Source organism: Dama dama, chromosome 24, assembly GCF_033118175.1.
Source record: "Dama dama isolate Ldn47 chromosome 24, ASM3311817v1, whole genome shotgun sequence".
NCBI lineage: Eukaryota > Metazoa > Chordata > Mammalia > Artiodactyla > Cervidae > Dama > Dama dama.
In genome coordinates, this window is record NC_083704.1 from 26,649,014 (window position 1) to 26,720,311 (window position 71,298).

Below are 71,298 nucleotides of genomic sequence, written 5' to 3' on the forward strand. Positions count from 1 at the left end.
TTTGTCCTGAAAAATAATCGGATCCACAGACAAACTCAACTCTTAAGAAAACCGCACCACTGACATTCCCCAACTGAATATTCATTTTGCAGCAATTGCTCACTCTATTTCAAAGCCTACCCCACAGCAAAAATGAATACCATCCTCTCCCCTCAAACACAAGGGATTTGTGTTTGTGAGAAAATACATTCAGGACTAAATCCCAGGCAGAAATGAAAGTTGGAGCTATATTCCATATCCTGTGATAAATCATAATGGAAAAGAATATGAAAACAAGTGTATTAATATATAATGTGTAACTGGGTCATTTTGTTGTACAACAGTAATTAACATGATATTACTTCAATAGAAAAGAAAAAAAGTGGAAAAAACTGACTTTTTCCTTGTGCACTCCACCATCCTGCCACCTGCTAAAATCTCACGAGCGAGACACCTGAGCAGCTTTTCTGACCTGTGGTCAAGAAATCGTAGTTTGTTTCTAGAGATCACTTCATTCTTCACTCTTTGTTTTTCTTTCTGTATCATCATCACTCATGGGAAGCTCAGCTCCTTTTAGAGGCTTACAGAGTTCAGGCAGAGAACAGCTGGCCCTAGAAGGCCAGCTCTTTCTGAAGGAAGAGAAATGACAATTTCCCAGCATTTCACTTCTAATAGTTCATTACCACCTTCCAAATCTCTGAATCCTCATTCTGAACCAACAAGCATGTTGTAAATTACTTTCATAAATGATTCTATTTAATCCTCCCAGCCCCTCCAGGGAATGCTAATATCCTCTTCATTTTACAGATGAGGAAAACTGAGGCCTAGAAATTTGAAGTAACCTTCAGACTCACCCGACCAGCAAGAGGTGACAGTGTCATCAGACCTCCGTCTCTTTGCCCTCACAGCCTGAACTCTTAAGTGCTGCACTTTGTTGTAAGAATAATTGCAACTTACAAGGTATTTTGATTGTTCAGTCAATTAATGAAGCAATAACACTAGTGAGAATAATCATAGCTAAGTGTTCAATGCGGGTTCCCTGCTATTGTTGTTACTGTCATTACAATATGACTCATGATTTAGAAACAATGTTTTGAAGGGAGGTATGGGCCATCCCTCTGAAGATTCTTTCCTCTTTGTCCTCTGCCCGGGGTCTGGCCACGGAGGCAGCTGTGTGTGTATGACTTGGGCATTCATCAGCTGAAGTGGCCATTGCCCAATTACTCAGTTCCCCTTGGGTCAAGGGTGCAGCATCATATGGGCCCCAGACAAGCACCCAATTGGGATTGGAGATGCACCCGTGAAGGTGACAAACCCCAGCTTCTATTACCAGTTCCTAGAACTAGGCTGTTTCCCCACAAACAGTTCTGTTATGATTCATGCAAAGCGAGAGCTGAGCGACAAGTTCAAGTCTTTCTTTCTTTAAATATGCCAAACTGAAGGGACCTTAGGAAAATGGACGGGGCATTTTTACCAGCAGAAGACTCCTTTAGAAAACTTGCAGCTATTTCCAAGAGGGGGAAATCTATACGCATATATATCTCAAAAGCAACTTGTGATGTCAAGCAGAATCCTTTTTCTCATGATTTTGAAAATATGGCAATGCTCTTTTAGAAAGAAGAGGTGGAAGGTCACTCAGAAGTGGGCGAAGCTAGAATCAGCAGCTTATATACCAAGGGAGGTGATTCATGGCTGGAAAGACCCCTGGGTGTGGGGTCATTTGGCCCTGGATTCAAATTCTGGCTCTACCATTCAATTAACTGTGCAACTTGGGACAAGTTTTGTGTAACTTCTCCAAACCAATATGAGATAGTCATATCCATATCTATCTGGTCAACTTTTCAAGGGGATTTTAAAATAAAATCCAGCTCTTCAATGAGCAGAAGAAGTAGGGTACAGCTGTTCAGAGCATTAAAGCTGCAACCCATACCTGAGACAGAAGTCCAGCTTGGCCACTTCTTTGTGACTTTGGAACTAAGCTTCCTTGAGCTTCTGTTTACTCATCCCTGGGGAAGCCACCCACCTCAGAGGGTTTGGAGTAGGAATTATGTGTGTTGATACAAGCTGTGTGCTTACCTCAGTGCCTGGGGCTTAGGAGGATGTCCCTAAAGGGTGGTGGTGGTGGTTTATTCACTCAGTTGTATCTGACTCTTTGTGAGCCCATGGACTGTAGCCTGCCAGGCTCCTTTGTCCATGGGATTCAACAAGCAAGAATACTGGGGTGGGTTGCCATTCCCTTCTCCAGGGGATCTTCCCAACCCAGGGATCAAACCTGGGTCTCCCACATTGCAGGAAGATTCTTTACTGACTGAGCTACCAGGGAAGCCCCCGTGAAGGATAGTGCTATCTATCAGCTATGGGCAGGACTAGAACCTGGACTTCTTTATGATCTGGCCAGAAGTGTTAAGTCAAGTGTCCAGGCTGAAGTTGGGCAGCAAGCAATTCAGCGTGGGCTGTGGGGTCCCTGGCCTGGTCTCTCCGTGCTAAGAGCTGCCTGCCCTGCTTCTCCACCCATCCAACTGGATTCTTAAGTTTGAGTCCTTAGAACATTCACCACTTAGCCACAGCTAAGGCTGAGGGCAGAGCTGAATTTTAAATTGATGTCATTTTTTTTTTTTTTAATGGCCAGGAAGCTAATACAAATTTTGCTGAGGAGAGAGACATAAAACATTTTGCCTTAACCCTGGAATAATGGAGAGTTGCTTCAAAGATAACTTGGCCACATTCCTCTTCTAAATTTAGCCCTGGATAAAGTTGCAGATTAACACACCTGCTCTTTTTTCCTTGCCACGAAGTAAGCACTGTCCCTGGTTAAAAAGGGATCGTGGGTTGACGTCTTTAGTAAGAGAGTTCAGCAGTAGCCAGTTTGATCATGGATATCCTCTTTGTACCAGGGCTCATCTTTGATTAACTGAAAGCAGAGATTCACTTCATCCTCCTCTGCTTTCCTCAAAGGACTTAAAAAAAATTAATTTGACTTTCTGCTCTGTAATCGTACTTGGTGGATAAATGGCCAGGCCAAGGGGAATAAGTAGGACTTTGGAGTCAGATAAACCCATGTGTCTCTAATGCTGCATTTCTTATCTGTGAGATGGGGCAAGAAAATCTGAGATATAAATTTAGTGGGAAGATTCAGTGAGATCAGACACAGAAGGGTTTGCCCTCTCACCTCTCGCTTCCTGGAGCCTGCCACTGTTAGTTTTCTATCCAGGGGTAATTCCATACCCCTTTTGTCTTACAAACAGGATCCCAGCTGGATCCATTCTTTTTTGAATGGCCATGTCCTTTATTTTGGGGAGTAGGAGTACTGGCTTCCCCAGGCAGCCCTAGGAAATAAATCTTGTTTCATTTAAGCCAGCCCTGGCGGTCCTATCTCTCTGTGTCATCTGTGTGCAGTAGCTGAGAGAAGGCAGCCGTCTTTGGACCGTGAAGAGAGCCAGCCTATGAGGTTAGGACAGCAAGCTGAGAATGACAGGGCGGAAACCAGAAGGAATTTGGGTGCTGGGTGATGGTGCTGGGCAGTGGATGAATCAAGCCAGCGACTCTCTGGTACATGGGCCCTTTGCAATATAAGATAACAAATCTCTCGCTTTGGAATTGTAATCAAGCAGGACCCTGTGGGGTCTTCCTCACGACAACTTTTCCTCCATATCCTCTGCTTTAGCTCCTCTCTGAAGTTCCTAGATAATATTATTTGATGCAAATTTCCTGAGTTGTTTTGCAGATGTGAACCACCCCACCCTCTCCCCACCAATGGAAAAACTACTTGCTGACCTGAGCACAGAGCCCCAGGTCTCCTGGAGTTTAGGGACTGATACTATTAACTCCTGTGATGCCACCCTGCTGCCTCACCATCAGCCAGTCTGAGAACTGTGTACAACTGATTCTGCACCCTGCGGACCACCCCCACCCTCCGAAACTGCCCGTTAAAAATGCTTTGCCAAAACCCTTCAGGGAGCTCAGGGTTTTTCAGGGCATAAGCCACCTTGTCTCTAGTCGCCTCGCAATAAACCTTTCTCTGCTCCAAAATCCAAATAAATAAATAAATCTCCCCCTGGTTTTAGCCACTTCTGGCAGGTATGTTGTTACATGCAGTCAAAAGTACGCCCGTGTGGACCCCCTGATAACTCAAGGTGGTAATCAAGGCTGTTTGCAATTGTTTGTATTCTCTCTCTCTCTCTGGGCACATGATAAAATCACATTTCTCTACCTCCTTTGACACAGGGAGTAAATATTTGGCTTACTTCGTCCAATGATATGTGAGGGGAAGTACTGTGTGTTATGTCCAAGTAAAGGTTTGTATGTGCCAGGATGATTCTCCACATCCTCTTTCTCTGCCTGAGCCATCAAGGAAATAGATAGAGCCTCCATCAGTCACTTGAATTCCCCAGTGACTATGATAAACAGTGTACATGTGACATGAGTAAGAAATAAACTTGGTTGTGTTAAACCGGTGAGGCTGGGTTGGGTGTTGGTTACTGCGGCACAACCTAGCCTTTCCTAACTTAAGGCATCCAGTTGATGCATTCAGATAATAGAACAGGACCCCTGGCAGGGGGAGGTATAAGGGATTTACTAATGGATGTGATGTGAAAGGGCTTCCCAGGTGGTGCTAGTAGTAAAGAATCCACCTGCCAATGCAGGAGACATAAGAGACACGGGTTCCTTCCCTGGGTAGGAAGGTCCCCTGGAGGCGGGCATGGCAAACCACTCCAGTATTCTTGCCTGGGGAAACCCATGGACAGAGGAGCCTGGCCGGGTATGGCCTACAGGGTCACAGTCAGACAATGACTGAAGTGATTCAGCACGCATGTGATGTGAAAAATCTGCTTCCTTTTAAGATAACTCACTCTAAGGCCAGACTACTGTAAACAATTCTTATCCCCTGCCCACATTGCCTTTAAGATTCACTCTCCATTCATCAGAACTAGACAGAGAAGCCACACTAGAGATTCAATGAAAGAAAAGACCAGACTTTCAGTGGAAGGAAGGGACTAAAGAGAGTGAATGAACCCAGGGAGCCTGTAAGAGGCAGAGGGGTAAAGAGAAGCTTAGGTGACAGGAAGCAGGGAAGTCACATTGCCCTCCTGGAGTGTTGAGACTCAGGTCTTGCACCTGCTTAAGTAGCTGGAAGTGGATTGGCTAGAGGAGAGAAGTCATTCCTGGGTTCCTCTGTCCTGATTTAGAACTAGGCCCTCAAATCTGGAGTAAACAAGTCTTCTAGTTATGAGGTATGCAGTTTGGGTAAGAGGAGATCCATGTACTTATGAGTGGTGTGTTAATTTGCTAGGGCTGGTGGCTGAAAAAAAAAAAAACCCAGCATTTTCATTTCTCTGAGTCCTGGAGGTTGGAAGTCCAAGATCAACCTGCCCAGCAGGGTTGGTTTCTTCTGAGGCCTCTCTCCTTGGCTTGCAGGCAGCTACTTTCTCTCTGCAGGGCAATGGTCTTCCCTCTGCATGGGCGTCTGTGTGCTAATTCCCTCTTCTTCTAAGGACATCAAGTCATTTTGCATTAGGGCCCACCCAAATGACCTCATTTTACCTTACTCACCTCTTTCAAGGTCCCTGTCCAAATGCTGACACATTCTAAGGTACTGGGGTTTGGGACCTCACCTTGTGAATTTGGGGAGTGGGGGCAGGGAAGGTGGGACACAATTTAGCCCATAAGAGATGGTAATATCCTTTCTTTTCACAGTAGGGATAACAGTGCCAACAGTACATAGGTAAAGTGCCTGGTGTTCAGTTGTTCCAATGAAAGGTAATTATTAATTCTGTTGGGTTGTTTGACCCATTGCAGGTTCATAAATTCTCCAACGTTAAGCACTAGGTTCTTGTGCTTCTTTGTAGCCTGTACAGCCCAAAGTTGCATCTTATACACAGCAGTCCGAGGTTATCACGTGGTGGTTAAGAGCATGGCCTTCAAAGCCAAATACACTCAAGCTCAAATTCTGACTCTGCCATTTAGTGTCTGGGTAACCTTGGGCAAGTCACTGAAATATTCTATGACTGTGTCCTCCTCAGTTTATTAGGTTTATTGCACTTACTTGTATTCATTTCCCAGGGCTGCTACAACAGATTACCACAGTGAGTGGTTTAAAACAACGCAAATGATTTTACCTTACAGTGGTAGAGGTCGGAAGTCCAAAATCAGTCTCGCTGGGCTAAAATCTGGGTGTCTGCAGGGCTTTGCTCCCTCTGGGGGTTTGCGGAAAGACTCCATTTCTTGTCTACAGGCCACCTGCATTCCTTGGTTTATGACCCTTTTATGTCTTTCAGTCCAGCGATTGTGTCACTCCAATCTCTGCTTCTGTTATCACATCTTCTCCTCTGATTCTGACTCTTCCATCTCACTCTTTGACGTATAAAGGCCTTTGTGATTACTGTGGGATAACTCAAGATAAATTCTCAAGATCAGCTGATTAGCAATCTTAATTCCACTTGCAACCTGAATACCTCTTCGCTGTGTAACCTAACATATACACAGGTTCCAGGGAGCAGGAAATGGACAGCATTGGGAGGTCATTATTTTTCCTACTTCTAAGACCTATTGTGAAAGCTGAATGAAGTAATCTATGGAAGGGGTTTGGCACAGTGGGTAATCAATATACAATATTCAGGACTTCCCTGGAGGTCCAGTGGTTAAGACTCTGTGCTTCCACTGCGGGATACACGGGTTCGATCGCTGGTCAGGGAACTGAGATCCCACATGGCGTACAGTGCAGTCAAAACAAACAAACAAAATGGCCCACTTAACATATACTTGTATAACTCAGAAGGGGAAAAAAAAAGCCAAAATAGAAAAATAAAATACTTAAAAAGATAAACAATGTTCTTTGTTTCCTAAGAACTTATTCTATAAAACTCTTCATTGAAGATCAGTATTTTGGAAACTATGGGCCCATGCAAATGAAAGTTACTTTGAAATTCTGGCATAATTTGTTTAGATGTAGAGGTGTCCAGGATCATAGCATCTTTGAGCAGAAAGAGATGCTATAAGTCATCAAAGCCAGTTCTCCAATTTTACCAAAAAGTTAACTGGGGCCTGAAAGTTATAAGTGGCAGAAGAAGAAGTCACAGCTAGATTTACTGTATGACACACAAATTTAATGTCTTATCACTGGGCGATATTTCAATAATCAACTACTGCTTCTTTTCTCTTCATAATCCAGGAAGACTGAAACCTGGAGGGCAGTTTAGACTGTCGGCAAAATTGTAATTTCTTGCATTTATGTAGCATTATTCTCCCAGTGAAGTCAAAGAATTTTATACAGAACCTTCCTCTATGAAGGGTTTCCCTGGTGGATCAGATGGTAAAGAATCTGTCTGCAATGCAGGAGACCCAGATTCAATCCCTGGGTTGGGAAAATCCCCTGGAGAAGGAAATGGCTACCCACTTCATATTCTTTCCTGGAGAATCCCATTGACAGAGGAGCCTGGTAGGCTACAGTCCATGGGGTTGCAAAGAGTCAGGCATGACTGAACAACTAATATTTTATGAATAAGGGACCTGGCTGTTCATGAATAATGACTATTTGGGGTGTTTTTTTTTTTTTTTTTTTTTTTTGGTCTGTTTGGGCATTTTTGCTTTGGGTTCCATTCTTCATCCTATTCCATGATAAACACAGTCAGTTCATTGCCTTCAACCTCCTCCCAAGGGTGGCCCCATGACCCAAACCTGACCAATCAGAAGCTTGCTTGGGATTCTTGCCAGAGCCATTGGAAAAGATCTCTTTCTTTCAGATTGCAAGCTTGGGGCCATTGGCAGTCATCTCATTTATCATGTATAAAGACAGCATGATGAAATCATCTGGGCCCCTCAAAAAACCAAAAGACTCTTATTTATGAGCTAAAATAATTTTTTTTTTTTCTTACACGTTTCATTTGACTATCTGCAACTTGTTTCTAAAGGAGTCCTCACCAATATAACTGTAAAGCATTATCTTTTTCTTTGAATCATTAATAGAAATGGCTTATAAATTTGAAAGTTTCAGTTCTTAGTAAGTGACTTATGAAGCAGTACCAAAAGAATTTAGGGAAAATCATTTTTTTAAAAAACTTGAAGTGTGATAATCCTTGGTAAATCCAAGAACTGTATTTTTTTCTCTAATTTTCATTATGAGAAATTTCAAATATACACAAAAATATAATTGTATCATGACAACTCATGTTCCCCATGCTCAGTGAACCTCAGCATTTGGCCAATCTTGTTGCATCTATGTCCTACATTTTTCCCCCACCTTGCTGAAGTATTTGAAGAGTAAAGAACTATATTTCGATATGAATAAATTCTCCTAAACTGTATGACCTGGGCATATAAATGTCCACTCAGTTATTCTAAAAATATTTACTATGCACTTACCTTTGCACAGGGTCACCATAAAGGCTCATTTCCTTTCTTGTTTTTATGCAAGTAATTTATGTTCACTGTGGCAATTTAGAATATACAGGAAGGCAGAAAGTAAACTAAAATCATTTATAATTCAATCACCTAGAGAGAGTTATTATTACTATTTTGATGTATACAAACCCAGACTGTTTTCTCCGCACATAAAATAATAATAGCTATTATTTATTGAGAGCCTCATCCATGTTAAGAATTAGGCTCAATACTTTATGTGGGTTATTATTTCTTTTATCCTCATAATAATTCAATTCAATATCCTGATTTTATAGTTTGGGAAACTGAGACACAGCAAAGTTAGGAAACTTGTACAAGATTACCCAGCTGATAAATGGTGGGGCTAGAATTGAATGAAAGTAGTCTTTTTTATTATTTGAAGACAAAAAAATAGGATCATACTTTTATTGTATCTTGCTTTCTTTGCTCAAAGAGATATCTTGAAGATCTTTCTATGTAATAAACCTATCATTTCATTTTAAAGCACTGCAGTGCATTCTGGAGAAGGCAATGGCAACCCACTCCAGTACTCTTGCCTGGAAAATCCTATGGACGGAGGAGCCTGGTAGGCTGCAGTCCATGAGATCGCCAAGAGTCGGACAACTGAGTGACTTCACTTTCACTTTTCACTTTCATGCACTGGAGAAGGAAATGGCAACCCACTCCAGTGTTCTTGCCTGGAGAATCCCAGGGACCGGGGAGCCTGGTGGGCTGCCGTCTATGGGGTCGCAGAGTCGGACACGACTGAGGCTACTTAGCCGCAGCAGCAGCAGTGCATTCTAAGACATGAGTGAACTCCGAGTCATTCGACCAAATGCTCACAAAGACATGTAGGCTGGTTTTCATTTTCCCACAGCCATTGTGCCTGTAGGCCAGGACTGGCTAGGCCCTTTCTGTGAACACCATGCCACTCGCCTGTCTCAACACCATGAGTTGTCACTTCTAGGCACCCTGAATGGCAGGCCCTTTCCTGAAAGACATATCCTTTCCCCATGGCTACATCTTTACTTTAAGTCTCTCATTATTCAAATTCCAGAAATTCTCAATCCTCAAATGTCACCTGATCCTTTTTCTGATTCCTTGCTGGGTGGCTTGCCACTTAGGGCACCAACAATGTATATAAGAGAGGCCATATCACTGCTATGCCTGGCACATTCATTACCTGTGTTTCTAAGACACAAAGCATTTATTTTCTTTTTTTGGCCTTGTCATGTGACTTATGGGATTTTAGTTTCCAGGCCATGGATCAAACCCAGGCCAGGCCCTTGGAAGTGAAGCATGGAGTCCTAACCACTGGAATGCCAGGGAATTTCCATTTCTTATTTATCTTGGAAACCCCAGTACCCAGCACTGTGCCTAGTATCTAGCTCAGCAATTGTATGCTGAATTAAAGAAAATTGAATTATTAATAACAACAGCAATAGTGATAGCTACTTTCTGTTCAGCATCTACTCTCTTCCAGGCACTGTGGCTAACTGCCTTGTGTATATTTTAGTTAAGACGCATCTGTGTTAAGATAGTACTATTACTGTCTCCTTTTCTGGGTGAGGAAACTGGATCTCTGAGAGTTCAATTAACTCACCTAACATTGGCCAACTGATAAAGAAGAAAGATTTGAGTTTAGTCTGGCTAGAAAACCCAAGCCCTAGTCACTTTGGAGTCTTCTCACAACACTAAGAGCTGTATCCATTCTTCGAACAAATATTTACTGAGTACCTACTTGTGTTAGTCCTGGATATAAAGCAACACACACACAAACATCAGACTCACCTGGTGGGCATGTTGAAAATGCTGATTTCCTGGCTCTGAAAATTCTGATTCAACCTGTCTGGAGTTGGGCCCAGAATCTGCATTTTCATACAGCCCCAGGCAGGGCTGACATTCCGCCAGTATGCACTGGTATGGCCCCACTGGTTGTTAAAACACTGATATATTTCTAAACTGGTTGGTCAACAGACATTGCCCCCAAAGGACCTGAGTGTAGGTGACCAACTGTCCTAGGTTTTTGTGGGAATGTCCTAGTTTCAACAATGAAAATGCCACATACTGGGAAAAGCAGGAGGGTCATCAACCACACTGATGGAGTAGAATGTTCCCTGCCACCCCAGTTACCCTGATCTTTCCCAAATCGGCATGGATCAGTGGGTCCAAGATGCCTGGCATAGGATGGGCCTCTCTGATCATAACTACTCTCAGTTCTGACTTGTAGAGGTCCTCACCTTTTCTGTGGTTAAACATTTTGAACATCACCTCTGGCTCCAGTGATTCTGATGCAGGCCATTCTTTGAGAAACACTAGTCCAGTGTTCTGACACCAAATGAATCTTTGGGAAGATTTTCAAAACATAATACTAGAAACACTTATGGGCCAGGAGGATTGTACACAAATGAACTTGTTTAATCCTCAAGACAGTACTAACGGGGATGCTATCATTACCCCCATTTCACAGATGAGGAAACTGAGGCCCAAAGAGGTTGAGCAACTTGTCCATGATTGCATAGCTAGTGGGGGGGCAGGGGGTGGGATTTGAACTTAACTTAGCCCCAGAGTCTGTGCACCTGGGAAGCCAAGACACCTGAAGGTGACACCAAGCCCTTCCTTCCACTAATTGCCCTCCCAGAAGCCATTTTCAGTTTCCACAGCAGGTCTCCTCACACGGCAGCAAACTCTGAATACAATCACAGTTTAGTAGTGAGGGCTTGAAGCATATGTCAAGGCAGAGAGAGAAACCAAGCGGCAGCCTTTCTTCCGGGAAGGAGTGTGAGTTTTTTTTTTACAGGCAGGGCTGCTTTCTCAGTGAACTTCTCCACTTCGCTTCTGAGTCCACCTGTTACCAGGGCAGATGGCCCCAGCTAGCCTTTTCTCTCACAGGCTTCAAATAAACTGCAACACCCGGTGAGATGTAAGCGAATTCCACCCACTGACACGAGCTCCCTCTCTGCCCAGGTGCTCTTGAAGTCTTGGAATTTGACACCTACACAATCTGACATTTACGACTTGGAAGAGGAGGCCTGGAGTGGGTGCTCTGACTTCCGATGAGCCTTTCAATAAATCCTGAGTGGGCTCTCACCATGTACCAAGCTTCATGCTAGGTTTGCGGATACAGATGATCGAGGCAGTGATGGCAGCCGCCCCTTCATGGAGCTTGCAGCCCAGGGACCAGCCAGAGGAGGATCATTGTCATTGAGAGAGGTGCCCTCAATGTAAGTGTTCAGGAGTAGGTGTAAGCAAGCAAATAGAGATGATCGTGCTAAGTGAAGTAAGTCAGAAAAAGAAAGACAAATACCATATGATATCACTTGTGAAAGTGAAAGTCACTCAGTCGTGTCTGACTCTTTGTGACCCCATAGACTATACAGTCCATGGAATTCTCCAGGCCAGAATACTGGAGTGGGTAGCCTTTCCCTTCTCCAGGGGATCTTCCCAACACAGGGATCGAACCCAGGTCTCCCGCATCGCAGGCAGATTCTTTACCAGCTGAGCCACAAGGGAAGCCTAAGAATACTGGAGTGGGTAGCCAACCCTTCTCCAGTGGATCTTCCCAACCCAGGAATCAAACCAGGGTCTCCTGCATTGCAGGCAGATTCTTTACCAACTTCAAGGGAAGCCCTGATGTCACTTGTATGTGGAATCTAAAATATGACACAGATGAACCTATCTATGAAACAGAAACAGAATCACGGACATAGAGAACAGACTTGTGGTTGCCAAGCGGTGGGGAGGTGAGAGAGGGATGGAGTTGGAGACTGGGGTTAGCAGCTGTAGGTTTTTATATGTGGATTGGATAAGGAGCAAGGCCTTACTGTATGGCACAGAGAACTATATCCAACATGCTATGATAAAGCATAATGGAAAAGTATTAAAAAAAATAATATATATATATATATAACTGAATCACTCTGCTATTTAGCAGTAAGTAAGCCCAACATTGTAAAGCGACTATACTTCAATTAAAAATATATTTTAAAAAATAAAGAGGGATTTACCTAGTGGTCCAGCGGTTAAAACTCTGTGCTCCTAATACAGGGGGCACAGGTTCTATCTTTGGTCTGGGAAGTAGGATCCCACATTCCTTCCAGTGTGACCAGAAAGAAAGAAGAGAAGTAAGTATAAGCAGTAAGCTGGGTGTTTGTCAGAGGACTGTGACCTATTGGCAAGCAGGGAGGCCTCCATCCAGGAGGTGATGTGTGAAACCTGCAACTGGAAGGAAAAAACTGGTGCTGCTTCAGAATGCAGGCAGGGTAGAGATATTACAAGCACGGGGAATGCATTTACAACAATAACAAAAAAAAAACCCTGTCAAACCTGTAAGAAACTGTCAGAGTCATGAGGGCGCAGAGGTGCAGAGCTGCTCCAGGGGGAGGCAGACACGCCAGAGCTTGTCGGCCTTAGTGAAAGATTCGGGTGATCTCTGGAGAACAGGGAAGCATTTTAAGCAGCAGAATGACACAGTTGGAACTACATTTTGAAAAGATTCTTCCAGCTCCAGCTAATCAGTAGCAGAGGCAGAGTTGGGCCTCGATTTCAGGTCTCTTGTCTTTTTTTTTCTTTTTCTGTTTCTTCTTCATCAGTCTCAGCACGTGAGCCCTGCTCTCAGCATTTGTGTTTAAGGAACCCTGTTCCATATGTGTCCAAACCCAGTTACCCACTTCCTCATCTTCTGCAGCATTTGAGGTGAAAGAGAGCTCGAAATGCAGGCCCACAGGATGGCCTGAGCCAGTCCCCAGCTCTTACTTCTAGCTTCTTACTTTCTCTTGGGTAAGTTGATGAACATCTTTGGGCATCAGTTTTTCATCTGCAACATGATAATAAAAGTCTACCTCAAGATGAATGGAGACAGTAGCAGGGAAGCATAAACACTACCATATGTAAAGTAGATAACCAATGGAAATTTGCTATATGACTCAGGGAACTCAAACTGGGGATCTGTGACAACCTAGAGGGGCGGGAAAGAGTGGGAGGTGGGAGGGAGGTTCAAGAGGAAGGGAACCTATGGCTGATTCATGTTGAGGTATGGCAGACACCAACACAATATTGTAAAGCAATTATCCTTCAATTAAAAATAAGTAAATGGCAAAAACTAATACATAAAATGGAGAATCCCAGGGATAGAGGAGCCTAGTGGGCTGCTGTCTGTGGGGTCGCACAGAGACAGACACAACTGAAGCGACTTAGCAGCAGCAGCAATACATAAAAAAGTCCATCTCAGATCAAGGTTGTGACAGATTTAAAAGATAATGTATGTAACGCATTATATTGTCTGCAATGCATTGTGTGTGACCTATGACCTAAAATCAATATCCAGTAAATAGGAACTCTTTTCCTCGCAATTCCCCTCTCTAAGGGGGTGCCAAAGAGTTTTGCTGATGTTTTCCCTACTTTTTTTTTTTTTTGGTACACATTTTCTCAAGGTTTTCCAAGATGGAAGGAGCCACTGCTTTCTGTACTTTCAGTCTGGTAAGGCTGGTCCTTGCCCTGGCTATAGAAAGGGCCAGGTGATCCAGGCCTAGCCAATCCTAGCTCTCCATCCCCCATCAAGGTGTGGGCTACTGATTTTAAGGGACAATTCATAATCCTTGCTTGAGATCAATACAAAGATGCTGTGAGCAAGGCATTTTCTCTCTCTCCCACAGCTCACGGCTGCTGCCAGCCATGCTCACGGAGGAGGCTGGCACTCAGAGAGCAATGAGACCTGAGAGTCAGATGAACTTGCCAGAATTTGGGCAGCAAAGAGTGGCAGGGTCCCAGTCCCTGAAGCCATAGGTTGTCACAATTGCCTTTATTTTTTACAGTTCTGAGAACTACCTCCACTGCCCTGCAACAAATTTCTCTAGTCACTCATTCCCCAACTTGCTTTAGCCAAGCTAAGAGGAGTTTTGACACTTGCAGCTAAGAGTTCTGACAAATTATACAGCTTTCAGTGTCACAGGCAGTTCTGAATCAACATCTTAGAGCCCCAAAGTTCAAAGCGGCCTCAAAGGTCATCCAGGACAGTGGCTTAAAAAAAGGCAACAATAAGAAACTTTGAAGAAGCCAAATCATTCTTTTCACATCTTCAGATACCCAAATATATTACACAGATAAAAGAGGAAGTGCTCTTGTTGCTGTGAAAGTGTGGGGGACCCTCCACCCTGCCCACCCCCTCCTGATTCTATCCACCTCCCCTGCATCCATCTCAAAGTCAATGTCTGGTCCAGCTTCCTACATCAGGAATCACCTTGATCACATCTTTGATACTTGGTCATCGAGCCTCAGACACATTTACAACAGGCAGCTGATGAAGCCACGAGGCGGTGCACTTCCTTTTGCAGACTCTTCTGATACCAACATAGTTCCTCATCAGCCTCGTGGTAACACCCACACCCACCCACGGGTCCGAGTCCCCAGGGGTGAAACAGAGCTAAATAAATACACCTTTCTGATGGGCAGCCCTTCCTGAAGACAACTTTCCTGTCCCACTTAACTTCCCTTCTAAAGCATCCTCAGTTTCTTCCTCATGGGACTTCATGTCCAGCTGATGAGATGCCTAAAGTAGGCAGACTTCTGTACAAGGTGTGATTTAAGCTGGGACAGAAAGACAGAAGGCTTATAATTAAAGAAGTGTTTATTTTATTCTTAAAAAAAAATAAGGAGAAGAAGAAAAGGGAAGAAAAACAAACACACAGAGGTTTCTGACAGCCCCATTACTTCCCAGAGGTACCATTTTTGCCCAGGTCAGGGCACTGTGCTTGGGCCTATACACACCCCTTCTCCTTTCCCCTTTGGCCCTCACAACCCACCCATGAATTTAGGGATGATTTGTACCCCCATTTAAAAGATGAAGACCAGAGGAATTGAAATAACTGGCTCAAAGTAAAGAGCTAATATTTGGTAGGACTGGGATTTGAACTCAGATCTCAACTTGACTCTAAAGCTGGGCCTTTTAGGTGTATTTCTAGAGTATACACAGCCCTCTTTGCTACTGACCAGCAAGTCCTGGAAGATGATATGATGCAGCACTGGATGGAAGATATCAATGTAGTTAATTTTTCTTTTCTTTTCTTTTTTCTTTGGCCATGCAACAGGTGGGATCTGTTTCCTGACCAGGGGTGGAACCTGCACCTCCTGTGTTGAAAGGGTGGAGTTTTAACCACTGGACCACCAGGCAAGTCCCGATATAGATAATTTTTTGCAGACTTTATATCACTGTGGTCAGGACACAGACAGACACTTCTTTGCAGGCAAGCCTTAGAGAAACTTCTTTTTAAATATAACACACTCATTGTGTGTTGGAGATGATTTAATCTGTTATAAGAGCAAGCCACCAAGGAAGATGTGGGTCTCTGGGGCTGGGATGATGAAGCATGACTGTCTGCGTGACCAAATTGATGACAGTTAACCCAGCTTCCCTTTTCTCATGCCTATCGAGTCCCTTGAAGCTCTTTCCCACTTTTGGGTGACTATGGGCTCAAGGGAGAGGGTCTGGGGAGCGAAGAGGTGCAGGAATCAGCTTGGTCCACCTTGGAGCATGTGGTGTCACCGCAAAGGGCGTTTGGCCTCTGTTTCCTGCTTTCTAGCTTCAGTGTCGGTGTTCCACAGCAGCACCTGATGCTTTCTTAAACTGTGCCAGCTGTGAGCTTAACAGTAATAACATCCCTGATGACTTTCAGAGCGCAATTGCTAGACACAGACTCACAGAGCATCTCCTTCAACACCCACAACATGCCTACCAAGCAGCCACTACAGTGATCTCAGTTTTACAGATGTGGTCACCGGGGTCTGAGGGGTAACATACTGAGGTTTATTTGTAAATGGCACGGTTGATCTTTGCGCTCTGGCAATCTGACCTAGAGCCAGCTGTCCTAATATATTAAGTGATAAAGGCAGATCTGAAAACAGTGTAGGATACCATTCAGCAATGAAAAGGAACCAAGCCAAGTTATGTGGATGAATCTCATGATAATTATGCTGAGCAAAAGAAATCAGATAAAAGTATATATGCTATATGATTTCATTGATGTGATACCTGGAATTGATGAAATTCTAGAAAATACAAACTGACAGTAACAGAAAGCAATCAGTGGTCGTGAGTGGCAGGAGGGAGGGATTATAAGGGCCTGAGTAACCTGGGAGGATGAAAGAATTCAGCCTCTTGATTCTGGTTTCCTAGGTGCATGTGAATGTCAAAACTCATCAAGCTATATACTTTAAATGTATGTAGTCTATTGTGCATCAATTATATCTTAATAAAGCCTAAAGAGCAGGATTGGGCATGATTCTAGTCTGGTTTTTAAGGAAAACATTTTAAACACACACACATATACGTAATCAGATACACGGGGCTTCCCTCGTGGCTCGGACAGTAAAGAATCTGCCTGCAATACAGGAGAGCTAGGTTCTATCACTTTGTTGGGAAGATCCTCTGGAAAATGGAATGGCTACCCACTTCAGTATTCTTGCCTTGAGAATCCCATGGACAGAGGAGCCTGGCAGGCTACAGCCTATGGGGTCGCAGAGAGTGAGACATGACTGAGCGACTAACACTTTAACAAACAGATATATGCATGACAATGTGACTCACAAGGTCCTGTGTGATCTGATCCATGACCTCCCCAGCATCATTTCTCACCACCCACCCCTAACCCTCCCTGTCGGGCACAGAGTGTCACTGCTCTCGCTTCCTCCCTGGCCTCGCACCGTCTCTCACCCCTTGGCTTTCTCACTTGCTCTGTGTTTCCTCCACCTGGAGGAAAGCTGTCTCAGCCTCCACCTTCTCTTCTGGTCTGACTCCTCTTGACTCTTTTGGCTAAGATGTCCCCTTCCTTCCTCAAACCAAGGGGTTTCCCTTTGGCACTCGGTATTGTAATTGTTTAATACAGTTTCTCTACTCTTACCTTGTAAATTTCATGAAGGCAAAAGGCTCTATGTCTTCTACAGCTGAAGGTATTCCTAATCTGGAGTCCCAAGTCTGGCATGTGGTCGGTATTCACTAGACATGCATTTGAATGAAGGACCAAAATGATATTTTAAGAACTACTGAACAAGCACTACCTCTATACTAACACTTTATTAAGGAAAAAACTCCACACATAATTAATATTCTCCAATATGCAGGCAACTATAATGTTATTATTGAAATAGCATGTCACATAAGTGGTTAAGGATATATTTACAGCCATTCAGACCTGGTTCACCCAGTTGCCAGGTTATGTTCTCTCTATATAACGGAGGTGATGGTATTGGGTCATTGTTATGAAGTGTCAATCAGATAAGGCATGGGGTGTGCTCAGTATGGGACCAGCACACAGCAGGTGTGTCACTATTATTATCAGTTTTATCATTATTATTGGACTGGCATTGTCATTCAGATTGGTTGAATATCAACTGTCAGCCAAAAGCTCACATTTATCTGGTTCTCCTCTTCTTGCCTAGCATCACTCATATAGTACCTTAGTTGCCCTTTGCAGGAACCTTGCGGGAAGTGAAACAGATATTATTGTTACCCGTTTTAAAAGGAAGCTGAGGTCCAGAGAAGCTAAATGATCTCACCCAAATTGCAGAGAAGGCGAACAGTGGCACAAGGGGTCAAACCCAAAACAGTTCAGCACCCTACAAAGGGTACTTGCTGGGGTCTTGCCTGCTCCTTGGACATGAAAGTGACTGAAGGCCCCTGCCAGGTGGAACCCTGCCTCCTCTCCTCAAGTTCCCATCCCTGGCCCCCCCCCTCCAATCAAACCTCCTGCACCTAACAGAGGTACGATCCTCCCCTCTCCCCTCACCCCTGCCTCTGCATGTGCACGCACACACACACACACACACACACACACACACACAACTGTACCCTTTTTCTCTCCCTCGCACTTTCTGCTCCTCTATTTCCCAAGATGCCCCTCCCTCTGAGCTGATCCTTTTCCACAAAAATGCTGAAATATCATTTGATTAAGCAAAGCGCTTGACCCTCCACCCCCTCCACCCTGCTCAATAGGACCTAGAGACCAGTGCTCAGAGAAAGACCCCCCTAACCTGTCTCTCGCCTCATTTATCTCAGAGCTGGGAAGATTTGCTGTGTTTGCCCAGCACAAAAATTTGTTCGATGGTTTGCTTAATTTTATTTTCTTCCTGAAATTCAAATAAAAAATAAATTTCACTAAAACCCTGGTTTCTGGGTTCTCTCAAAAAAAAAGGGTGGGGGGGGGGATTGGGCAACAAGGGCTCCTGGGTCAAACACAGCAGCAAGAAGCCCAAGTAGAGACATGGCTGCCCCTGTAGCCAGGCCAGACTGTTGCTCTGTGCCAGAATCCACCAGGCTCCCGCGTTTGCGTGACTTGTCTGGCCTCTGGAAGGATTTGAGGTTGTAATCCCTGCTCTGGCCGTGTAACCCAACTGGCAGAGGTTTTATGTCAGTCTTCTTTCTTCCCTTCTCTAAGTGGAAAGACCCAGTTTTAGAGATTCATTTTCCACTGATGTAAATTATACTACCACCCCAAATTAGATAGCAGAAGCAGTTACATGCAGTTTGGTTTTCAACATATTTTCCACCCCAATGCAAAAATGTTATATGGCATATTTAGAATCTTTCCCCGTCTCACAGTAAAGGTTTTTTTTCATTACAACTGAAATTCCCATTATTCGACTACCTACCATGTGCTTTAAAATTTGGAGGTGATTCTAGCTGATTCCAGAACTGGAACTGAAGAAGCCTAACTTTCAGCAATGTAGCCCCTAATGTCATCTGATTTAATGCTCATTGGTTGAATTACTCTTTAGTTCATTGTTTGAAGTTCAATGCACATTTTCAAAGGCAGTTAAGTTCCTCTTAAACCCTGACACCATTTTTTCTGCCTCTCCCACTTTGCAAATTAGCTGACCCTCAATTTCTTCCAAGGGCCCTTAGCACTGAGCAAAGAGGAGGTGGTCCTCACTGTGTAAACTTTCTCTCTCACTGCACCAGTGACCAGCCACCTGATTTGTTTTCACCTAAGGAGTCCCCAGCAAGCACCATCTGAAAGAGCAGAGAAAACCCTAGTGAAGTGCTTCGCAAAGTGTGGTCCTTGTAGCATCAGCTAGCATCACACATTTGGGAGCTTGTTAGAAATGCATACACTGAACCCTAGCCTAGACCTGTGGAATCCTAATTTGCATTTGAATAAAATCTCCAGTTGACTCATTGATAAATATTGGGTTGGCCAAAAAGTTTGTTTGGATTCTTCCATAAGGTGGAACATTTTGGCCAACCCAATAAAACCAGGTAATTTCTTTAGTGAAAAGGACCCTGAAGTAAATAAAATAGAGAGTGACATGAGAGGGACTGGGAATAGACCACAAAGATCAGCTGTTCTCAAATCTTTTGGTATCAGGATTCACCTACACTTTTAAAGAGTGCTGAGGTTTTTTTTTTATGTGGCTCATGTGCGTGTATGCTCAGACACTAAGGCATGTCCGACTCTTTGTGACACCATGGATTATAGCCCGCCAGGCTCCTCTGTCCATGGGATTTCCCAGGCAAGAATACTGGAGTGGGTTGCCGTTTCCTTCTCCAGGGGATTTTCTTGACCCAGGGATGGAGCCCACACCTCCTGCATTGCAGGTGGAATCTTTGCCACTGAGCCACCAGGGAAGTCTTAATGTGGGTTATATCTGTTAGTATTTGCCATATTAGAAACTAAAACTAAAAATACTTTTAAATATTGTAATTCATTTTAAAATAGTAGAAATTACCTATTAACATATATTTTATTAAAGTAGTTGGAAGAGTGGCATAGTTTCATATGTTTGCTGGTCTCTTTAAATATTATACCTTAAGAGAAGATGTCTGGATTTCATATCTGCTTCTGCATTCAGTCTTTTGCAACATCACGTGTCATGTGGACTTTGGAAAACTCCACTGCATATATGGGAAAGAAAGAGTGAAAAAGACAAATACTGCCCCTCACGTATTGTAACAAAGATAGTTTTGACTTTGCCTATCCAGCCCCCCGCCCCCCACAACACATACCGAGGGTCCGACCCAGACCACATTTAGCACTGGAGATGCAAAGTGATCTAGCAATGGAGAAAGGCCTCCCAGTGGGGTGGCGTTTAAAAGCGTGCTCTCAATGATAAAGAGTCCTAAGGGGAAGACTTCACACTTTAAATAGCATAGAGATCGTGCAGTGAGGGTGTCAGTGCACTTCTGGTCCTGACTTGGTCCTAGAGTAGCTGCAAAAGTAACGACAGTCCCCTGATCCTCTCTGAACCTCAGTTTCCTGGTCTGTTGTATGAGGAGGGTGATCTCTAATGTTACAGTCCCCACCCCACCCTCCAAGCGTCTGGGAGGTCCCAGCGGGAACATTAGAGCAACCCTCTCACTTGCCCAGCAGAGGGCGATGGAGACCATCCCCGGCTGTATCACCTCGGAGGCCCTTCACTGCCTTCACCACCCAGACAGAAGGTTCCCTCGTGATCGGGGTGGTTTCCTTGGCACCAGCTGGCACCAGGTATCTTGGGCAACCTGGGCTGTCCCCGGGGGATGACTGCGAGCCGCTAGAGCCCTTCACATTGCTCCAAACGTGGCCAGGTTGGGATGCTCGGATTCTCCCTAGAAGTCTGTCTGGGAAGAGCAGGGGGAAAGAACTGGCTTGGGCAAAGACACATTCCCCCCACCCACCCCACCCCCACGGGGCTGGTCGCTGAGGAGCCACCCAGGAGCTGTTGACTCCTCGCTGGGAAAATCGGGCGGGGTGGCCGGAAGGGAACAAGACGGAGCACTGAGCCAGCTCTCCCCGGGGGCTGCCTGCCTGCAGGCGCGGGGCGCGCTTGCATCAGCGCTGCCAGGACCGGGCAGGGGCCGCCCGCGGCGTCAGCTGCCTTCCCAGAAGAATTCCACCGCCTGCGGCCAGGGGCCCGGCCTGTGTGGGGGCGGGGGCTTTTGGTTTCAGAGGATGACACCACTCTCTCGCTGCGTCTCCTCGCTCGCACTCTGTTGTCATGGAGACGACAGCATCCTGGCAGCCTTGGCAAGGCCAACCCGTCCTCGAGAAGTGACCCGGAGCTCGGCCCACTCAGGAAACCACTGGCTCTAGGATGCCTGCCCTAGGAGATGGGGCTGCGCGTCCCGGATTCTCCCCTGGGGGCGCCCTGTTGGGCCACCGTCCTAATTCCACAGGATTATCAAGATCTCAAAGCACTCTCGCCAAGGGTCTTAGAAACCCTTAAAAAAAAAAAAAAAATCGAAGCCCAAAGAAGAGCCCTAAAACAGCACGTACCAGACAGACCTTAGAATGAATCCTCTAAGATTTTGCTTTTTTCCTTACCTTTCTTTCCAGAGAGCATTTTCTTATGATTCTCTTCAAAAGATTCTCTGGCTACAGCTTCACTTTGAGTGAAGCAATGTTTGTTTTAATTCGCTTTGGCAAGCTTGTGCTACTTAGAATGTCCCAGGCAGAGAGAATAGGGGGTGATTCTACAAATAGTACTAGCCAGCGTGCCTATAACACTTTCAACCACGCAGGGAGGTACTCACTTAACCTTCCCTACAAGCATAGGAGGTAGGTCTTGTCCAATTCTAGAAAAGGGAACTCAGATTATCCAATGAATCCGAGACCAGCTTGGAAGCCAAATCAGATCTGAATCCTTAACCAGGGATTTTAACCATTATCAAGCAGCCTCTCAAACCATCAGTTAAAATGGTGGCTATGACCTTTAATCTCTGGAATTAATGCACTGAGACCATGCATTTAATTTTTGTGTATAAATATATAACAACTGGGAAGGTCAGGACAAAAATAAACCTAAAGAATGAAGAATTCTATAATCACAATATAAATATAAATATAATATAAATATAACAAATATAATATAAATACTAAGTAGCTTCAGTCATGTCCGACTCTGTGCGACCCAATAGACGGCAGCCCACCAGGCTCCTCCGTCCCTGGGATTCTCCAGGCAAGAATACTGGAGTGGGTTGCCATTTCCTTCTCCAATAAATGCAGCTAACATTGGCTGAATACCCATTATGCCAGGAACCCTCTATAATCATTACTACATTTGATAGAACTCTTTAGTCAGTTCTGTTACTTGGGTCCCCACTTTGCAGACGGAAACTGAGGCACAAAGAAATGAAGTGACTTGTCCTTGTATATCTGGTAGATTAATACTTAGTAATTAACAGAATTGTGTGCTGATCTGAGGCAGGCATTCGGTAAAATCACACTCTGCTTGGGAGAGAATGGAGGACAGAAAACACAAACACCTCAAGAAAACCTCATTCATTCAGATCATTTCCATCTAAGATATATTAAATTTGAAAGCAGGCCAGGGTAGGGTTCCTTTTATTCCCCTGGGGGGAAAAAGCATTTCTAAGCAAGTAATATAAACACGCTGAGAATGTTTCTGTGGGACATTTTAGAATTTAGAATGCACTTTGTACCCAGGATCTAACTTCATCTTTAAGACACTCCTGAGAAGTAGTGAGAACCAGTCACTTTAGTCCCAGGTTACAGGTGAACTGCAAGAGGCTTTGCAGAGAAAACTTTTTAACTGTTAAAGAAAACAAGTAATCTTTAAGGTTGCAAAAGTAAACCACCCACAAGAGATAAGAAGTGGAAGCAATCCAAATGTCCATTAACAAATAGATGGAAAGATAAAATGTAGTGTATACATACAATGGACTATTATTTAATCTTAAATAGGAATGAATGTCTGACACCCAGGCTATATCATGGGTGAACCCTGAGGACATTAGGCTAAGTGATATAAACCAATCACAAAGGACAAATTGTGTGTGATTCCACTTAAATGTTGTGTGGTAGACAAACTAATAGAGATACAAAGATACAGAGGTTATCAGGGACTGAGTGCAGGAGGAAAAAGGGAGTTACTATTTCATGGGTACAGAGCTTTTGTTTGGAAGAGTGAACAAGTTCTAGAAATGGATGATGATGATAATGTACAACACTGAATATACTTACTGCCCTTGACGTGTACGCTTACAAATGATCAAAATGGTCAACTTTGTATGTTTTATCACAATGAAAAAAGTTGTTTAAAAAGAGGAAACTGCCTTAGCACTCCCCATTCTTATGTGACCTTTTCTTTTCAGAAGGGAATTCTCACGTGTTTATTAAAGCAGAAGTGGCTTAAACCCAGACCCATGTCTTAGCTTCACAGGGGCTGCTGCCACCACTTGAAAGTAAGAAAACATCACACCTTTAAAAATAGCTCATAATCGTGTGTTTTTGCTAACTACAGGAGCCTGGTATTCCCCTCAGGTATTCCACATGAGCAAGAGCTGGCCGGGAGGGGGCAGAAGCAGGAGTGAGTCACTGGTTTGGCAGGTGAGGTCATCGTGGGGTGACCGTCTGCGTCAAGCAGGCTCCTCACCTCCCACTTCTCCCATCTTCTCCCCTCAGGGGCAGCCAGGTCACCAGCCAGCTTAGCTGGAAGTCGAGCTGCTCCAGTGTGATGTGCGCTAGGAGACATTCCTCTCTATGACTCAGTGATTCAACACCCCAGCAGATGGGCTCATAAAGCCTCCGGTAACCAAAGCCAGCTCCGAGGTCAAGACCCCAGACTGCCAAGTCACAGTCTATAAGTAAAAGAGGGAAGACGTACATCCTTAGGAAGGGAGAGGAAAGAGCTTGTTTTCTGTTTGGTGGAATGCTAACTATCTAAGAAATGGTGGAATGGTTCTATTTATCTTGATTATCCTGATTAAGACAACTTAGGAAAGTGGCACACAGAAAGGGACAGTAAATATTTGCTGAATGATTCTTACTTTGGAGGATTCAACTGCAAAGACAATCTCAAACTACAAGTAGAAAAATAGATATTCTTATAATACTTACTTTCCACCAACCTTGATTTTCTCACAGGGGGCCCCAGAATGGGGGCTTGATATATTTCCCTGGCACTGACACAGGTTTCATGCAGACAATTATAGTATCAACACAATAAACATAATATTTAGGCAGGTAACTAGGTTATTAAGAAGTGGTAATACCAAGGGACTTTCTTGGACACATTTGTACACTCATCTGGCAACCATTAGCAGAGGTGCCATGTATGTATTTAAGGTGAAAGAGAGTGAGAAAGAGAAAGTTTTTGATTTATTTATTTTGCCTTTTTTCTCTTTCGTCTGTATGCTATTGAGTCAATCCAGTGTGGTTGAAGGCACTTGGGTGTTAGCATCAGACAAGCCCTGTATTAGTCAGTCAGAGACTCTTGGTTGAACTAGGTTCAAATCAGCTGGAAGGGGAGAAATTCAGGGGGTGACTTCAGGCACAGCTATATCCAGGAGCCCAAGTGATACTGTTAGGGATCCGTTATTCTGTCTCTCTCAACTCTGCCTTCATGGGCCTGTGAGGTGCCCAAGAATCTTCCCAGGAGCTCTGGGCTTACATTTGCCTGGTATATCTTCTCTCCCATCATAAATATCTCACAGGCTGAGAACCTTACAGTCTGAGAAAGAGGTGGAAGCTGTTTCCATAATCAAAGGGAACGGTTGCTGGGCAGGTAAAAACAATGGGTGTCCACTCCCTATGTGTAAATGTCTGCCTGTGGGAGAGAGGGCTTACAGTGCAGGTGCTACTCTCCTGGGCTTGTCCATGAGTCAGCCCTGGGTGGCGAAATGCGTGTGCTCTGGACTCAGCGGACCGGAGTCGAAACTGGCTCTTCACTAGCTGTGTGGTCTCCAGCAGCTCACTTTGCAGTAATCATGCTAATAACTACCATGTTTTGAAGGTGAGACATGTGCTAGGCATTCAGTCTATTAGCTCAGCGACTCAGCAGAGGAGTTAACATTGCCCCATCTTACAGATGAGGAAGCTGAGGGCCGGAGACAAGAAGTGGTCTACCTGTGGTCACTAAGCTGGTAGTGGGCATTACAGCCAAGGGCACTCTGACTCCACGTGGTCTCTCTGGGCCTGAGATGGAGGAAGAGAAGGAGGTGGAAGAAGAAGAGGAATAGGAATAATAAAATGCCAACAACATATTACACATGCAGTAAATCTAGTTCAGCTGTCCCCCCACCCCCTCTAGTTTTTCCTTACTTCCTTTCTCTTTTTCTTTTTTTTGATCCCGTATTAGGGTCCTAGACTTCCCCCTCCACACACACATTTTTCCTTCCTTCTTTGACCCTCTCCCTTCCTTCCGTCCATTTTTCTTTTTAATTTTAAAGTCCTCACCTGGTCCAGGGTGACATTTCTGCATCACCAAGGGGGCAGGATAGACACTGGGGCTTTCTTCATTTTTGCAACACTCACCACCCTACCTGTGTCCCCACCCCCAGCAGAACCCACAGCCGTGAACTCCAGTGCAGCACCTGGGCCTGGCCAAGATCAGGCTCTAATTTCACTCAGGAAGCAGAAATCAAGGCAAATGGGATTCTTTCCACCCCCCACCTCAAGCCCGCGTGCTCACGTGCTCACTGATCTCTGCTTGAAAGCCCTACTGATTTGTTTAATCTGAATCCCCCCTCTGGCCAAGGTGGCACAGGTGCAGGGCATTTTCTTTCCCCGGGACCCTTGCCTGACCTCCCCCGACACCCCCTCCTGCTTGCCTGGGGAGCCCGCTCAGAGGCCTGATGAAAGAGAAAGGAAGTAAGCACCAGGCAAGACCGCCTTAGGGTTCTGCGATAAGCTCCTTTAATTTGGACTTGTCATAACTAGAAATCAGGAGGAGTTGACACTCAGAATGGGGAGCTGGGCTCTACTCTGATCCTAGGCTAGGGCGGGGGTGGGGCTGCCCCCTGCACCCCACCCTTCTGGGCAGACTCAGGGGTGAGATCTGGAAGACTGCTTGCTTGAGGAAGGGGGCGGGGGGGGGGGGGTGCTTGGAAAACATTGAACCTTTAGCTCCTTAATGACCAGGCCCTGTAATGTTCTGGCCTTAGGGGTAGGAAGTCTGCATAGGTGACCGAGCTGAGAGGGTTTTGCCCCTCTCTCTGCAATCCCCGCACTCCCTCCTGAAGGCTCACCGAATATGTATGAGAGCGTGTGAGTCATGTTGCATGCACCCATGTGCCGTTTGAGGGCCTCACCCCCTGCCCAAGCCCCTCTGGCCACTCCCGGTGGGTTCCGCCCCGAGGCGGGCCCTGCAGTAGGATTGAGGGCCTCTGTTTGGGGGCAGCATGCTGGCAGCACTAGTTCACCTAGAAGGGAGGCTCTTGCGAGCAGAGGGGCGACGTGTGCAGAAAGGGGGGCAAGTGTGGCAAAGCTCGTGCTCATTAAGTGCCAGCCTGACCCCAGACACAGAGCACTCATCACCCCCCGTTTTGTAGAGGGGGAAACTGGGAGTCCAGGAAGGAACCCGCTACCTGAGTGGTTTCATTTCACGGGCTTCAGTCACCCCGACAGGACCAGGCACCTGGGCACCCTGAGTTCCTGACTCTGGGCTTCTCACACTTGAATGTGCTTACGCGTCCCCTGGGGGAGCTTGTTAAGGTGCAGAGTCTGATCCAGCATCTGAGAGCCTGACTTCTAACCTGCTCGCAGGTTTAGGGCCACGTGAAGAGCGAGGCCTCCGTTTCAGGCGGGCTTTCCACAGAGCTCCGAGCAGAGTGAGCTTCAACTCACAGCTCCAGCGGCATGGAGCGGAGGCCTAACGCTGGGCTCTCCAGCTTGAGATGTGCTGTGAGTATAAAGTATCCACCCGGTTTTGCAGGCGTAGAATAAAATGATGTACAACATCTCTTGAATAACTGTTTCTCTTCATTACATGTCAAAATAATATGATGCTAGCTATCCTGGGTAAAAGGAAAGCTATTTTAAAATTTATTTCACCTGCACCTCTTTAGTTTTTTAGTATGAGTACTAGAAAATGTTACATTATGCCTGGGAATTGTGTTATATTTTCACCAAAGAGCTCCCCTCTAGATCTCTGAACCAGGCAGGGGTGATTTTGCCTGCCTTCTCAGCCCCCCATCCCAGGGAATATTTGGCAATGTCTGGAGATAGGCTTGGTTGTCATACCTGGAGGGTGCGGGGGAGATGGGGAGGCAGGGGTGGCTGCTGGCATCCGATGAGCAGAGGCCAGGGATGTTGCTGAATATCCCACAGTGCACAGTCCAGCCCCAAGTGTCCATAGTGCCAAGATTGGGAAATCTGGTTTCGAGTCATCCCTGGTGTCTCCGAAATGATTTATTTTATAACTTATACATCGCTTTTTCCCCCTCTACCAGCGCATGAGTCTAATGAAATCAGGGACGTCGCCTGCTGGAGTCTTTGGGACCAGCGCCTGGCATGAGGTAGGAACGGCGTCCTATAATCTGCGTTCATATTAATACAGTGTATTAATAACACAACGTCTCTCTAAGCAGCTGAGCCAAACAAGTGGTTTGAATTCATCCATGGAAGTGAACACAGGCCCACCAGCCAGAGATGGGCCTCAGAAGGCAGTGAGACTGCTCTGCCCTGAAATCACACTAGGACGCGCATACTCTAAACGTCTCAGCTGGTTGGCACTGTTATTTGGCTGAGTGCATAGTCATCAATTGATCGGTGGCAGGTACTAACCCTGGGAGCAGAGGTAGGAATTGTCTGTGCAAGGCTGCCGCCCCACCCTGGCAGGCCTTTCACAGCACAGTCTGCTTTGGTTTCCAGTGACTTTATTAACTACCCAGTGGTTTCAAAGGCCTGACTCAGGCCATCTGATTGGTTGCCTTTTCTTAGTTGCCGAGCTTGTGGAAGCCCAGACCCAAGATTTTTGAGGAAGAGTCATCTCCCAGCTGTCTCCCTTTGCAAGAGCCTGGTGGGTGGGGAGGGCGAGGCAAAAAAAAAAAAAAAAAAAAAATACTCGGGTCCACCCAGGGCGTGCAAGGGAACAGAATCAGGACAGATTAATTTCTCTTGTTCAGATAACTCTTTAATCTTCGATGTAAAGTCTTGCAAGCTGGTTCTGGGCCTTCTCCCTTTCTCACTTGTCACTCCCTGGGGTGGGGCCCAGTCCTGGTGGAAGCTGGGAGTCCAGGCTTGGCCCCAGAGGTGGGCTGTGTGATCCTGGGGAAGCGAGGCCAGCATTCTGGGCCTCTGTTTTCTCCCCTCAAAGAGGGTGGAGGGGAGAGAGGAGCGTGAGTTGTGTGGTCTTTAAATCTTTCAATGCTTCCCTGTAGTCTGCAAGAAAAAGCCCCAGCCTCTTAGCACAGCCTGGCTTTACTGTCATCTTCCTGCCTCTCGACCTGCAATCCAATTTCTTGCCTCATGTGGTGGGAAATACATCCCAAGCTTCGGCCTAGGTGACCTGCCTTTGGCTTTGCCAGTGCGCCTTGCTGTCTCTTATTTTCTGGTCTTGGCATGTGTTGTTCTGCCCTTCCGTGGAGTGTTCTAGTGTAGAGCTTCAAAGCATGCTTGGCGGATCCCATGGCTCAGGCTGTGTACCCTTGGAGAAGTTTCTTACCCTCTCTGTGCCTCTGTCTCCTCTTTTGGCCAATGAAGATAACACTGGTACCTGATTTCTAAGGTCATTGTGCCCGTTAAATGAGCTAATGCTTGTTAACAGCACTGCCCCAGACCTAGAAAGCAACAAAGAAAACAGTCCCTGCTGCTGTTTGTATTACGTCTAGAACCTGTTCTCACTCATGTCTCTGGAATCGGCTCATTTGTCACCCTCTTCAGGGAGTCTTCCTTGATTGCCCACCTGTCAGCTGAGGTGGCTGCCCCTTCTGGGTGTTCTGACTCACTCTGGCCTCAGCAGTGTCTCCACCCTATCACCTGGGTGGTAACTCCTATTTGTTTGGCTTGCTCCCCTCCAAACACTGTTAATTCCTCTCGTTGAGGTTGGAAAACAGATCACCTGCTGGCCTAAAACTCAGGTGTGCATGAGCTGGTGTAGAGGGGACTCTGGAAACATTGTCACACGATGCTGACCTTTGAAAAGAGGATGATTCTCTAAAAAATTACATCTAGGAGAAGCATCTAAGAAAGCTCCTTTAAAAAATAAGACGATTTTCATACAAAAACCTGGATTGCCTTTGGATGATCAGAAACGCTGCTGAGACAGTCACTGACATTGCCTACACCTGCAGGAATGTCATTTTTCAGGCAGGCACCTGCAGGCCTGACCCACCCTGATCAGCTCACACACACTGCCCCAGAAATAAGGTGGTGATACAAGCCTATCATCTAAATTAGGAAACTTTGGGGAGTAAGCGGGGGTGCTATTTTTAACCACAAATGAGGTAGACAGCCCAGGGGCAATCAGTGGTCCACACCCCTTCACTGTAGGGGAGGGGTCCTGGCACCCTTGCCTCTCACAGCACACATTTCCTGCCGTGGAAATGCCCAGTAAGTCACAGTAAACACAACTAGCATTTCTGGAGGGATTGTTTCACATGTTCACTCATGCAGGCCTCCTAAGAACCATTTGAGGTGGGGACGACGAGGCAGGATGTGTTAGTAACCTGTCTCACCCGCGCAGGTGGGAAGGGGGAACCCAGGCTGTCTGAGTCTAGAAGCCTGTGTGTTGGCTAAATCAACAATCTTCTGTCAAGAGTCGTCCCAGCTCTGAAAATCTGTGGTTCTTGTTTTTTTTTTTGTTTTTTTGTTTTTTTTTAATCTTTATGGATTTATTTGGCTGTGTCAGATCTTAGTTGCAGATCTTTGATCTTGGTTGTGGTATGTGGCATTTTTTTTTTTTTTTTTAGTTGGAGGCTAATTACTTCACAACATTTCAGTGGGTTTTGTCATACATTGATATGAATCAGCCATAGATTTACACGTATTCCCCATCCCGATCCCCCCTTATGTGGCATCTTTAGTGGTGTCATGTGGGATCTAGTTTCCCGACCAGGGATCAAACCTGGGCCCCCTGTATTGGGAATGTTTATAAAAAAATCTGTGGTTCTTTTCCTTTCCTTTCCCTTCCCTTTGTCTTCTCCTTCCTCTCCTAAGTCTCTCCCTCGTCTTCTCTTGTTCTTCTTTCTCTGACTTGTGTTTCCTTCTCTCTCTCCCTTCTGACTCCCACCCACCCCTCACTGTCTGTCACACCACCTCTTGCTGGTTCTCCGTCTCTCCATCTTTGTGTATCTCCATGGCTTGCTTTTGAACTGTCTGTCTTTCTCTTAGTCTTGCTAGACTCTCATTGTGGACAGAGGTACAAAGGCCCCCACTGTGAGATCAGAATCCAGCGGCTGGGCCGCCCCCTTCACACCCCAGCTCCGGCCTCTGTTGTGGTGCAGACAACCGGCTGGACAATTTGATGGTTTTCAGTGGACATGCCTGCGATAGAGAAGCGGGTCTGGGCTCAGCCTTCCGTTACAGGAGATGGACAATAGGGAGGGTTAATGGTATGTCTTTGTGTTTGGCCAGAGGGCAGTAACTGAAGCACATTGGTCACAATAAGTCATGCCTTTAATTGGATGATGATCACACCACATGAAATAAGTGTCTTTTGAAAGGAGAAGGTGGTCTGGGAATATTGTTTTGAAGGCAAGGAAGAGGGCAACTGTTTCTTAAAAGAGGACGGGAGAGAGTGATGCTTCTCCCAAGCAAAGTGGGTGAAGAACTGTGGGGAAAGCACAGCAGAAGGGGAGAGAGAGGAGAAGGGAAACTGAACAGGGGCCTTGGCAGCCCCAGGAGGAGATGCTGAGAAAGGGGCCCAGAAGGGAAGGGGTGACCGATTTTTCAACATTCGCAGTGAGACTTCAGCAGCTTCAGGCTTAGGCAGCCACTTGGTTGGCTGTGCTCAAAGGATCGTGCCTTTATTGAGGAGAGCAGGAGGGGGCGACCTGGAGAGAATCGCAGATGCCAGGCTTGATTCCCAGCCTGGGCCCCACCCTTTTTTCACCTTGGTTTCCAAGTGGGTGTTCCGGCCACTGGAGGGGAAGTGTTCAGACAGAGTTGGCTGGTGGCGGTGAGTCAGGGCCCCACCCAGGGCCCTGGCAGCCCCAGGGGGCCTCTCGCCTACAGGCCTGGCAGCAGCTGCTGGGTGTTATCAGGAGCGACGGGGCAGCAGGGGCCTGACAGGCCATTCAGATTCCCTCCAGATGACCTGTGGCCACGGAGTCCAGCTCCAGAGCCCTGTGGTTCTGCTGGCTCCATTTGATCTGGCCATCTGCTGAGGGTTTGCAATTTCAAGGTCAACAGTGCAAGGGGAGAAAGCCTTGTGGGGTGATAGGCCTAGCTGGAAAGGACTGTCACCTAACAGTTTATTACCCATCTCCCTTCAGTCATGAGCCCTGAGAGGGCGGGAGTCCTTTTGTGGACCCCACTGCATCCCTAGGCACTTGACACAAAGGCTTGGATCCAGTAGGTGCTCCATAACGGAATGAGTTAGCTGTGCCTTCAAATCTCCCTGCTGCCCCTTACTGACTGTGTGACGCTGCCCAAGTCCCTTAACCAGTCTGAGCTGCCACTTGCGTCATCAGTACAATGGGGTAAAGCCAGTAAAAGTATAAACTCAGGGCATCATCGCCCTCCTGCCATGAAATAAGGTAGCCATCTGGGGGTGGAGGGGGGACATCCAGTCTGTAGCTGTTGCTCAGATATGGGGGGAAATGCGCTTGGAGGAGATGCTTTCATGTTCGGAAAGTCTGCAGCTTCCATGGCGGGTAGTTCCAGGTGCATCTTACAGATGTTACTTTTTAGGAAGACGGTGTGGTTATGTGGTTAAGGGTGCTTGTTCTGGAGGTGCCATACCTGGCTTCAAATCCTGCCTCCACCCCTGACTTCCTGTGTGGTCCTGGGCAAGTCACTTGGCCTCTCTGAGCTTATTTTCCTGTGTGTAAAATAGAGTGGCCCTGAGGTTTCGAGGAGCTCCATCCCAGGCTGACCCTGGCACAGAGGAAACCCTCAATGTATGTAAACTGTGATCACTTGTTTCCATCCCTCAACCCCTTGAAGCAGACAGGACTCTCCCCAGGGTGCAAAAGAGGAAACCAGAGCCGGCCAGGTGGGGAGGCGCGCCTGTCGGCAGAACCCTAACTAGATACCCCCCTGCTCCCGAGGCCCACCACAGTTGCCAGAAATAAGGTGACGTATGGCCACCCCTGCCTCCACCCACTGCCCCGGGGGAGAAGTGAAACACGAACCAACCGGGGTAAGAAAGAGGAGAAGGAACCAGCTGAGGTGCGGACTGGCCAGCGGCCCCAGGTCCTGCCAGAAGGACAGTCTGGGGCAAGGTCAAGTCCAGGTCGGTGAGAGGGTGGAGGCAGTGGGAGGATTGTGTGACAAGAGGGGTCTGGTGGCTGAGCTGGCCGGCGGTGAGGGGTGAAGCGCTGGTCCCAAGAATGCGGAAGGAAGCCCTTTTATCAGCATTCACAAGAACAGAGAGGGAAGTTGTTTGCATCTGGCCAGATACCTCAGCTGTGACCTCCTGTCTCTAAGGAGAGGGTCCCTGCAAGCGCTGCTTTCAAAACTCTCTTGGGAGAAAACTCATGGCCCCGATTCTTAGAAATTGCCCTCATCCCAACGCAATAAACAACTTAGCGGCTTTCTGACTTTCTGACCAGCAGCCAGGGCTTGACCTTCCTCCCGGTAGACCTTCAGCCTCTGAGAGTTGGCATGCCTATGCTTTCACCCTACCCATTTTACAGATGAGAAAACTAAGGTTTAAACCTGGCCTCGGGTCCTAGCACTGCCATTACTAGCTGTTGGGTCCCAGTAGCTCACCAGCTGGGCCTGGTTTCCCATTAGTAAAAGGCCTTTCCCATTCATTTAGGCCTTATCTTCCTTTCTGTCCTTCCGCCCCCTCCTGAGCAAAGGGTGTGGAATTCTAAGACAAAAAGTCACCTGATCATGTGGTGTGGATTAGCCAACAACCCAGCCCTGAGGTCAGCCTCTGGAAGCAATTTAAGATGGCCCAGGGATCTGAGACTCCACACCCCCACAAGCAAGCAGAAGTATTCCCTCCCACACGAGGCTGCCTCCCTTCCTGAGCAGTTCTGCTCTGATTTCGTGGGTGAAGCAGCTGTGCTTTCTGCAGTGCTCCAATGCCAAGCTCGTCGTAAGTCTTAGACCCGGCAGGATCCTCCGACAGGGATCACTGTCCCAGCCTGTAATGAGCACCTTCCATGGGCCAGGCTGCACTCAACAGTAACCACCTCTCCCCTCGTGCAACAACCCTCAATGAGGCAGACTGTTCTTATGCCCATATTGCACCCATGGAAAGCTGGGGCTCAGAGAGGCACGTTGTCCAGGGTCATGCAAAAGCAGAGATCCCAATCCACTTTAAATGACTCCTCTGGATAGAGCTGCTCCATTTAAATCAACACCCGAGTGATTGGATTAAGTGTCATTTTCCTTCTTTTTTTAATTAAAAACATTTTCCCCCTGTAATGAATATGGATTGCTTGGCGTTTTGAAAGGGAGTAGCCCATGGAAGCATTTACAGATAATTTGCTGTGTCATCTGGAATTTGATTTAAACTAATCCAGTGTGATGAGGGCTATAAATAAAACAAAATTGTCTATGAACTGATTGTTCTAGAAGCTGAGTTGAGGTTCTCTAGACTGTCCTCTCCCATTGTGAACATGTTTGAAAATGTCTATGATCAGATAAAAATCTAGTCTAAATTTAATGCTTGCAAAGTAGTGAATTTGGGATAAATGAACTGGCCTGGGACAGGCTGTGTGCTCAGAGGCAGGGGGGCATGTTGCCTGCCCCACAGCTGAAAGCATTTTAAGGTCACTTGGAGAAGGCATTCATTACAGCCTCCTGGGTCTGCTCTCCTTGGACCACAAGGTCCCTCTTTGCATCCAAGAGAACAGTCTGCCCCAAATGGGCAGCTGAGTGAAGATGGCATGTCGGGGTTCCCGCAGCCACACTGTGGTTTTATGATGAAATTTGGCACCGAATGTGGTTCACGTTCAGCCAGTCAGGAGATTTGAGGAATCTTTTATAAATGTTACCAGCAAAGGCACAGTAGCTGCCTGTGTCCGGGGCCACCCAGAAAATTGGAGAAGATGAGACCTCTGACGTTCACTTGATGGCCACATGTCTGGAAGTAGCCCCTCTCTGCATATCCCCAGGGGCTCAGTGCTTCTACCTTTGTCCACTGTTGCCCTGGGAGCTCCACTTTCCTGCGAGATTCCCCCTGAAACAAGGAGACCTTCTCTGTTGACAGCCTTTACTGTCTGCATCTGTTCCTTTCTCAGACAAGTGGCATCAGCTCTCCATTGGCCTTCATTATTTTGAGCAAGTGTCATTTATTTATTCAATAATGATTTCTTGAACACCAACTATATGTACCTGGGTTACAGCATAGAGCAAATAGATAGCATGACGGGCATGTGCTGCACATAACGCTCATGGTACCCATGCTCCAAGAGCTTCTAATTTCACCGGGGAGAAAGGCAGTCATCTGCTGTTAATACTGCTAATCATTTCATTACAGTTCTGACAAGTGTTTTGGAGAGGCTTTGGGGCTTTGAGGGCAGATGAGAAAGAACATGATCTGATGAAGTGGGAGCATTCAGGATTCAAAGAAGGCTGTTTGGAGAGAATCATGTCTAAACTGAGATCTGGAGATTGGAGGTATTTGATGTCCAAACAGAGAAAGGGAATTATTCCGGACAGAGGGGAACAGTGTGTTCAAAGGCCAGGCAAGCATGACTTGTTGAAGGAAATGGAGGGACAGTGTACGGTCTGTGGAGTATGTGAGTACGAGGGGAAAGGAGATGGTGGTAGATTATGAAGGGTAGGTCAAGGATGACAGAAAACTCATGAGAATGTGCCTTTGAGCAGGGGAGGTGATGTTGTCCTTTTGAACCTAAAATGATCACTCTGGTTACTGTGGGGCGCTGAGTTGATCAGAGCAGGGAAAATGCAAAAGCTGTAGGCCTGGGCCAGCTCATGTGTCACATTTGTGAGAATTAGGAGAAAGTATCCACCCCCGCCCCCCACCCCCAGGAAAGACACAGGTCTATAGACACGTGCTTACAGAATGGAACCTGGTCTGAATTTCGGTGCCCACTAGCTCTGAATCAGAACCCTTGTGCAGTGAACGACCTGTGCAAATGTATACAATGGCCATGGATGGACTCTGAGAACAGAGAAATCAGAAGACGGTAGAACATTTGCTGACAAATCTGCCTCGTCCTCTTCAAGCACCTTGAATTCTGAGTTCTTGAGCTCAAAATTCATGTTTGTAACCCCAGTGCACATAGAAGATGCTACAAATGTTTGCTAAATGAATTCTTCTTTGGCCTTTTTTTTTTTTCCTTAAGACTTTCTGTCATCTTGTTCTCTTCTTCTAAATTCATAGTGGCTTCCTGTTCACACACACCTGCTGGGTGTTAGGAGGCACTGTTAGGCACTTGACCTTTTTAGTCCTCTAAACATCTTCTCCTCTGTCCATTTGACAGAGACCAGGCCAGGGTCACATGGCTAGGGAAGGTGAACAGGGATCTTTCTAAATCCTTGACAGGCTTGTTATGCTGTGTATGAATCTATCAAGTCTTGTGGGCGGGTGGGAGCAGGAGGTGGTGGCATGCCTTCTGGTAAGGAGTCTTATGGTTGAATCTCTAAACCTTGAATCTTAGAATGTCAGAGTTGAAAGGGACCCCTTGGGGGCCTTGTGTTACACATGGGCCCCCGAGGCCCCAGAGAAGGGCTGGAAATTGTTCAAATGTCATTGAGTTAAGTCAGAGCCAGAGCAGAACTAGGAACCAGGTCCCTTAACAGGTTTGGAAGAAAAAGATAGACATCAGAAGTGGAGATTAGAAGAGAGAGACCAAGGGAGGGATCACTCTCTAGGGATCGTATCTGACTGTGATGGGTATCAGTGAGGCAGCCTGGGGTTAGCTCAGGACAACAGAGTCCTAGGTGACTGTGTGAAAGAGAAGAACAGGCAGAGGAAACAGAACTTCCTCAAGGACTGAAGCAGGTCTCTAAATTGGAATTCATTTGGATCCAGCCAGGCCATAGACGTTCTTTTTAAAGTTTTTTTCTTTGAATTTTTTCTAAATTGGAGGATAATTGTTTTACACTGTTGCGTTAGTTTCTGCTGCACGGCAACGTGAATCAGCCATAAGTATACATATATCTCCTCCCTCCCACCCCCACACCCCACCCCTCTAGGTCATCACAGAGCACCGAGCTGAAATGTTTTATTGTCGTATATCGTTGCTTTATGATGTTGTGTTTAGTTTCTGCGGCACAGCAAAGTGAATCATTTATGGCGGCGGCGGGGGTGGTAGGAATTGGGTGATTGGGATTGACATATATACACTACTAAACACAAAACGGATAACTAATGAGAACCTACGGGCCATAGACTTTTCAGACACAAAGCTGACTTTCGTGTTCCGGGCTGATGGCCAGGACAGTGTTCACTGTCACCGAGTCGCTGTGAACGGCCACCAGGAGAAGTCAGAGAGAAGGCCTGGTTCCTCTCCCTGGGGCCTGCGGCCCAGGTGCCCTCTGAGGGCCCCACTCCAGTTCCCAGTTGGTGCGGGCTTGGGGTTTTCCTGCCTCTGGGTCTGTATCACAGCCCCTCTTATGTCACATTGCTTCAGGTCCCACTAAGCATTGCTCTGAGCTGGAAAATCCCTCGGAGCCCGCCTAGCAGCCCATGGTCGTAGCAGCAGGAAACTGTGACAGCGAGGCTCCCAGGGTGTGAGGTTTGTTCTTGGTGTGTGGTTGGGAGGGTGGGGCGGTGTGGGGGTGGAGTGGCATGGGATGTCAGGAGAGAACAGAGAAATCCCGAAAGAAGGAACCCCTCAGGCAGTTTCCAGCCAGTTTTCTTTTCTGAAGCGGCCTTTGCTTCCAGGCCCAGGTCTGTCTCTCTGTATCGGGTCTTCATGGAGCCTCTTGGGGAACATCTCAGGATTCCGAGTCCAGCACCTCAATTAAGGGACCGCAACTTCTGTGGTTTAGTAGTAGTAGCAATGGTAAAAATGTAAGTGATAGTTGTCATTAATCAAGTCTTTCGTAGATGGCAAATTCGGTATGCAGTAGGGTACCCAGCACACAGTAAGCACTTAATTGATCGCAGCTTTATTTTTTGTTTTTACAGTTTTTATTTCATTTTGGAGTATAGCTGGCAACCCATTCCGGTATTCTTGCCTGGAGAATCCACACAGACAAAGGAGCCTGGCGGGTTATAGCCTGTGGGGTTGAAAAGAGTCAGAAATGACTGGGCGACTAAGCATACACACACATAGCTGATTAACCATATTGGAATATAGTTGATTAACAATGTGTTAGTTACAGGCATACAGCAAAGTGATTCAGCTATACATATACCTGTATCTGTTCTTATTCAAATTCTTTTTCCACTTCTTAGGTTATTACAGAATATTGAGCAGAGTTCCCTGTGTGTATATGTCCACCCCAAACTCCCAATCTATCCCTTCCCACGAATGGCAGCTTTATTCTAACACATCCACCTGAAGAAGCAGGTATGAGTCTCATTTTACAGATGGGAAAACTGAGGCTCGAGACCACGAGTCACTTTCTCAGAGTCCTTGAGTTACTCGTTCACCCACTGACTCAACCGTTACTTCCTGGGTCCCCACTCTGTAGTGGCCACTGTCCTGGATGCGGCAGAGGGAGCTCGGAGCACGGTCCCCACGGTCCCCACTCGGAGCACGGTTCCCGCCTCCCACTTCCAGGTAGCCCTTCTTGTGGAGGAGTCCCGCTGTGAGCGGATAAGTGCCTCAGCAAGGACAGTGCCTGCAGGCTGGGGTCGGGAGCACACAGGGCAAGGAGATGCAGAGTCACTGGGGGTATAGTGGTGGTTTTTGGCTGTGCCACATGGCTTGCAGTATATTAGTTCCCTCATCAGGGGTGGAACACAGGGCCCCACAGAGAAAGCGCTGAGTCCTAACTATTAGAAAGCCAAGGAAGGGGTGTTTTAGAAAAGGTGCTGAGGGCAGGCTTTTCTTCATGATGTTTGAGCTGGGGTTGAATGGGCGAGGAGCCCGGGGAAGGTTTCTCTGAGCAGGAGAGCAAAGGCCCTGGGGTGGGAAAGGCCTGGTGAGTTGACCAGAGCTCCAAGGAGGGGCAGAGGTGAGCAGCGAGGAGTGTGGGAGGAGGGGTGCCAGGAAAGCAGGCGGGCCTGGGTCACAGCGACTTTCCAGACCCAAAGGAAAGAAATGGAGGCATGAGGGGTCTCAGTGGAAAAGGCTGGATTTTAATCCGTAAATTCAGCCTGGGCTCTGCCCTCTTCACCTCAGCCTTGATTCTGAGCTAGACTTGGGGTAGAGGGAGGCTGGCCGGGACCCCTCTGTGCTCCCGATGTGTCATAGGACAGGCAGAGCCCATTTTCCAGCTCCACAGCCTGTTGGCCTGTGGCTTCCCCAGTGAACAACAGGAACAGACCCTGGGGGATCAGACAATCAGCCCTGAGGGAGGAGGCCCATTTAAGCCCAGGACTCTGCCTTGCCAGCTGCCCCCAGACTTCTGGGTCCCCTCCTTTCCTCCACTCACAGTTCCCTTATCATCGAGTCAGCACCAGCCTCACTTGCGCTCAGACCCCACTGTCAGAACCAGTGGGATGGAGAATGAGTCATTTAGTTGCCCTCTGAGCCCCTCTTCCCTCACCTATGAAATGGGCCAAAACCTGTCTGCTCTCCTCGGGCTGTGAGTGAACATTAAACCTGATGGGAGTGCTGTTAATGAACTCAGAGCCTGCTCTGGACCAAGGGTGCACGCATTGCTTTATGTGCAGGAGTTGACTTGTGAACAACATGGAGCAGTGATGGTTATCGGGCCAGCTTTGAGAGCACGTGGCCCCTGAAGTCATGCAGAGCCACTACGTGCTTCCAAGGACCCCACACTTGGTTTTATACTCAGTCATTGCTGGCTGGAAATTCTTGATACTTTTTCAGCTTAGGGCCCTGCGATTTCATTTTGCATGGGGCTCTGCAAATGATGCAGCTGGTCTTGATTATTATATATTCATTCATACATTCAAGGTAGATTTATGGAGCCAGGCATGGCATATGGCCCTGGAGAGAGGGGAGTGAGCAAAGCAGAATTCCTCACCTCCATGGAGTTTACTTTGCATTACTTGGTTCAGAGAGGGTAAGTTATTTGCTCAATGTCACACAGAGAATAAGGGGGTGCCCAACATCCAAATCAGAGCTCTTAACCACAGTACCATCTCCCTTTCAGCCTAAAGCTGCAAAGTGTTTAACAGGACACCAACCCCAGAAACAACCATAGGGTTCTAAGTGCTTTAGGTGTGTTAATACATTACAGAAGCTTGTTTTAGGGTCAAGAAAATGGAGATCAGAGAGGTTAGGTAACTGGCCTAGTCACTCCATTGGTAAGGAGCAGAGCCAAGCCCAAGCAGACTGGCTGAGAGCCGTCCTCTGAGCCGCTCCAGCATACTGCTTTTTGAAGTCATCACTCAGGAAATGGTGGCTTGTTATAATTATTTTAATCACCACCGTTTTCGTTTTCATATCCAGAGACCCCATGCAAGTGTGAGGCTTGACCCACATCACTTTGTGTGAAATGAGAGGATTAACAAATGAATGAGCAGATTGCTTTTTACCCATGGGGTAACCTCAATTGCTGCCCGCCTCCATTCACCCAGCTCCCACATGACTTCTCACCGAGACCCTGACATGTGGCCTTCGCGACCTTGCCTTCAGCCAGTGATGAAAGCTCTCCATGTCCAGGATGTTGAAAATAGGGTCGCGCCTTCCAGTAAACAGACTGGGCTGAAGGGAGAGGATGCTGTGGGGAGCAGTGGTTCACAGCGATCGTTATCGCTGAATATAAGCTTTCCTTTTCCTTCCTACGTGAAAATAGGGCTTGTCCTAGGGGTCCCGTCCCCTCAAGCCTGTCACTGTTTAGAGGGTCTCATCCCCCACCAAGATTTGAAGAATTGACCCATCTGGCAGGCCTTGAGCATGGGGTGGTTTCTGAGACTCTGTGCAGACTTGCCACTAGACTTCGCTGACGTGTGACAGGCACAGTCATTCATTCATTACTCAACAAGTACTTACTGAATACCTACTATGTGTCAGGTACTCTTGTAAGAACTGGGGATATAGCAGAGAATAAAGCAGGCAAAAACCCCTGCCCTCAGGGAGCTTACATTCTAGTCCAAGATATTTCTAGCTGGGACTTCTTTGGATTGTATGGAAGACATCATGAATTTTTCCTTCTTGGTCACTAGAACTTTTTCAATCTTATGAATATTATCAACTTTTACCTAGGACACAGTTAGGGTGCTTTTTATTTCAGGTGGAAGAGTAAATCTGGCGCCTCCTATTCCATTTTGGCCAGAATCAGTTTTTCTTTACAAGAAAACCAGTAGGCCTGGAAGGAGCAAGACTTAAAAAGTTCATTTGTTGTTTATACCTTCATGTGAATGAGTTTATGGGCTCCTGTCTGAAGCATTATGGTCATGGGAAGTGAAGAACTGAACGACTGAAGTAGAATATAGGACTTAGAAGATAAATCCAGAAGTGCTCATAGAGTCATTATTTCATTTGAATTCATCACATCTTACAAATCTGTCAGCAAGTCAGGAGCTTCTGTTTTCACTTGACAATGAGGAAGGTGGAGCTGGGAAAGCTGAAATGACTAGCTCAGTCACACAGCTAGTTAAGACTCAGAGCTACTGACTTCTGCCCTCAAGCTCCTCTTAACACCCTGTGGGTCAGGGGTCACCGTGTGTTGTGGGGGAGAAGGCAGAGGACATCTATGATCCCTTATGCTTGTGCTGATTTGGTTGTTTCTCACAACTTCAGCCTCAGATTCCCTGGAACTCAAGTCAGCACAGCTCTTGTTCCCTGAGCAGTAGCTACAGCTTAGAAAGAACAGTGGGACAGAATATCAACTCCATGAGGGCAGGGGCCACATCTGTTTGGGTTACCCCTGAGGTCCCTGTGCCTGGAGCAGCACCTGACCCCTAGTACATTTTCAACGACCTTTGGTCCAATAACAGAACACGGAGGAATGGATCTGTGGAGTAACCAGACAGTAATATCTCAATTGCATTACCAGTAAAATTGAAGACAGTAATTTCTGCCTTTTGATGCTGTTTTGATTTTGTTGTTGCATTGTATGCTTCCTGAGGGCAGGGTTTTTTTTTTTCTCTTTCACTTATGCACTATGATGTCCTCAGCATCTATTAAATCAGTGCCAGTCTCAGAGTAGTGAACAGATGAAAGTCAAACATCTAGTTTTCTGTAAATGTGTAGCATCAGGGTGAAAAGTAACGGATTTGAAGCCAGAGCTGAGTTGGACTTCTGGCTCTGCCACATCTATGACCTGGAGGATGTCACTGAGCCTCAGTTTCCCTAGTACTTATGCTAAGGGGTGTCACTGTTTCTGCATCCAGATGTCCTGAGGATTAAGTGAGGTTGTGCAAACAAAGTTCTTGGAATAGCTCCAGGAACAAAGAAAAGGCTCCAAAGTTTTAAAAGTTCTTGTTTGTCTGAGTGTGAAGTGAAGTGTTACTTGCTCAGTCGTGTCTGATTCTTTGCGAGCCCATGAACTGTAGCCTGCCAGGCTCCTCTATCCATGGGGATTCTCCAGGCAAGAATACTGGAGCGTTGCCATTCCTTCTCCAGGAGATCTTTCCGACCCAGGGATCTAACCCGGGTCACCGGCACTGCAGGCAGATTCTTTAGTCTGATTATTTACTGTCTGAGCCACCAGGGAAACCTAAGAGTGAAGAGTACATTTTAAAAAAATACTTGAAAATTCTTTAAAATCGAAATATAGTTGACATATAATCGTTTGTTAGTTTCATGTGTTTTTTTAATAAAGATTTGACATTCGCATGCTTTCTGAAATGATCATGATGAGTCTAGTAACTGTCTGTCCTCATGCAAAGTTATTACAACATCATTGACCATATTTCTTATGTTGCATATTAAATCTCTATGATTTATTTTAAACTTCATTTTATATTGGAATATAATTGATTAATAATGTTGTAACCGTTTCAGGTGGACAGCAAAGGGACTTAGCCATACATATACAAGTGTCCATTCTCCCCCTAAACTCCCCTCCCACCCAGACTGCTTCGTAACATTCAGCAGAGTTCCCTGTGCTATACAGTAGGTCCTTCTTGGTTATCCATTTTAAATATAGTAGTGTGTACATGTCCATCCCAAACTACCAACTATCCCTTCCTTCCATCCTTCCCCTCTGGCAATCGTAAGTTCATTCTCTAACTCTGTGAGTCTGTTTATGTTTTGTAGACAAGTTTATTTGTATCATTTCTGTTTAGATTCCACCTGTAAGGACTGCACATGACTGACTTACTATATAACTGGAGGTTTGTAGCTCTGTAATCCCCTTCACCTATTTCCCCTACCTCCACCCCTCCCTTCAGGCCATCACTTGTTTGTTCTCTGTATCTATGAGTTTATTTTTGAGGGTGCAGTTTTTTAAGGGCCATTTTTCTCCAAAGTACTTTTATCCCTGGTGGTTTAGTCGCTAAGTCGTGTCCGACTCTTGTGACCCCATGGACTCTACCCTGACAGGCTCCTCTGTCCATGGGATTTTCCTGGCAAGAATACTGGAGTGGGTTGCCATTTCCTTCTCTAGGGGATCTTCCCAAACCAGGAATCGAACCTGGGTCTCCTGCGTTGCAGGCAGATTCTTTACCAGGTGAGCTACAAGGGAAGCCCTAGCCTTGGAAATCCCCCCAAAGAGCCTAGAGGTTGTTCTCCTGAAAGGTGAGGCTGCGTGGAAAATAAATTCCTATCAAATCTCCATGGACAATGCCAGGACTCCTGAAGCCTTCAGGGCAGCTCCCTGTTGCCGGCTGTCTTGCGCCGTCTGGATCCTGATGCAGCTGGATTCACCGCGGGGTCACTGAGCTCTGCTGGGCCGCCCTAGTCATCTGCAGCCCTTTGAAGTTAGGCTGTGTCTTCTCTTGTCTCATGGTTGATGGGGCCTCAGAGCGCACAGCAGGCCGTTCCGCACCAGGGTGCAGTGGGTACTTGCGAGATCTCCAGCAGAGATAGGGAGTGAAATCTAGTTCTCCAACAAAGGCAGCTGCAGATAAAGTGCACCCCGGGCTCTGCCATCATCACTGAGGCCCTTTCACCCTCATCAGTGGATCTAGTTTACATCTGGGTCTTGACCTCCACAGAGTCTTTCTGGCCTTAACTCTTTGGGCCTGTAGATGCCATCAGTTCAGTTCAGTTCAGTCACTGAGTCATGTCTGACTCTTTGCGACCCCATGAATCGCAGCACACCAGGCCTCTCTGTCCATCACCAACTCCCAGAGTTTACTCAAACTCATGTCCATGGAGTCAGTGATGCCATCCAGCCATCTCATCCTCTGTTGTCCCCTTCTCCTCCTGCCCACAATCCCTCCCAGCATCAGGGTCTTTTCCAATGAGTCAACTCTTTGCATGAGGTGGCCAAAGTATTGGCGTTTCAGCTTCAGCATCAGTCCGTCCAATGAACACCCAGGACTGATCTCCTTTAGGATGGACTGGTTGGATCTCCTTGCAGTCCAAGGGACTCTCAACAGTCTCCTCCAACACCACAGTTCAAAAGCATCAATTTTTCAGCTCTCAACTTTCTTCACAGTCCAACTCTCACATCCATACGTGACCACTGGAAAAACCATAGCCTTGACCAGATGGACCTGTGTTGGCAAAGTAATGTCTCTGCTTTTTAATATGCTATCCAGGTTGGTCATAACTTTCCTTCCAAGGAGTAAGCACCTTTTAATTTCATGGCTGCAGTTATCATCTACAGTGATTTTGGAGCCCCAAAAAATAAAGTCTGACACTGTTTCCACTGTCTCCCCATCTATTTCCCATGAGGTGATGGGACCAGATGCCATAATCTTAGTTTTCTGAATGTTAAGCTTTAAGCCAACTTTTTCACTCTCCTCTTTCACTTTCATCAAGAGGCTTTTTAGTTCCTCTTCAGTTTCTGCCATAAGGGTGGTGTCATCTGCATATCTGAGGTTATTGATATTTCTCCCAGCAATCTTGATTCCAGCTTGTGCTTCTTCCAGCCCATAAGTGTAGGTCAATTGTTGCCTTAGCAACAATTGGTCATTATCAACTTTGGTTTTGAAAAGAATGACCGATAAGACTGATATTTCTCTGAACTGCAATGGTGAGGGAGCAGTACAGAAGGTTGATGAGGGAGGCTTCTGACATGGAGGGGGTGGGAAGATACAGAAGATGAAGTAGGTAGGGTGCAGGGCACAGAGAAAGCTCTCAACTCATTAAGGCAATTATTACATGGATTGGAAAACAAGGAGATTCCAGACCTAAGTGTCCATATCTTTCTTTTGACATTCAAGTCCTACCCATGTTTTTATTTTTTAATTTTATTTATTTTATATATATATAATTTTTTATTTTAATTGGAGGGTAATTACTTTACAATATTGTGGTAGGTTTTGCCATACATTCACATGAATCAGCCATGGGTGTACATGTATTCCCCATCCTGAACCCCCCTCCCTCCTCCCTCCCCATCCCATTCCTCAGGGTTATCCCAGTGCACCAGCCTTGAGCACCCTGCCTCATGCATCAAACCTAGACTGGTGATCTATTTCACATATGATAATATACATGTTTCAATGCTGTTCTCTCAAATCATCCCACCCTCGCCTTCTCCCCCAGAGTCCAACAGTCTGTTCTTTACACCTGTGTCTCTTTTGCTGTCTCACATATAGGGTCATCGTTACCATCTTCCTAGATTCCATATATATGCGTTAATATACTGTACTGGTGTTTTTCTTTCTGACTTACTTTGCTCTGTATAATAGGCTCCAATTTCATCCACCTCATTAGAACTGATTCAAATGCATCATTTTTAATAGCTGAGTAATATTCCATTGTGTATATTTACCACAACTTTCTTATCCATTCATCTGCCAATGGACATCTAGGTTATTTCCATGTCCTGGCTATTGTAAACAGTGCTGCGATGAACATTGGGGTACACGTTTCTCTTTCAATTCTGGTTTCCTTGGTGTGTATGCCCAGCAGTGGGATTGCTGGGTCATATGGCAGTTCCTTAACCCTAACCCTACCCATGTTTAAGGTTCATTCACAGTCCACTTATTTGGGGAATTTTCTGGAGCTTAAGTTTCTCCCAGCTTCACTACTGCATGGCTCTCCTCCCTATCTGCTCACTCCAAGCTCTCCTTAAACACATGTGTATGTGTGTGTCTGAAAGTAGCTTGTGTGCTTCCGTTCATTCATTCATTCAGAAATAGGCAAGATAGGCCAGTGGTTATGAGTCCACATGGCAGCCAGGTAGCTGGAGGTCGCTCTGACAATTACCACCTGTGCGACTTCAGTAAGTGACCCACTTTTTCTCTTTACCTCAGCCTTCTCATCTAGAAAATGGGCACAATAATGCCAACCTCACTGGTCTTGGTGATGGTTAGCTGAATGACTACCCATAAGCATTCAGAACAGTGCCTAGCACATAGTACATGCTCAATAAATAATATACCATTCTTTTTTCAGCAAACATATATTAAACATCTCACAATGCTATGTTGTAGAACTGTTACTAGGCTCATGGAGATAAAAGATAACACTTGCTTTCCTGAACTCACACTTTATACCCCGCACCAAGCTTGGGTCATTTCCCTTCTTTATCTGCAGGAAAATGTTTACTGATAAATTCATCAAAGAAGGACAATTATTCCTTCCCTGATGAGAGCTTGAACTGCCCAGGGTTACTTTTTTCTCATGTGCATTGTGTTAAGGACCAGAGGGCTTACAAAGGGCTCTACCACTTACATACAAAGTTATTTCTCTTCCCTTGTGCCTCAGTTTCCTCAACAGTAAAAGGGAAGGCGGGTGGCCACTTCTGCCTTTTAGGGTTTGCAGAGCAAAACAAATGAGGCAAGGCTCATGGAGGTATTGTGGAGCCCCTAATGCCTTGCATAGGATAAAGATGGGGGTGGCCTCTCTCTATCCCACTGAGAGCTTCCTTGGAAGGCAGGGCAAGCTGCTTGGTCTGTGACAGGAGAGCACACACTGGGGCCAAGTGCAGGGTCTCTGTTGCTTCCTTAACAAACCCTCCACACAGTAGCCAGTGAGAGGCAGAACTTCCAAACTGCAGAGACTCCTCTCCAACAGCCTATGCAAAAATAGAAATGTGAGGCGATGGCTCTGGGGGGAACTGCTGTACACACAGGGAAAGCCTAAGTGTGGCCACGACCTCAGGACAGCTGAGGGGCTCATCACACACTCTCTTGCTCTGCTTGTCTCTGCCGTCTTATCTTCTTCTCTGCCTGTCAGCTCCATTCCCTCAAACCAGCTCCCTCTCGGTGGCAGGAAACATGGCCACCAACAGCATCCTGTTTCCTTAGAGAGGAAACTGAATTTTCTTCCCCAGATTAAAAAGAAAAAAAAAAAAAAATCTCAGGGAAAGATTCTGATTGGCTTAGCTTGGGTCATATGTTAATTCCCAGGATCAATCAGCTGTGTGGGGGTGGGCAGCAGGGGGAGATGGCAGTCCAGAGCTCAGCCACTAGGGGGCCTATCCAGCTACCACGACCCTGGAGGGGAGTGTCCACTTCAGCATCGAGGATGTCTGAGGCTGCCCTCTTACCACATTTGATACTTTTCCTGTGCCCTGTCATTTTGTCATTTATCCATGTAGATGATAAGCTCCAAGGAACAAAAAAGTGACATTGGATACTCCTTTCATTTTCTCTTCTCCTTCACCCTGCCCATCACACACAGGATGGCAAACTTAAGCACACTGCTAGTTACGTGGTCATGGGATGCCCCAGATAAGAGAGCATGGAACTAAGGCACAGAGACAGAAAGCAGTTTGCCCAAGGTCACACAGCTCACACTAGATACCAGGTCACCTGCCCTGCAATTTCTCTTAGGGTTAAAGGCTACAATCCTCATTCTTACAAGGAAGCCTCTGTGTAGCCCAGTCACTTCCTGCCTCCCCAGGCTTATCTTATGCACTCTATACGTCTTCCAGGTGGTTATTATTTTTATTGCTATTCCTATTGTCGCTGGAGGCACCCGCACTGACCCACTTCCCTCTCATTAGAGATAAAGGACTTTTTGACTCTGCATTCCGACCAGGGTGCACTGCTTTCTCAAATCTGCTCCCTACCCCTACCTTCAAGGCTTCTGCACTTGGAATTTCCTCTGCCTGGAACACAGTATTACTTTCCTAGGGCTGTTGTAGCAAAGGAGCACAAACTGGGTGACTGAAACAGCAGAAATTTATGGTCTCAATTTCTGGAGGCTGGAAGTCTGAGATCAAGGTGTCTCAGGGTTGATTCCATCTGTCCCAGGCCTCTCCCCCAGCTTCGGGTGGTTTGCCGGCGATCTCTGATTCCTTGGCGTGTGGCTGCATCCCTCCAGTCTCTGCCATTACCCTCACGTGGCATCCTCCCTCTGCCATGTCTGTCTCATTGTCCAAATGTCCCCTTTTTATAAGGACACCAGTCACAGGCACAAGGGCCCACCCTCATGACCTCATGTTAACTTGATTACCTCTGTGAAGACCCCCTGATTGCAAATAAGGTCACAAGATCTCTTTGTGGAGGACAAAATTCAACCCATGTGCTCCGTCGCTCAGTCATGTGTTTGACTTGCGACCCCATAGACTGTAGCCTGCCAGGCTCCTCTGTCCATGGGATTTTCCAGGCAAGAATACTGGAGTGGGGTGCCATTTCCTTCTCCAAATTCCACCCGTAACAAACACCGTTTCTCACCCCCTGCTGCACCCTAAAAGACATCCTCCTTATCCATCCCAGCTCAGGTGGGCCTTCTCTGAACCTCCCAGACCTCACCCACCTGCTGTCTACCCTCGAGTGCTCTACCCTCATATCTGTTGTGGATAGCTGTTATCTGCTGTGTCAGGATCTGGTCAGTGCCTGTGTCCCCTTCAGAGACTCCCCTTCGTAAGGGCAGAAGTGTGACTGTTCTGTCTGCAACCCCAAAGCCCAGAACCTGGACTGTTGACAAAGAGTATCAGTAAATGACAAAATCAGTAAATCAGTAAATGCCTGAATGAGTGAAGGGTTGAGAGATTAATCTTCATGTGCTAGAAATGTTATGTGCTTAGTCATGTCTGACTCTTTGTAACCCCATGGACTGTAGCCCACCAGGCTCCTCTGTCCATGGGATTTCCCAGGCAAGACTACTGGAGTGGGTTGCCATTTCCTTCTCCAGGGGATCTTCATGACCCAGGGATCAAACCCACATTTCCTGCATTGGCTGGTGGGTTCTTTTACCACTGAGCCACCTGGGAAGGCCAGATTAATCTTCATTAATCACAAAAGTGAAGGGACAATTCTAAGCAAGGGCCTGGGAGGCAGAAAGATTAGTATTCCTTCTGGAGAGAAAGGATGTGCTCCAGAATCCACCAAGGGCCCAACCCCTGCCCTCACACACCCCTGACTCCTTGACTAATGGTCATGGCTTTCCCTTCCACCCTGTCACACAGGGAGAATCCGCTCAGCATAGCTTTGCAGGGAAGGCCTCAGGAACCTTGGGGAAGCTGGAGGTGAGTCAGAAAGGCCAGTAAATTGAACAGCTCTGAAACCCAACCCTTGGCATTGAGCTGAGGGGTGGCGGGTTTGCAGAAGGTAACAGTGCTTGCTTTAAAATTCAGGGGGCCCAAGGGAGCATCATCTTGCAGAAAACCACTCTAGTCGGTGAGGAACCAAGTGTGGTCCAGGCTGCAGGTACCTGGGGTTTGCTGTTCCACTTCGGCCTGTGAAGCTGACAGCAAGGACGTTGTCAGGTCTACCCTCCCCCATAGCTGTCCTGCACTCACCTGTGTAGGAAATGCAGCTTTGACTTTTGTAGCCTCTCTCTCCTGTGTGGGGGTGGGCAGACCGGGTAGCTACATCGAGAGACCTTCATCTGTCTCAGTTGAACCCACTTGACCTACCCACCCACAAAGGAATTCCAGCCCCCGGGGTTCCCGGGACCCCTGGGGAACACCTCGTAGCCAGTAGAATCCCAAAGGGAAAAAGGAAGGCCTCCCCAGACCCAGCCCAGGACAAGGGCCAAGTTGGAAAAAGTGACTTGCAGGCCAGTCACCATGTTTCTCCCCAGTGAAAGGCTGACTCATTGCAACAGGCCTGGGCTGGCTGGGACTCGAGTCAGTGGCTTGGAACATGCCTGGACACTCCGTGCCTTGTCTGAAAGGCTGGTCTGTGAGAAGCCACGGGTCAGGAGAGCTGAGGCCACAGCCCTGGGGAGCACTCAATTATAACCCCGGGAGCCAGAGGGTGGGGGTCCCTGTCTTTCCTTCCGTTTTGGGGGCTTGGCCTAGCATGAGTTGGTAAGGTTTGCAGGGGCCCTACCACCCAGGGGGAATTAAGTCCTAATGTCCTGAGACATTCGTATTATGGTTCTTCTCCTCACAAGACATGCAAACAAAAAAACAACGCTGAATGTATATGTACAGAAAACCAATCAGGCCTTATTTTCTTCATGAGGTTATCTCAATGCTTTCCTTTGAAATGTCAAAGTGGAATTGTTTTCCAGTCTGGGACAAGAGGGAGGGGAATTGGGACCACTTCCCTAGTGTCCCAAGAACATGTTTGTCTGCCGATGGCGTAATTCCACACCATGCAGAGTGCAAAGTCTGACTGTGAAGGATCCCCACTCCCCCTCCCCAGACTGTCTTCCCTCCTCATGCCTTTGTCCATGTTGACATTCAGGGCTCTTTGGCAAGGACTTTTGAATCATATTTGGCTTAAATCCTGGCTGTGCTATCTGCTTGTTGTGTGACCTTAGGTAAGTCACTTGATCTCAAGTGACTAAATTTCTGTACGTGTCACATGGAAAGTACACAAGATAAATGCATGCACAGTGCCTAGAATAGCACTCGGCACCTAGTCTGGCTGACATACCAGATCTCTTCTGGCTTCTCCCTTTATTGCCCTACAAAGCTGCTTTTTAGGAAAAAATACTGTCAGTCATTTACACTTTAGTGTGAATAAGCTCCTGTACCTACTCTGTACAGATTTTTCTTTCTAACCTCACAACAGTTTCTGCAAGATCATTAATATCTTCACTCGGTGATGGAGGAAACTGAGACTCAGGGAGGTGAAAGAACGCTCCCAGGGTCACATAGCAGAACCTCGTTCATTCAGGAAACTGATTGAACTTCTGCCCTGCCTCAGGATGGGGACTAGGAGCACGGCAATCAGTGAGTCAGACCTCTCATCTGAAGACCCTCATGGGTAACTGGCTGTATTTGAATGTTTCTGTCATCATTCTAATTGTTCAGGTCCCTGTAAACCTTGTGCATATAGGCAGGGAGAGCCTTCACCTTCCCCCCAATTGCCTGTTCCAAGGAGTCATTTTCTTCCTAGTGTGCAAGACCGGCCCTGCCCAAGGCTGAGCTACCAGATCAAAAAAGCCTCCTGCCTTTTCTTTCCACATCATCTCCTGGGGCTCTGCTGAGTACAGATTTCCAAGTCTATGTCAGAACTCCATTGTTGTCCCTTCTTTTGCACTTTATGATATATATTACAGAAACACATGTCTCATTGTAAAAGAGACAGAGAGAGAAGAGAAGAGAGAAGAGCAAAATTTTCAGAGTAACAGTAACTCCAGGTCTTGCTAAGATGGTTACAATTTTGTTGTATGGTCTGCCAGAACTTTCTCTTATGCAATTAGAATATAATTGTGATAATAATAATAATAATGCTACCACTTATTTTAACTACCCCTGACTTGGAGCTTCCCCTGTACCAGATACTATTCTAAGCACGTTAGATAATTTAACTCATTTATTCCTCACGGCAGCTCAGTGAACTGATTATTATTGCCCTCATTTTACAGGTGTGGAAATTGAGGCGCAGAGAGAGAGAATATTTAAAAGTATACACATTACACTTTAAAAATGGGATCATTCTGTTTTGTGACCTACTTTTTCCTTCTTAACAATAACAATTCTCAATGTGCTTTTTCATGACTCTTTGGCATTCCAAACTTTATACATACCATAAATTACTCAACCAGTATCCTGTAGCCCATTTTTCTGACTTTTAAGTTTTTTTTTTTTAACTATGAATGACATGAAGATGTCCATCCTTGTAGCTTAATCTTTGAAAATCTGACAAATTACTCCCTTATGATAACTCTTTGAAGTGGACTCAAGATGTACATGTACCAAAGCTTCTGGCATCACTTGCAAATTGCCTCCAAGAGGGACAACCCTCATGGGATGCTAAAGGAATGTGAACTATCACAGTCCCATGGAAGACTATATGGTAATATCCATCAGAATGACAGAGACTCATGGTATGATCCAGCTTCTGGGAGGTTATCACATAAATAATGTTATACACATACAAAATGATATACATATATAATTAGTCATTGCAGCCCTGCTGGTAATAGTGAAAGGTCAGCAATAACCCCAGTGTCCATAATAAGGAAATGATCAAATAAACAACAGTATATCTGTACAGTGAAATAATATGCAGTTGTAAAAAGAATTAAAAGCTTTTCTCTGTATTCATGGAACTAGCTTCCCAAGATATAGCAAGTTAAAACTTTTGTGAAGTTGAAACTATCACAATGTTGTTAATTGGCTACACTTCAGTATAAAATTAAAAATAAAGGCTTCTCTGTCTCTACTGCAAAAAAAAAAAAAAAAAGTGCAAAAAATAAGTTCAGAGGGACAAATTACAGGTACAGGATTATCAGATGCAAACTACCATGTATAAAATAGATAAGCAACAAGGATATATTGAATAGCATAGGGAATTACAGCTATTACCTTGTAATAACTTAATATGGGGTATAATCTGCAAAAATACTCAATCACCATGCTGTACACATCAAACTAATAGAATATTGCAAATCAACTTCAATAAAAAATATGTGCAGAATTATGTAAGTAGCATGCTATTTGTATATGAAAAAGGGAGGCAAATGATAACCCTCATTTGTAGTTACACATATAAACACAGATAAGCTCTGAGAAAAGTTCTAATAGTACCTACCTGACTGCTTACAGGAGATTTTGCCTGGGTCAAAGGGATCAGGATTAAAGAGTATGAATTAAGACAAAGTAATTTTTTTCACTGGTCACTTTTTGTGCTTTAAGATTCTGAAACAATGTTGTGTTTCTATTCAGAAAATTAACCTTTCAACATTGCCTTCCAGTGTTCAATTTTTTTAGGTGTGATAATGCTATTTTTTATAGGATACTTATTTTTGAGAGAGAGTGAAATATTTACAAATGAAATTGTATAATGTCCAGATTTGCTTCAGAATAATATATAAACAGCAGAAACAGAATGGTATATAAATTACAGATGAAAGTGATTAGATATGAATTGATGACTGTTAAAGCTGGAAAGCTGATACTGAGAGGATTCATGATGCCCTTCTGTCTACTTAAATAATTTACAGAGGTGAAATTCACATAAAATCAAGCACTTTAAAGGGAACAATTCAGTGGCTTTTAGTACATTTACAGAGTTGTACCACTACCACCTCTGTCTAATTCCAAAACATTTCCATCACTTCAAATTAAAACCCTGTACCTATTAAGCAATTTTCTTCCATTTCCTCCCCCTTCCAGCCCCTGGCAACCATCCATCTGTGTTCTGTCACTGTGGATTTATCTATTCTTTATACTTCATATCAGTAGAATCATACTATTTGTGACTTACTGTGTCTGGCTTCTTTTACTAAGCATAATGTTTTGGAGGCTCATCCATGTTATTGCATGTATTATTCTACGTACACATATTGTAGCATAGAGCATATACTGCATTTTTCTTTTTAGTCCATGGTGTTTATATACCACATTATGTTTATCCATTCATCTGTTGACATACATTTGGTCTGTTTCCACTTTTGGCTATTGTAAATAGTGCTGTATGTGTCCTTGTCAGAATACCTGTTCTCAGTATTTTGGAGGTATATACCTAGGAGTGCAATGGCAGAGTTAGATGGTAGTTCTATGTTTAACTTTTTGAGACATCACTAAACTGTCTTCACAGCAGCTGAACCATTTTACATTCCCACTGGCAACGTAGGAAGGTTCCAATTTCTCCACATCCTCGACAACACTTGTTATTTTCTGTTTTTTTTTTTTTTTTTTTTTCCTTTATTGCAGCCATCCTAGTGGGTGTGAAGTAGCATCTCATTGTGGTTTTGATTTGCATTTCCCTAATGACTAATGATGTTGAGTATCTTTTCATGTGCTTCTTGGCCATCTGTACCTCTTCTTGAAGAAATGGCTGTTCAAGTCCTCTGCCCATTTTAAAAATTGGGTCATTTTTCTTTTTGTTGTTTCTGTCTACTTTCATAGATGTTTTAAATTCTCCTTAGTAAAAACAAAGGGTACCCAAATATTAGATATTTTATTAAAAACTTTGAGAAACATGCATCCCCTCCCCCCACCACCCCCCCAGAAGGGGAATAGTTTTCTCTCCTTTTTCTCCTACTTGAATTCCTCAAAGATCTCTGTATAATCTCTACCTCCATCTACCATCCATAATGCGGTTTCCAAGAAAACCATATTAGCTCTTCAAACAAACAAACAAACACAAGTTTCTTCTTTTTCACTCTCTTACAGGTGGGTGTGGGGTGGGACAGCAGGGCTCCTAGGTTTAACCAAGGCTGTCCCTAACACTCTGGCCACAGCCTGAGGCCATCCCCCTGTTGCCCCCACCTATCTAGCAGCCTGGTGACTCATTCCCTGCTACCCTACCTCAGTGTCTCTGCTAAGATTCCTCCGGGAAGGGAGGGCCCCGTCTATAGCGGAAGAAACCTTCCGGGCCCCAGTCCAGGCACATCACAAGACTGGATGGCCCAGTGTGTCGGTGGCTGCCACGGCCAATGGGAGAGGCTTCACCCAGCTCATGTTCTGCTGTGGTAGTCGGGCCAAACAGATGGCTTGGGATAAACAGGGGGTGTTGGCCGGTTTGGGGTGGGGGGAAGGGGGGGCTTTGAGTGGCCCCAGCCTCCTCCTGGATCCTGGAGAAGGAAGTGGGTAAAGTGAAGGCCATGCCCAAAGCAGGAGCTGTAGTTGGGTACCTTCCAAACAGTTTGTGATATTTTTTTTCAGCAGTGGAATTCTCGTTCGAACAAACCTTTACGGTATTTAGGACAGGGAAAAAGGAAGCTGCTCCAGCTAAAGACGGGGTGAGAAGGCCAGAGGTTTCCCTCCCTCCTTGCCACGTGGCACTTGGGGAGTTGTGGGTCTCTGGGGAACACACCGATCCCGTTAACACAGTCTTTACATGAAACCACTTGGGAGCTCTGAGCAGTCTTGTCTCCTGGTGCCTCCAAGGGTCTCCGAGGCCTGAGGAGGAACCTGGCAGCATGCGAAGCTGAGATGCTGGCCCCCTTCTACAGAGACAGGTGGCGTCTTGCTTACCCCTCCCTAGCCAGCCACATACTGGGGAGCTGACCACGGGCTGCAGAGATCAGCCAGGGTGTGGGGGCCCAGCTGTCCTTTCAGCAAGAGAGCTGGGAACGTGGCCTCCCTCCCTCCTTTCAGCCTCGCCCCAGGTGGTCTGCAGGTAGCTACTGCCCCGGGCCCTTCTATCTGGCTCTCCCCTATCCTTAAAAGAGATGTGAGAAAAGGAACGGCCCCTCCTCTCACTCCCAAAAACTTGACATAGAATTTCCTCAAACCCAAATTCTAGTTCTCAGCACTGTTAACTGGTAAGTGCCCCCACCCATCCACCCTACCCGCCCCACCACGCCCCAGTTTGCCTGTGGGGTAATTAATTTTTTTTTTAACATTTATTTATTTGGCTGCATGCGATCTTAGTTGCGGCGTGCAGGATCTTTGGTTGCAGCATATGGGATCTAATTCCCTGACTAGGGATCCCAGCCAGGCCCCCTGCCTTGGGAGCATAGCGTCTTAGCCACTGGACCACCAGGGAAGTATCAAGATGGTACGTGGGTATATTTGTAAGGATGCAAATAAAAAGTCAGGTGAATAACTTCACCCTGAGCCTGTTATCTCCTCCACACACTAGGGATCCTAGTACCTATTCCATGGGACTATTCTGAGGATTAAATGGGATATTGCATGTCCAAGCCTATGTCACAGAGCTCAGTTTAGAAATAGTTCTTTACCAGAGAAAGGGCATGGCTCTGTCCTTCACACAATGTGTCACTTCTGAGGAGGCTCAAATTTCTCCTCTCTTAGCTCCATCCAGTTTTTTCAACTCTTATTAATACCTACCCTTCACAGTTGTTATAGGAAGTAGAGATAATTCACATTAAGTGCTTAATATATTGCTTGGCATAGGGACAGTACTCAAAATCTGGTAGTAACTGTGACAATTATCACTACTTCTCCTATTATTATTATGGTTGGCATTGCTATTATTTAAAGGGAAGAGCAATGGGGTTGAGTAGTTAAGCGCATAGACTCTGGAGACAAATTGCCTAGCTTTAAATTTCAGTTCACCTCTGGAGCTGTGTGACTTTATGCAAGTTACTTAGCCTCTCTGTGCCGACATTTTCTCTACCATATAAGGAGAATAATAATTAAACCTACCTCATGGAGTTGCCCTGAAAAGCAAGTTTTTGTGTAGGGAGTGATTTGGAGAGTGGGAAATAATAAGTGCTACAAAGTGTTTGCTGTTATTAATAGCAGTATATTATTACTAGTGTTCACAACCAGACTCTGAAAGCCTTTCCTTTGGCTCTGATCAAGAAGAGCCACAAACCAACACAGTCACCATTCCAATAATGGTTTAGTGACTCGGAAGCTGTGTGACTGTCGGCAAGTTAACTCCCCTCTCTGAGCCCCTTTTTATTTCTCTCTAAAATGTAAAGTATAATAGCACCCATAGTGGTACTTCTCGGTTGTTAGGCTTCATTAATGAGCGATGACCCGTGGGAAGCTTCGAGCTTCTAGATAATTAGGCTCCAGTTCCAACGCCCTGCTTAAATCCAGCTCCCTACCCCACCCAGCCCTCCCTCCCCACGGCGGGAGAGCGCTCGGATTCCCTCCCGCGGGGCCTGAGGGGGTTGCTGCCCAGCGCCCGCTGCCAGGCCCTATTCTGGGGGCCGAGCGAGCCCGCGGCCGTGCCAAGCTTCCCCGGGGATCAGGTTTCTGCTGACGCGGTGCCAGGCACGTCTGCTTCCAGGAACCGGCAGCCGCATTTAGCCGCGGGCCGCACATGAAAGGGCTGCAGTCGGAAACGTGACGTTGTGTCAACAGGCGAGGCAGGTCAGCGCTGGGTGAGACCATCCCGGCAGCCGGGAGGAGGCTCACGCCCTGTCTGAAGGCGGCCAGATCCCCAGTGTCCGCTCCCCGGCCCCAGAGCCCGAGCTGCACCCCCTCACCGGCACACACCCCCCTGTTTCACAGAGGTCTTCTTTGTCCTGAAGGGGCCAAAGACTTGGAGTGCGAACCCCTCCTTCCGCATCTCTCTCCCAACCACTTGGAACCTGCTGGCACCGGCCTAGAAAGAAGGTCAAGGGCAAGCTAGACGCAGGGAAGAAGGCAGAGGGAGGGCTGCCCCTCTGAGGGGTGTCTGATAGACTGCAGTCGGGGGATTCTGGGTTGACGCTGTGTGGAACTCGCAAACCCTTTTTAGTTCAGGGTGCCGCAACCACTTCCCTCTGCCCCCACAGCTATTCCCTTGAGTCACCGACTGGGGAGGAGAGGGGGACAGGCAAAAAGAGTCTGGCCTCGATTTCAATCCCCTGCTCCATCCCCAAGATAAACTTGATTTGTTTAGGTTTTTACCCAAAACGTCTAGCCAGAAAAGCTTAGCAACTCACGGGGGAATTCAGAGCTTAATAAGCAGGAGACCTGGAGGGCCAGTCCCGAAGTTGCTGGGAGAAAGAGGCCTGTACAGAGTTTGCTGTTTGCTGGCTATAGGATGTGTCAGACGGGGCTCAGAGTCCGTTTTTAGTGAATCAAAGACAGGAGTGAGGGGAGAGATGCCAGCCTGCCAGTTCATTGATCAGACCACCAGCTCATCTCCTGACTCCTCCCAAGACACATGCTGCCTGGGGACATCTCACTCAAGCCAGGCAATGCTCACTCTCGCCTGCTGGCTCATCAGCAGACAGGGAAGATGACATTTGAAGCAAACAGACACCAAGGCAGGTGGCATCTCTGCCTGGCTGAGAACTCCCTGGGGGCAGGTTCCCTGCATGGGCTCCAGACAGCCAGAGGGTTCTGGAAGATGCTTGGGGATCTGAAGTGTGGTGAGCTGGGCCCTGGCCATCAGGAAACATCAGGACACCTCTGAGAGGGAGAAAGGGGCAGGCAGAGACACTCATCGACCTGGTCATTTCCCCCTTCTTTTCCCATGGAATTTTTTCTTTTTTTCTTTTTCATAAGAGCACTTGACTAAGGAACACCAATATTCATTCACACACAAACACACCCAGTGAGAGGAAGTCCAGGAAGGATGTAGAAAATAATCATGGAATGTTGCCTTCAGCAGCAACAGGACAGGATATGGCAAATCCATTAGACCTTGCTAAACTTGAAAAAGTTAGACTGCCTTGGCAGAGGTGCTATCCCCAGCAGTAATTATGATTGCATAATAATCCATTAAATCTTCTTTCAATGTGCCTACCCCTCCAGCAAGCTCCCCAGACATTGAGGCCCATGATTTCAGACGCTGATTTTCTGTCAAGTTCTAAGGACCATGACAAAAGCAGACTGGGGGGAACATAGACTTTTTGCTGAACTTTGGAAAGAGGCATAGGGCGATAGTGAACATCTGGCAGGGGTTAGTTTAAGAAAACAATGAAACAAGTATTTACCTACTAAATTGACTAAGCTTCTTCTGTCTGAATACCAGTCACAGGAAAAGCTGAATGAAATTACACCAAGGTTAACTAGTTGTTGCCTTCAGTCAAGAGGGGAGAGCAAGAGACAGCCATATCACACCCTTAAGAGTTATTTTAAAAATGCAGGAGACCATCTTTCTCTTCCACAGGAAAAGGATTATTTTATTAAGTATTTTAAAACAACTACTTAACATTGACTCATAGATAAAAATATTTACAATTTCACACCTTGAGGAAGGCTCCAAAATATAAACACTGTACCTCTCCCTAGAGAAAAAAAAATTATTCTTCTCTTCAAAAACAGGAATACATTCATTTTTTCTCACTTTTGTAGATCAAGTAATTATACAAATAAACATCTGAAACATTTTCCTTTTTAATATATTTATATAATATATATTTATAACAGTTTTACAAATAAAGGCAATGACTTTATACCAAAATAAAAACAGGAAAAGAAAAGTTAAAACACAATCAGCAATCAAGCATAGTGCATTTCGAAAAGCTGGTGCAGGGCTAGCTGGACAAGTCAGAAAAGTACTCTGGACCAAAAATAAAACATCTTTTCAGGGAGACAGAATCCTTTTATCAGGAAGGACACTCCATGTGCTATTGGGCGAGGGGAATTAGCCTGCAGAAAGGGTCTTGCTGTGCCAAGGGCTGGTTAGGCTTTTAAGAAGCTAAGCTTGGTTAAAAGGAGTTTTAGGTTAGAGCTGATAACCGAGTCTGGCTTTGCTTGCTGAAATTTCAATTCATTACTCAGCTTTTGTGCACTTGAGGGTGCTTGGCAAGCAGGTGCCTGCATCTCTCAGACCCTGGTTTGGTTCCCTGGACAGCAAGGCTTGTTTCCAGGTGGGACCAGAAGCAGGTGCCAGAGCCCCAGGGGATCCCTCCCTCCTCCCCTGGCAGCTAGGCTTGTACCAGGGGCCCTTTTCAGTTTCTTAGGAAGCGAATCACTAGGAAAGCCTGAGTAGGGAACTACATTCTCTTTATTCATCTGAGGCAGGGGTGGGGAGCAGACCTGCGGAAACCTCCCCAAACCACTACCGTGCTATGCCAGTGTCTGCTACCTCACCACTTTGGAGAAAGCTCAGTCTGGCTGCCCTCTGCCCATACAGTGAGTCACGGCGACAAGAGAAGGGAGAAAGGGTGGGGTCATCAGAGCTGGCTGGGAACTGCACTCTGGAAAGCCCTCTTTTGAAAGTACCTTTTTCTCAAAGCCACAGACCCGGCTCCCAAAGTGGAGACTGACTCACAGACCAAGACTTTGCAGCTTTTGGAAATTCAGCTGCTTTGTATCAGAGGGGGCTACTCTCTGGGAGGGGAAAGGCGCAGAGGTCTGAGACAATCCCCCCTAAGTCTCCTGATGTCAGGCAATCCTTCACGAATTCCCTACGCCCAAAGGAGCTTTAACGTCCCATACCAACACACAATGCATAGTCACGCGCGCACACACACACACACACACACACACACACACACACACACACACCTGAATCTTCTCTCCCTGCCTCAGATGATCTTGGCATACACACTGGAACAATCTCGCTGCACTCACAAACACATTTTTTGTTTTTTTTTTTGGAAGTAGGGAGGAAGGAAAGCGAAGCAGCAGGATCCCCTAAATAGTTTAGTCTTTGGTTTCTAAGTTTAAAGGGGGGATCTGCTTCAGAGCTTGGAGCAGGGCAGAAGAGTCGATGGCAGGATGGGCCGGCAGTGGGGAAGGGAGTCTCTGGGGCATGAGCAAGGGGGCCGAGATCTTGTCTGGGTTCATGAAGCTGCTGAGGGCTGCGGCAGAGGCGTTGAGGCCCGGGTATAACACTGGGACGGACGTGGGGTACCAGCACTTCTCCAGCATGGGCAAGTAGGCAGTTGCTGACGGTGGGATCAGATAGAAGGGCAGGCAGAAGGGAGGCTGGTGCGGGTGTGGGCCCAGGAACGGGGAGCTGATCAGGTCAGTGCTACTGAAAGGGCCTTCATCATCGGAGAGCTGCATTCTGCTCTTTTTCACGGGGGGTTCTTCGGATTCTTGCTTAATAGCACTGATCCTTTCTCCCATGGTGAATCTGCGTCCATGATCGCTTTTGAAGTACGGCTGCTCGACACGCAGCTCACTCTTCTCCGATTCTCCCCCGTAGCCGCTGTCTGTGTCCGTGTCACTGCCACTCTGCTCGCCGCTCGAGTGGGCGAAAGTTCGCTGGATGACTGGCACACAGTTTTTGCCTGGGCCTTCGGAGCCTTTGGCCAGGGAGCTGGGTTTCTCCTTGAAGTCCATTGCTTTGGGGGCTGGGTCTGATGGCTTCCTGGAAGTACCACCCTGTAGAAGCTCGGAGACCACACGGTGGAGGTGGGTGACGAGCTGCGAAGATTTCAGGTCCCGAGTGTTCTCATGCTTGGCCAGGTACTGAAGCACCTCCCGGGCACATGTCTGGAAACCTGAGCAGAACATCTCTTGACCTGCTTCCACATTTCTCCCCGACAGATCACCTGGATCAACACAGATCCAAAGGAAGACATTTCAGAAGGCCCTGTGGTTCACATGGATACCTATGTTCCAAAGACCCCGGGGCTTTCCTTTTTGTTAATAGCATTTGCTGATTGTGTTCCTAACTCCAAAAGTAATATGATCAGGGAAAATTTGAATTACCCAGAAAAGTATAAAGAATAAACTAAAATTCATCCATAATTCTACCTCTCAGAGATAAAATATGGTTTGCAATGGCTGTATAATGTCATAGGCATAGACCACATTTAATGGAGATAGACGGTTCCCCCTCTTGTTGCATTTGTAAGGAGTTCTTGGGTTTTCATTATAAGTGACACAGCCATAATCATCAGTGTGCTCATAATCAGAGTCAATTTACAGAACATCATCTTACCATAGCGAGATGGACAGTGACCAGTCAAAAAATGAGGATGAAGGAACGATGTCACCTAAAGTATGCTTATTTTCAGTGACTTATACAAGTTGCAGCCATGCTGCCATATTTAAAGGCTATTTCTAGGTCTTTCTCATATAGTCTATCTAGGATCCCCAGGAGGTTAGGTATGATCATCTTTCTGTTTTCAATGAGGCAGCTGGCAGAACAACTTGCTAGGTTTTTGTGATTCTCATTGTACTAGTTTGGAAAGGAGGGCAGAGAAGAATGAGGGAGTGGGTAGAGGAATTTCTCCCTCGTTTGTTCAGTATTATTGGAAAGGGTGAGACCAGACGGTTAGATGACTCTGATTCTCTGGAAGTCCGTAGAAATGGGTGATGAAACTTCAGTGGTTTCGTTAGATTGTGTAATTCACCGAGATACCTAGTGGCTATTCAGGGAACCACATGAAATGCAGGAAAAACTACTGCTGTCATCCTGCCAGGTTCATACCACACACCGAGGGATAAGGAAGTGGAGAAGCACTAAAACAGTGGGGCATATCCATGATTTATTCTCCAATGAAACAGGGCTAAGGAGAACAACTGTAAAACACCCACAATGCAAATTATAGGTGCCTTGGCATTTTCAAAGTGGGGGGGGGACTCCCAGAACCCCAGAAACTCTTAAGCCAAAATGCCACAGAAATATTTTACCATTTGACTAATACGTATTCATGCCAGGTGGCACACAGCAGCATTCCAAATGAAAAGTCTGACCTTTTAGGAAAGATAAAACAGCATCTCCCCCAACTAACGTGCATAAGCAATTTGTTGCAGGAATGTTTCTTAGACCAGATGTTGAGCTCACAGGCTCTCTATTTGTGCTAGAACTCTAAGGAGATGATAGCCAGACACGGTACTCACCAGCTTGCAGACCGCTCTGCAGGGCAATGATTTTCTGCTGTTGTTGATCAATTAGGTTTGTTAATGCTTTCACATGCTTCAAGGTAAGTTCAAGAACCACTGCTTTTTCCAAGTGACCCAAAGTCTGGAATAAAAAGAGCCTCCGTCAGCAGTGAGCTTAGAGAAGTCCCACCTCTGGGATACTAATTAGCCATGAGATTTGTCAGCCGCCTGGGCTACACTCCATGGGGTCGCAAGATTCAGACACCACTAGGCGACTAAACCACCACCAACGAATGTCTCTAAAGCGGGGTAAAAAAAACTGTTCCTGGTTGGCTAAACTAAGTTTTAAGTTTATAGATGATGTTTAAAAATATGTATATATGCATATATTTTTGATTAGAAGACAGCAAACAAGTGTCCCCCATCTTTGGAGGCATTTTGGAAGCAGCAGCTAGCTCAGGAGAAAGCTTTGACAGATAAATTTTTCCAGCAGCCGTTGCTGACCTTAACTCAGGGGAATCCGGAGATAACATTTCTCTGCAGTGGTGTCAACCCTAGTAGAGACTTCTACTGTGTCTGGCAGCCAAGAGGCTTTCCCTAGTTTCTTCCCTGACACCCTGTCATAACTTCTAGCTCATCTACGCTTTTTTCTTCCTTCCTAAATACTATTTTTTCTCCTAAATACTATTTTTTTCTTCTTTCCCCAACCAAAGGCTGCCAAGCTAGCAAGCTATTGACGATCGCCAGGAAAGGACAGGACGTAAAAGAAAAAAATGACGCATCAAAACAAGTCCTCTTATTTTAAAAAGGGGTGCGGGGAAGGGGGTAAAAAAATAGTGGGTTGCTGGATTTGCTCAATGTAGGAAAAGGAGAACTCTGAGAATCACCAGAAGCGAAAGCCTTAAACTCCAGCAAAGGAAGGCCGGCTGGTGTTGGTGCCAAGCTGGACAAGTACAAATGATTCTTATCTCATTTGCATGAGGTTGCCAGAAAATTCCTAGACTGGAGAAGGGTACCCCCCAAAGAGAGCCAGCCAGTAGCTAGGATCCAGCCATCTGGTCTGCAGTTCCTGGCGGAGCCTGCAGGCGGCGGGTGACCCTCGCCCGCCCTCTGGGCAGAGGAGCTGGTTTGGAGAGGGGCCAGCTTCTCACTTACTGTAAGTTTGAGATGTTCGGGGAGGAGATCCTTCAGCTGGGCGATGCACTCGTTAATCCGGTCACGTCTCTTTTTCTCGATGAGCCGGTGCGGCAGTTTGTAGGTCTCCTGCAAAGCGCACGGAGAGACGGTGGGCGCGGGAGGAAGGATGTGAGAAGCGCTTCTCCTTCTCCACCCCGCGGCTGAGGAGTCCGGGCAGCGGAGCAGAGTCACACCCAGAACCCTCACTGTCCCTTCTTCTCCAAGCCACTCAATAGAGGCACAGGGCCCATACCTTGCATAGCCCCCTCCCACCTTAAAGTGAGAAAACTTTTATTGGAAACTCAGCGTGTGCGAGGGGCTGGGGTCCACTCTTACCTTGCTCTCCTCGCTCCGCTTTATTCCCCGCCTCGACTTGTACACTTGGTACATATGGGCAAAATCCATCCTGCAGGGAGAGAGACGAGGAAGGGTCATGACTTGCGCATCGGTTGCAGGAGCCCCGACTGGCAAGAACCCCCGGCTGCACCCAGAACTACTTGGAGTTGAAAGCCGCGCAGAAGGCAGGACTGGAGTTGAGGCTTGAAGGGGCCAGGGGTGCCAACTTACCCTGGTAGATCTCCGGGCTCCAGTCCTGGCGCTTTGGGCAGGCAAGTGGGGGGCGGTTGCGCGCTGGGGATCCGCTCCATTGCGCTGCGAGCCGGGGCCACTCTGCGCTCCTGTCTGCAGTGGTGGAGCGTCGGGTGAGGACTGTCGTGGAGGAGGTTTCGGGGGTCTCTCCGCAGGGCTTCCTCTGACTCAGAGCTCTCTGAAATCCGCTGGGCTGCGAGGAGCTGCGGCTTTGAGGTGCTGCTTCAGTTGGGGGCGTGCATGGTGTACCGCGGCCTCTGGCTCCGGCTCTGCGCACAGTCTGGCGGTGTGTGCTCCCAGTGCCGTCTGCGCGGTGCGAGCCAAGTGAATGAGAAGTGGGGCGGGCGGGGAGGCGGGAGGGAGCGCGGGGCGGGGGGGGGGGGCGGTTAGGGCGGAGTGGGGTGGGGGGGAGAGCCGAGGAGTAATGGAGAGGCTGCGGGCTGGGTTAAATGGGAGCGAGTGGGTGGGTTGGAGCTACGTGTTCTACCCTGTGACTCCAGGCACGTCTGGCCGCTGCCGGGGAGGGAAGGAGCGACCTGCCCGCCCTCCCCCGGCTTCATCACATGAGTCTCACGTGTTGGACAACGCTCCCGCGGCTGCGAGGGAGCCCCCACCCCCAGCCCCGGGTCCCAGGTGTCTGCGGCTGCCTTTCCCCGAAGAGGGGGGTGGCAGGGCAGTCTGGGTCCTGCCTCGCCGGGCGGGGGGCGCGGAAGCTGGAAGGGGCCAGGGAGCCGGGGAGGTGGGGGGGGGGGGGGAGGTTGGTAACGTGGGCGAACCTGCCCCAGGGAAATGAAGTAAGTTCCCGTCTCCTGGGAGGGAACTGGGGGAGGACGGATCCGCCCGCGTCTGACTCAAGCCGGGAGAGGAATATCCCCTCGCTCGCTCCAGCCCAGCCCTCTTCCTCCTCCTCCTCCCCCCGCGCGGCCCGCTCGGAGGAACCAGCGCGCAGCGGAGGGAGTCGCCCGGCCCCCCTGCCTTCCCCAGAGGCTGGGGTTTCTTTCCGCGCCGGCTTCCCTGCCCCCACCCCTCGGCCCCGAGTCCAGGAATCGCCCGCCGTGGGGAGGGGCCGCGGAGGGGCGGGGCGGATGTCACCCCATGGGAAGCGGGCCGGCAGCCAAGCGCAGGGGCAGCCGAGGCCGCCGCGGAGCACGCTGCGCGCACCTGACCCGCTAGGCTGTGCGCCGCGGGTCCCCGGCTCCCTTGGAGCTGCGCTCCCGGGGCGCAGTCTGCGTGCCGGCGGACACCCACTTGCGCACCCCCCAGGGCGCCCCAGTGCCCCCATCCCCCGCCCTGGCCCACACTTGGGCTGATCAAGCGCAGAAAGAGGCCGGGCGCGGTGCCCTGCGTTTCCTCCCTCCTCTGCCCCCACTGGAGCAGAGGCGCCCCGTCCCCTCCCCTTGGGCTGCAGCATTACACAACCGCGGCAGCGGCGCTTGCCCTGCGGCAGCGCGGGGCGTGACACTTCATCTGGCCCGGGCTTGGGCCGCAGCGCTCCTGACTGCGAGCCCTTCTGTCCCGGGGACCGAGACCCCGAGCGCACCGCGGGTCCCCCGGGGTCGGGGTTGGCCATCTCCTCCTGCCGGGGACTTCGGCGGCGCAGTGTGTGGTCTGCACCCGGGCAGGAGGGAAAAGAGAGACTTGGAAACACTGCCCATCACGCTGACGTCTTAGCGTTCATTCACTCGATAAGCGTGGGTTGAGCCCCCTACCCTGTGCCCGGCGTTGGGCTTAGATACGCTGCTAGATACCCTGTAGGTGAATCGAGCACAGATGCTGCTCTTGATCACAGGAACCTCTGAGAAGGGCTTACCCTGGGAAATGAGGGGAAGGCAGGACTGGGAAAATTATATGGGTGCTGTTGGCGGAGAGAAGGGAAAAGAAAGTGTAGGCTTTAAAAAAAATTTTTTTGTATTAAAAAAAAAATTCTTTTTTAAAATTTAATGTGAACCACAACGTCTGGGCAGAGGAGGAGAGGGGAGACGTTAACCCATCGCCCGGAGCCTGGGGCAGAAGGGCCTCCTCCAAGCGGCCCCAGATCTCTGCAATCTTACTGAGGCCGCCCGAGGCCCCCACCTACTCCCCCGGAAAAGTCCGGCCTCTGTGACCTTCTAACTCTGCCTGGAGCAGGGAAAACAGCTGAAACTCCAAGCCCGCTCGCTCTGTGAGCAGCGCTGATGCTGTCAGAGGAGGGAGCCAGTGGAAATTCATGACTAAAATAAGGCCTGGCTGGGGATTTCACTGACCTCTGTGCTGCCCTGCCCTGTAAGTTCGGGGAGTTGAGAGATGACTGTGAGCCTTTCCCACCGCGCCTCGGGTCAGTCACCCCACCGCCGAATGACCTGGCTGTGGAAAGGATTGAAAAAAAAAACCAACAACAACAATTTAAAAAAACGGGGTCAGTGCTGGGACCTGGTGAAGATCAGCCTCGGGTGCAGTGGAGGGGGCGGGTGGGGTGGGCTCAGTCTTCATAGGCAGTGTCCTTGACAACCTAGAGATCTGGGATTCACACGTTGACCAAGCTGGGAGTGGATTTCCTTCTGGTCGCTTTGGAGAGCTCCCACTTCCTGTTTGTGTTTCACAAGCGTCAAACTCATTAGCAAGTGTGAGAAGCGCCTCCTTTTCTAAGTGCTGACTGGCGTGACCTCGCCTGGGGGCTCAGCATCCCTCTGTCCGGGAACGTAGTTTTGCTGGCTTGTGTTATCAGCCATCTCTCTGGAGGTGATGCAGCTTCCTGCGAGGAGGGGGGCAGGCAGGAGGGGACAGGAGTCGGTGCTGGGTTGGAGCTTTCAGTCGAGGGTGACCTGCTCCCTTGTGAGAATTTAATAGGGGTGGATGAAGAGTTGTCATGATTGCGTCTGAGCCACAGTTGCACCAAATAAGTACCAGGGAAGGATGGAACGCATGTCCCCCCCAGCGGTCACTCTCCCCCAGCGCCCCCCCCTCCCCGAACCAGGAGTGAACCCAAACGGTTCAGATTCCATGGCTCAGAGCTCAGTATCATTCCTAGAATGCTTTGAAGTTATCTATACTTTTGGAAATAACAAAATGGATCATTTCCTACGTTTTGTTTATTCCAAATGTACTCTCAAGCATCAAGGATTATCCCCACCTTACCAAAGTGCTACGGTACCCAGGTTATATTACTTTTAATGTTTCTCTTCTCTCAAAGCTTATGATTATTTTTTATTGAATTAAAAGAATTCCTTCTCCTCATGCATCTTTTCATCGTGAAGAATCTTAATATTTCAGTATGTCATCTCTTGTAGATGGTTGGTTTAGTGCTTACTAGTTTTTAGACTGAATGTAAAAACATTGTACATGTTCATTTACTTCTCACCACCACCTCATTGGGCAGTCATTAGCTCATTTCTATGTTTATTTAACACATTTATTGAGAACCACGATGTGCTGGGCACTGAACTAAGTCCAGGAATATACAATGTGTCCTCTTGAGGAACTTGAGGCTCAGGGAGGTTAAATTGCCTGCCTCAGGTTATATAGCCCGAGATTAGATCTGGAGTTGAACCCCAGGTTTGTTGGACTCCAAAGCTTGAGCTCTTAATCACTATACCTGAGGCTGCCTGGTAGGGTTCTTTGGGTTGTGCACTGCTCAACTCCAGGGGGAGCCATTCACATTTCTGTCTGTGTGAAAGCATCCTCTGGAGTGTTGCAAGGCAGCACTGGGCAGCTGCACTGGGCAATCCTGAGAGTTTGTAGCCCTTGCCTCTGTTTTGTTTCTTCTCGGTGTACAGAGAGCATAATTTTGGACAAGTCAGGACAAGATTTTTCTTTACTAGTGAGGCTCAGCATTTTGGTGGTCTGATGCTGTGTGTTGGAAATAGTTAGGCAGGTCCTTCCTAGCAGGAAATTAGAGCCCACAGACCCTTGCGTATATCCACACATACATGCATCATCACTTTTTGCAAGTTGATGAAGTCTCACAATTTTTTTTCTACCACAGTTCTCAGTCAGAAATACATTTTACATCATGACTCAACATGTACAAACACTCACACACACTCCCAGAAGTATACTGAAACACCAGGCAGCCAAGGCTTGGTTGGGATCACTACCAATATTTGCGACCACTATTCTCTTTCCCATACTCTGAGCAGCCGTTGCTCACTGAAAGAAAAATTTAAACCATTTGGGGAAAATCCAGCCTAATGGATTTCAGACAAAAAATTTACAAAATAATTTCCCTTTGATATATTCATTCTAACATTTTCTAGTCTTGTCTAGTAAATTTTAAAGAGTACTTTAGTCTTTACTTACTAAATTGAGTTTTCGATTCACCAATACATCCTGATCAACAATTTGGAAACATGCTCTGCAGTAGAGAGAGCGTTGACAGTTTAGCTTATCCACACCAGAAAGACATCAATGGCATCTACACACTTGTGGATCTTCCAGATCACTTACAGAAATGTTAAATAAAGCTGCTGGTCCTGGATGAGTTCAATGGTGTATTCAAATGAATGAGTTCAAATGGTGTATCCATTCAGGACATCCTTGCTTCATGTTCAATTGTAGGAGTAAAATATTCAAAGTTGTGTTGACATGCATCATGTTATGTGTTGGTGAGCTGTAGTTCCTTCATCCAGTTGAGGAAGTTTTCTGCTATTGTTAGTTTGCTCAGAGAGTTTATCATAAAAGGATGTTGAATTTGTCAGACACTTTATGCATCCAACAAAACAGTCATGTGGCTTTTGTCTTTCATTCTGTTAATATCATGAATTACAATTTTAGTGTTCAGTCAACCTTGAATTCCTGAGGTAAGCCTATCTTGATCAATGTGTTATCCTTATTTTTATTGTTAGATTTAATTAGCTAATAATAGATATTAAGGATTTTCATGTCTATGATTGTGAAGGGTAACTACGTGTAGTTTTTCTTTTTTTTGGTAATCTTTGTCAGGTTTTAGCATCAAAGTAATGCAAGTCTCATAAAACAATTTGGGAAATATTCTATCTCTTTTCTGAAAGATGTTAGGTGGGGTTGATACTACTTCTTTCTTAAATAGTAGGAGAAGCTCATTGGGCCTAGAGGTTTTTTTGTGGGTGCAGTGCTTTTACCATGAATACATTTTAATAGATTTCAGACTATTTAAAATTTTTATTTCTTGTTTTATCAGCTTTGGTAATTTTTTTTCATGAAATTTGTCTACTTCCTTGAAAGTTGTCAGTATATTGGATAGTGTTATCCTTTTAATGTTTATGTAATCTATAGTGACAAATCTTTTTTACTTCTTTTTTTTTTCTTTTTAATTTTTCATACTTTATTCTCTATATTGATAGGTTAAGAAAGTGAAATCTTCCTAAGTACTGATTCATAGATAATGCTTATAAGCGATACACAAAACATTCAGTTTCACAAAGAGTAATATCCAGTGATCCCTTTAAATGCAATTTTAATCCTTACTTTCAGCTAAATGCAAGACTAACACAATGAGCTAAATACACACAAAACTTGTATATCCTGAACTACAAAAGTGGTTTCCATAGCCACACATGGTTTTAGTCAAGTATACAATAAATAAATACTAACAAATATGTTAATAAAACACTACCCCAAATGCTTATCTGCCATCAACTTTTTCAGCAATGCCATTCCTGCTACTGAAAGCACTTTCAGAAGTTTTAATCTGACCTGGGGAAATGAGTCCTTTTAAAACCTGACAAACAGTATGTTATAAACCCCAAAGATTTTTAATCCAGTATGTCTTCCAACACAGAACCATTCATAGAAAATTCTTAGTTTCTGAAGAAATAAAAAATTAAATCACTCTTGTTATCTAAAGAAGAATATTAAAACAAATTATCTTAAGACAAATAAACACTCCTACAAAAGGCTGTATTTTCTAATATCATTTCCTCCTCAAAAGAAACACAAACCCAGTTCACCATCTTTTAACAACTTACACTACTGTGGTCTAAAAGCTTTATAAATACATGAAACAGATCTTAGCTATCAAAGTCAAAGGTGCCATTTAGATTTCACATATTAAACAGCTACAGTACAACCTACAATGGCACAAGTACACAAATATTAATTCATTGAGATGGTCAAGAGTCAGAAGAAACTGAATGGTTTGCAAACCAAAGGTACTTTGACTTACATGTGGTCATTAAAATCTAATATGCAATTCAGGTAGGGTAATATAATGGCAGGCAATTAAAGGCTCATATATCACTCTAAAATTGAAAACGTGAAAATAAAGCCTGAAAACTTTGTGGTTCTCCATTTTTCATTCACATGGTTAGGTATTAGGCAGGGCCTTACTATGGAAAATATAGTTATTAAGTATGGTTTCCCCAGAAGATAATGAAGCTTCAGAAAGTACAAAAGGTGTCAAGATCCATAGTTTGCTTCATCAAATGCTTTTCTAGCGCGTTTCAATTCTTCATTCATAGTAAGCAAGTCTTTAACCCTAGCAAACTTTCTTGGGTCCTTTCGAATCAAGAAGACGATATCTTCAACTTGTACCCGACCTTGTCTTCCAATTGACATTGCCTTATGAGTCATTTCAGTGATGAACTCTATGACAAGGTCTTCAAGAATATCTACTGACTCAGTATAAGGATTCTGGTCATCTCCAAACCCATACATCATACACCGTAATTCTTTAGAAAAAAGTCTCTTTCTTTTACCCTGTCCTCCTTCTGCACCTCCTCCAATTTCTTCACTTTCTTCCTCAAAGGTGGGGTCCTCTTCTTCATCTGCCATCCCACCAGCCAGCCACCTCCGCAGCCTACTTCTTTTAAAGTATTTGTTTCTCTTTTTTTTCTTGATCATTTTACCAAGAGACTTATCAATTATATTAATTTTTGTAATTATCTAGAATTTTGAATTTATTGATTCAAAAACTGCTGTCTGTTCATCTTACATTTTATCAATTTCCTCTTGTTTTTCTTATTCCTTTTCTTTTGGTTATTTTATATTTAACTTGTTCTACTTTTTCTAGTTTCTTTAGATGTAAAATATTATCATTGATCTTAAACCTCTCTTCTTATTATAAATATCCAAAGCTAGAAAATTTCCTCTAAGCCCTGCTTTCCCAGCATTCCACAGTATTTAGTATTTGTATTTTCCTTATCATTCAGGTCAAAATATGTTGTATTAGTCTTTGTGACTTTTATTTGAGTCACAGGTTATTTAGAAGGGTATTGTTTAATTCCCAAATATTTGTAAATTTTCCAGATAACTTTTTCTTTTAAAATAATTAGCCACAGGAAGTTATGAAAATAATATTGCACGTATCCTTCACCCAATTTCCCCCAATGGTAACATCTTACATGACTATAACACAATATTGAAACAAGGAAATTAACATATATACAAACTACAGAGAGTTTTCAGTTTTTACCAGTTTTCCATGCACTTACTTGTGTGTGTGTGTGTGTGTGTGTGTGTGTGTGTAATAGAGTTCTATGCAATTTTATTACGTGTCAGTTAGTGTAACAACCACCTCATCAAGATGCAAAACTGTCATATCACTACAAAGTCCCCAGCTGCTGCCACTTTATTATCAGGCCTGTTCCCTTCTCTTCTTCCATTCCTAATGTCTGGCAAACACTAGAATGTTCTCTATCTGTAATATCATGTTAAGAATGTTATAAAAATGGAATCCTGTGGTATATAACTGTTTGAGGTTGAATTTTTTTCTGCTCAGCCTAAGTCTCTTGAGATCCATCCAAGAGGTCGTGTGTATCAATATTAAGTCTCTTTTTTAAAAAAATTTATTTTTTTGTCATTTACTTATTTGGCTGTGCCGAGTCTTAGTTGTGGCATGTGGGAT

At 46.3% G+C, this 71,298-nt stretch overlaps 2 protein-coding genes and 1 long non-coding RNA gene across 3 annotated transcripts; all 3 read right to left on the reverse strand.

The window, feature by feature from the left end:
• Positions 1 to 13,012: 13,012 nt before the first annotated feature.
• LOC133045735 (uncharacterized) lies at positions 13,013 to 21,970 on the reverse strand. The gene is made up of 3 exons (XR_009690326.1): positions 21,648 to 21,970; positions 20,153 to 20,239; positions 13,013 to 13,171 (listed from the first exon to the last, which is right to left on the reverse strand). It is a non-coding gene; the product is annotated as an uncharacterized LOC133045735 (long non-coding RNA).
• Positions 21,971 to 58,105: 36,135 nt separating this feature from the next.
• BHLHE40 (basic helix-loop-helix family member e40) lies at positions 58,106 to 63,837 on the reverse strand. The gene is made up of 5 exons (XM_061128044.1): positions 63,480 to 63,837; positions 63,249 to 63,318; positions 62,892 to 62,999; positions 61,755 to 61,878; positions 58,106 to 60,457 (listed from the first exon to the last, which is right to left on the reverse strand). The coding sequence occupies exons 1-5, from the start codon at positions 63,557 to 63,559 to the stop codon at positions 59,601 to 59,603; spliced, it is 1,239 nt and encodes a 412-aa protein (XP_060984027.1). The 5' UTR covers positions 63,560 to 63,837; the 3' UTR covers positions 58,106 to 59,600.
• A 5,631-nt stretch (positions 63,838 to 69,468) lies between these two features.
• LOC133046239 (transcription initiation factor TFIID subunit 13) lies at positions 69,469 to 70,245 on the reverse strand. The gene has a single exon (XM_061129159.1). The coding sequence runs from the start codon at positions 70,224 to 70,226 to the stop codon at positions 69,852 to 69,854; it is 375 nt and encodes a 124-aa protein (XP_060985142.1). The 5' UTR covers positions 70,227 to 70,245; the 3' UTR covers positions 69,469 to 69,851.
• Positions 70,246 to 71,298: the final 1,053 nt, after the last annotated feature.

Excerpts from the sequence above, each read along its gene's own strand:
- LOC133046239 (XM_061129159.1), bottom strand. The coding sequence starts at position 70,226 with ATGGCAGATGAAGAAGAGGACCCCACCTTTGAGGAAGAAAGTGAAGAA.
- BHLHE40 (XM_061128044.1), bottom strand. The coding sequence starts at position 63,559 with ATGGAGCGGATCCCCAGCGCGCAACCGCCCCCCACTTGCCTGCCCAAA. Across the intron at positions 63,000-63,248 it reads AGCGGAGCGAGGAGAGCAAG|GAGACCTACAAACTGCCGCA; the intron begins GTAAGAGTGGAC and ends TGCGCTTTGCAG. Across the intron at positions 61,879-62,891 it reads CCGAACATCTCAAACTTACA|ACTTTGGGTCACTTGGAAAA; the intron begins GTAAGTGAGAAG and ends TTTTTATTCCAG.